The sequence below is a fragment of the Falco peregrinus genome, chromosome 9 (genome assembly GCF_023634155.1).
Source record: "Falco peregrinus isolate bFalPer1 chromosome 9, bFalPer1.pri, whole genome shotgun sequence".
Lineage (NCBI taxonomy): Eukaryota > Metazoa > Chordata > Aves > Falconiformes > Falconidae > Falco > Falco peregrinus.
The window spans coordinates 36,085,726-36,146,673 of record NC_073729.1 but is presented as its reverse complement, the minus strand read 5'-3'; the positions used below and the strand labels follow the sequence as shown (position 1 = coordinate 36,146,673).

Below are 60,948 nucleotides of genomic sequence, written 5' to 3'. Positions count from 1 at the left end.
GCACCTGGAGCAGCTGCAAGTGGCAGGGATAGTTCCTCGTGTCCTGCAGCATCCCAAGCACTGCATTCAAAGCCATGTCCGGCCTTTCTTGTCCCTCTTGGAAATCATCCGCTGTTCGGAGAAGTCTCCAAAAGATGTGTGCACTTGAAGGGATGCCAGGGGGCTTTGGTCAAGCTCCAAAAGAGTTATTGCTAATGCTAAATCAGGACATTTGTGACTATCTATGAAACCTTCCAAGGGCAGAGGATCCTCCCACGTTCTCAGTGACCAGTTCCAGCTGCACCAGCCCTAGGGAGAAGCATTTCCTCATGTGCAGCATGAAGATCCCTGCCTACACGCTGTGGCCATTGCCACTATTATGGAAGTGCCTTTACTAGTGGGGATGGGGTATGAGGCCAGTACTTCATCTAACCCAGCCCCGCATCCCATCCCCAACAGTAAGGGCCCTTCCTGCTTGGATCAGGGATGGCTGCACTGGTGGTAGCTTTCCTGGGTTGGTAAGGGGTGGGATACAAGGCAGGGAAAGGAGGAAGAGGAGAAAATAACAGCAGGAGTCAGGTGTGCTGGAGGTAAAAGAGTGAAGGGAAGATGGAGGAGAGAATAAATGGGAGAGGTCAGGCTGGGAGAAGATGGGAGGTCACGATGGAGTTGGGAGGTGAAGGAGAATGAAAGGACAGTGAGAGAGGGAGGTGTGAGGTAGGGCAGGATGGTTGAAGGTAAGGTAGGGTGGCTGGAGGTCAGGAAGGGGTGCAGGGAAAATCTGTGAGGTAGGCAGGACACTTGGAGGACAAGGAGGGATGGGGAGATATGGAGAGGTAGAGGAGTATAAGGAGAAACAGGGAGACTGTGGGAGGCAAATGACAAAGGATGGTGAGATAGCCAGAGGTCAAGTATAAGGAGAGACGGGGAAAGATGTGAAAGAGCATGAAAAAGGATTGGGAAGAACGGGAGACTCACAGGAAGGATAGAGGGACTGAGGTGGAAGAATACGATTTATGAGACGGAAGATGAGGGAGAAGGTATGGGAGATGGTAGAAAGTGGAGGACAGTGAAGAGGAAAAGAGAGGTTGGAAGAGGATGAAGAGGACTGGGCAGATAGTGGGAAGGTGGAGGATGAAGAAGAACAGGCAAACAGTGGGCAGTGTTGGGGCATGAGGAAGGATGGGGGACAGTGAGAGGTGGAGAAGTAGGAAGAAGGGCAAAATGGAAGAGAGAAACAAGGAGAGATGAGATGGCAGGTGGTGGAGGGCAAGGAGGGAGGGAGAGATGGAGATGAGGAAGAGGGATGAGGATACAGTGGGAGATGGATGAGGATGACAGGAGGGATGAAGAGATATTTAGGGGGTAGAGGAAAACAAAGATTGCAAGGCAATGGAGGAAGATGGGTGAGGAGATGGTGGGAAATGGTGAAGCACAAGGCAGGGATTAGAAATGTTGGGGGTGGAGGAGGAGGAGGCAGGACTGGGTGAAGTTGGCAGCTGGGGGGATGGGGCAATGGTAGGAGGTGTGGGTGGACTTTCATATGGAGAAGTGGGGGAGGATGAGGGGGATGAGGAGGTAGGAGGAGATAGAAGAGGATGAAGAAAGATGGGGAGAAGATGAGAAATCAAGGAGGCTGAAACAGGCCAGGGTGATGGTGAGAGCTAATGGAGGATAAGCAGGGATAAGATGGTAAGATGTAGAGGAGGACAGGGTGATGGTGGGAACTGATGAAGGATGAGAAGGGATGGTGAGATGTTGACATAAGGAGGAATATGAAAGGAAAAAAACCTGGAGGCAAAGGAGGATGGGACAGGGTGGAGGCAGAGAAGGAAGAGAAGACATGATGATATGGTGGGAGGCAGATGAGGATAACAAGGAATGGGATGTGGGGGATGAAGGAGGAACGGGTGAGAGGGATGGGATGCAAGTGCAACAGGAAGATGGGAAGGTGGGATCATGAAGGGCAATGGAGAAGCACAGAAACGAGAGATCGAAGGTGGTGGGTGATGGAAAAGCACAGGAAGAAGGGATGGGGATAAGGAGAGAAAGTATGTGATGTAGGACGCAGGAGTACAAGCGGGCAGCAGGGGATGCAGTAGGTAATGGAGGAGCATGGCATGGCAGGTAGGGATGGGATACAGTGGATGACAACACACTCTGGGAGGAGTGCAGGAGGGATGGGATGTGAAGGATGTGGAAGAGAACAGGGAGGGATGGGAGGTGGTGGGTGATAGTGGAGCACAAGAAGGGATAGGACACGGTGGAAGATGCAGGAGCACAGGAAGGAGGAACAGGACATGGTGGCTGATGGCAGAGCACAGAAAGGAAGGATGGGACCTGGTGGTGGAAGAGGATGGCAAGAAGGGATGGGACACAGTGGGTGACAAGAGCACAGGGAGGATGGATAGCATTGGTGGACAATGAAGAAGCAGCGGAAGGAGAGGTGGGACATGAATGATGGAGGTACACAGGAAAAAGTATGGGATATGGCAGGCGATAAGAGCATGGGAAAGAGGAATGGGATGGCTGGGTGATGAAGGAGCACATGAAGGAGGGATGGGTTGGGTTAGGTGGGTGATGAATGCAGAATAAAGAGGGATGGGACACAGCATGCAATGGAAGAACACATGAAGGAAGAAAGGAATGTGATGGAGGATGGAAAGCAAGAAGTATGGGACATGGGGGATCAAAGAGCAGGGATGAAAGGGATGGGACATGAAGGGTGATGCAGGAGCAAAAGACTGAGAGGTGGGCCATGGTGGGTGATGGAGGACCTCAGGGAGGGACAGTTCTACTTAGTGAGCCTGGAGGAAGCTGGGACCTGCAGGTGATGAGGGGCACAAGGGCAAGAAGCCATGGGCAGTGATGCAGAAGGGGACATGGGGTCCATGTGCGGGCTGGGGTGGGCTGCTGGGCAGGATGGGACAGGACAGAGGAGGCATGAGGAACACCAGCATCACAAGAACAATGCAGAGCTGAGAGGAGCCTGATGTGAGGTGACCACCCTGGCAGTGAGGCCATGGAGGACCCATGGGCAACGACAAGGAGCCCTGGTGGTGTGGCACAGTCGGGGTCAGCACACAGGGATGGTGTTGGGGAGAGACAGGCGGGTGAGGAGAGGATGGGACACTGTGTGTAGGCTGGGCAGCTGCAGGGTGGTGGGTACAGAGGGACCCAGCCACTCCACACTCCCCTCCGCAGCAGCACTGGCTCCCCAGCCAGGACAGGCGTCACGGTCACCCCACCGCAGCACGGGAAGGCAGCACCAGGGGCACAGGTGAGGGGTTGCAGGGCCTTTATTCATCACACGACAAGCAGGCATGGTACAGGGGTGCAGGATGGGACAGGCAGGGGGCCCGTCATCAGGGCAGAAGGTGCCCTTCATGCGACCTTGGCATGGACTGGTGAGAAGCAGCAGGAGGAGAGGGCAGGGGAAAGCGTGGTTTTGCCCGAAGCACCTTGGGCTTTGCCCTGGGCTGGGCACTGGTGTGTGGGGAAGACAGGGGCAGAGGCTGGGGGGGGCTGGGGCTGGATCAGCCATCTCCACACCTCAAGCAAATTTTCTCCACTGCCTCTGCCAATCCCTTGCTAGCCCCGGCTCAGCCCCCAGCCCCGCGGGAAATGCGCAGCACCGCTATTTACAGAGTAAGACGGAACTGACCAATATTACAAATAATTAAAAGGCAGTTGTAAAAATGAGAAACCACATTCCAAATGTAGAGAGTCTTTTAAAAACAAAACAAAAACAACAAACAAACCCAAAACCCCCATTACCAATGAAAATGCTAAAAAACACCCCGAAAGGATCTATGTACAGCAGGAGATCGCCTGCAGCAGTGCTGCGCCTGCCGGGGTGCAGAGACCTGACTTCACGGCAGGCAGGGATGCTGCCTGGCCCCGGCTGCTGGTGAGGGTGGGCAGCGCCTGCCCCGCGCGTCCCGCACCCGGGTGACAAGGGTCCCCGTGGGGCCGGCCAGGCGCTGCAGGAGCAAAAGGCCATCGGTGCTGGGCCGGCTGGGCCCTGGCTGATGCTGGTGTGTCCGGAGACACAGGCAGTGAGTGGCCGTCGCGGAGATGCTGACGGAGGCTGCGACGTGGCAGTGATGCAGCCTGCCTGCCGCGGGCAGTGTGCGGCTGGACGGGAGGGGGCAGCAGCTTCGGCCGCAGGAGCATTTTTAAAGTGAAGCTGCAAGATGACAGCAACGCGCAGAGGCCCTGGGGCAGCCTACACTGCCCCAGAGCAATGCACGGAACCCCTGGAGCAGTGTACGGAACCCCTGGAGCAGTGTACAGAGCCCCTGGAGCAGTGTACAGAGCCCCAGAACAATGCACAGAGGTCCTGGAGCAATGTATAGAGCCCCTAGAGCAAGATACACAGCCCTTGAGCAATGCACAGAGCCCCAGGAGGCACAGGCACCTGCAGGCAGCTCCACCTGGGCGAATAGCCCCGGCAGGCAAGCCTGAAAATAGGTCAGGCAGCCGCCTCTGAAATTGCTGTTCTCTCCTGGGGCTGCAGAGGCAACAATGCTGCTCTGCATGGGGCTGGGATGCAGCCCCCTGGCTCCAGGAGCTCTGCACCACCACAAGGACTGTGGCTGCTGCCCCCACTCCCTCCCTGGCTAAGGCTTTTTCTGGTGGTGACCGAGGGACGCATGGCGCAGACCGTTGGCCATACTGCAGCCTCCCAACCCACAATCTCTTAATCCAATTGGTGCATCTCCAATATAGCTCATTTCGGTATTTTTAAAATGCACTTGGTTTTACATTGCAGGCTGTCCGGAGTTGGGCAGAGCCAAAAGTAGAGGGGGGGAAAAAAAAAAAAAAAGTATATTCAGCACTTGGAGGAGCAAATAACTACAAATGGCCCCAGGCAGGGAGGTGGGTGCAATGCAGGGGGCACCACAGCCGTGGCCCCTCGGGATGGCGGCAGGAGATACGCACGCACGAGTGCGCGCGCGCGCACACACACACACACACACACACACACACACACACACACACAGGCACACACACACACACACGCAGGCACACGCTGCCTCCCCCCACGCTGAGCACCCAGCGCCGTCTCTGCAGCTGGACGAGCCAGGGGGACTGCCTGGACCCTTCCCAGCAGTGAAGGCCCGCAGCTGCCCCCCCACCCCAGAGCAAAAGGGTGGCCAGGGAGGGCCCCCCACCCAGCCCAGCCTGGGTGACCGCAGAGACCCTCCCCGCCTCCTTCCTGCCCGGGGAAGCACGCGCAGCCCCGTGGCTGATGCAACCGCACGGCAATCGGGGCTGGCAGGGATGCGCCGGGGCTCGGGCAGGGCGGGCAGCGCTGGCAGCGGCCGCAGGGACCGGAGCCAGCACCCTCCGCCCTGGGGGCCAGCGCGGCACCGCGCCTCCATCCATCGCACCCACACGGTCTCCCTGCCGCGCTTCGCCCCAGCCCTGCCCTGTCTACCCGAGCAGCCTCCCTCCGCTGCTCTCCCCTTCTCGGGGCCCCGGCGAGCCCTCGCACGGTGGGGTCTCAGCTGACATTCCCGGGGTGGTGGGCACCGGGGAGGACCCCCCAGTGCTGGCAGTGGCTCTGAGGGAGCAGGTCTCCGCACAGACGGGAGGTGAAGCAGCCACCCCGGCGGGACATCCCCGCGTGCCCCGGGGCTACCGGCAGCCTGCGGCTCCGACATCTGCTTCCTAAGCGTCCCCGGGGGCGAGGGGACGGTTAGGAGACAGATGCGCCCGCGCTGCCTCCGAGAGGGGCCCCCGCGGGGTGGGTGTCAGCGCGGGTGCTCTTCCAGCAGGAGAGTGGATAGCAGGCACGCTGCGTCCCCCGGTCCCCTGTCCTCACTCACTCGAGACCCCCAGCTTCTCCTCCGCCCTGGGGGGGTCCGTGGGGTGCAGTTTGCACTTGGAGGGGGAATGGCGGACGGCGGAGCGGGATGGCCGGGCGAAGCAAGAAGTGAGGGATTGGGAGCTGCAGTCACAGGCCGTGTCCTGCAAAGATAGACAGGGCACAGGGGGGTTAGAGGGGTCAGAGACCGTGTCCCCTGCCACGGTGGAACACCCCGAGGGGCACCCTGCCTCGTTACCTCGCTGGCTATAGCCGAGATGAGGTCGGGGTCCCGCAGGGCTGCATCCTTACTCCCCTGGCCGGGGGATGAGGGCTTGGGGTCCTCGCAGCTGCTCTGCTTGAGGACTTTCTTGTTCAAGACACGGGAGATGTTTTCAGCTGGGTGGTGGGCGGCTGGGCTGGGGTGCTCAGCTCTCTTGCTGCCCTCCTCCCCGGTGGCTTCCTTCTTCTCCGGAGGGGCAGTGGGGCTCTGTGCCCGCCCACAGACGTTCCTGAAGAACTCCTGCACGAGGCCGTACTTGGGGGCTTCAGGCTTAGCCCTGCTGCTCTCAGGGCAGCCTGGCTTCCAGATGGACTCGGTGCTGCCTGCGTGCTCTACCACGCTGAATAAGCTGGACAAGCCGTCATTGATGTTGCTGAGGACGGGGCTGTCACGGGTGGTGGTGGAGCGAGCCCAGGCAGAGCCGTTCTGCTTGCTCTGGTGCAGGTTCCAGAGGCTCCTGTCCTTGGAGGCGTCCAGCTTGGAGGAAGACCTCCTCTGGAGCTTTGGAGAGCCATATTTTGGGGAGCAGCATGGCCGCTCAATCCTGGAGTGGACCTTATCCAGGGAGGAGGAGATCTGCTTGCTGCGCACGGACACAAGGGAGGAGCTGCGTGGGGACCAGCTCTTGCCATGCACACCACTGCCACGCGGCAGGTCGGTCTGCAGGCCCACGCTCACCGTCTGAATGGTCTGTGTCCCCACATGGGCCAGCCCCACTGTCTGGCTGGAGGTGCTTTTCACCTTCCTCTCCAGTGAGCTGGAGCGGATGGCCTGCCGCACGCAGTTGGTGATCTCCTTCATGTCATCACTCATGTTGCCAGAGATCTCCAGGTCGTGCAGCGACGGGGGAAAGCGGGGCACGGGTGGCACTGTGCTTTCCACCGTGCCACCATCCAGCAGCTCTCGCTGCTGCTTGGAGAAGTTGCACAGCCACTGGCTGTAGGTGCTCTCAGCACTGGCTGACTCCTCCGGCTCCTTCGGCTTGGCCATGGTGAACAAGAAACCAGGTTCGATCATGATCTTTCCCTCCTTGTTGTGCACCAGAGGTGCCTCCAGCCGCCGCACCACGGGGGGGCTGTAATAGATGCGGATCCCCGTCTTGTCAGGCGCTGTGTAGCTCCTCTGCATTTGCTTCTGGGCTGGGTCATGCCCAGAGAGGCTGCTTGCCCGCGAGTAGTCCCAGGAGGAGATGCCCACCTTCTCCTTGGCCAGGCTGTCGGGGGAAGGTTGCTCAATATTCACATATGTACAGTTTGAGGGAGGAACGCCGGTGCTGTCCCGGATCCCGCTGGGCAACAACTGGGCAGCTGCAGACGCCTTTTTGGCCCGGGAATGGTCACCCAGCCCCGGTGTGGTTTTTCCAGGGAGGTAGGGAGAACAGTCGAGCAAGCTTTCAAACTCTGACATGGAGGAAACGGACTTGGTCCTGTGGGAGGAGAGAAGACGGGGCTCACAAGGGGACTGGGCAGCAGTCTGGCACCTCACTCCCACCCCAACGGGACCCCTCCTGAGCACCCAAGTCCTGCTCCTCATGGGAGCCCTTGGCATCCAGGACCACCCTGGACCATGGCTGCATCTGCCCCCAGCTGCTGGGGCTGCCAAGCCTGGGGAGAGCCCCAAGCAGCCTCCTCCATGCCCCAGGGACCATGTAGACACCAGTGCACGTACCTTTTGAGGTTGGTTCCCTTGGCTTCTGCCTCAGAAATTGTCTCTTTGTCTGTGATTTTTTCATTGAGAGCCTAGGAGGACACAGGAGAAAGCTCTGGTGTCGGCAAGCACAGGACCAAAGCACACAGGTGGTCTGGAGCAGAGGCTGCACCCTGCTCCTCTCCAGCACTACTTCCCCCATGCAACCAGGCCTGGCATCCCATTCCCAGGGCTACGTGGGGCTTACTGTACCCATGTCTATTTTAAATAAAGTTTTTATAACCTCATGGAAGCCCTTGGGGTTCAGCCATGCTCTCCACCCTCTCATTCTCCCCAGCCCCTGGTGCTCCCCTTTGCAGCCTCATTTGCTGTTCAAGGGGGTGTTACTTGGGGTTCACAATGGGATCTCCCATCTAACCCTGAGCATAGACCTGAGCCCAACGAGCATCTCGAGAGCCCTCTGCCTGCTCTTGCACACCTCTTTCCAGTTGCTGCTGTGCTTCTCCATTTCAGAGTGCTTCAGTGCCCATGGGTTGGCTCCTTTCTGCAACTGGAGAATGTGTTGGTCACTCAATGTGTGCAACATGTGCCCCTTTGGGCAAGCAAAAGCATTTGCTGCTTGCCCTCAGTGTGTGCCTTGAGTGCGTGCTCTTGGGACACACATGGAGGGCAAGTGGCAGAGGCTGGAGGAATATTCACGATGCGGGGACACCATACCTGGTTGATTTTGTTCTGCAGGTCCTTCGCTTGCTGCTCTGCCTGCTGCTGCTCCTCCTTGAAGCGGGCCAGGAGCTCCACTTTCTCCTGGTTCCAGTTCTTCTCGCTGATCTGCAGCTGCTTGGTGAGGTCCATGACAGCGCTGTAGGACTCGGCTAGGAGATGCTGGTGCTCCTCACGCTCCCTCTTCAACGCTACCTTCCAGTCAGGCAGCGCGCGCTCTGCAATCCCTTTGCCTGCCTTCGACTCCAGCTGCAGGGACATGTTGGTGGCTGTGGGGGACCCATGGCTCCAGCGTGGTGCTGGACATCCCCAGCAAAGGGGCAAGGCTGTGGGCACCCTGGTTCCCAGCGCAGACCCCGTGCTGCCTGGGTCAGGCAATAAGCGTGTCCCCAGGGCTGTGTTGCACAGCACGGCTCGCCCGTGGGCACAGCCAAGCTGCAGCCAGCCCTGGCTTGCAGCCACGTCATGCCACACGGCCCGGCAGACGGTCACCCAGTGGGACACAGGCTGAATGTCCTGCCTGCTCGTCTGTGCTCTGCCTGCAATCCTGCCTGCTGGACCTGGCTCCTGGAGAGGGGCAGCATCACCTGCAGGGCTGGCAGAGCAGATGCCAAGGATGCTGCTGTTGCTGGCAGCCAGGAAGGCACCTGAAAACTGGGGTGCTGCCACCACGGCAGCTCTCTTTTGGGGTGGGAGAGAGGGGAACTGGGGACTGCTGCTGAGCTCTGCCTGCATGCCTGAAAGGTGCCGGCACCCACTCTGGGGAGCGAAGCTGATGTACGGCCATGGGCTGCTGCCAGCACAGTGCGAGGGAGGGGAAAACCCTCATCACCCTGAAGGCAGGGCTGGGGGACTGGTGGGACTGCTTCTGCAGGCAGGAGCTTCCCCCAGTGCAGAGGCTGCCCTCCCTCCACCTCCTGCCCTCGCTGCAGACATACATCCCTCCCGCAGCATCCACAGGGGTGCAGAGCCCCCACCTGCGCCATGACCTGCAAGAGGAGAGAGGAGTGCTTTGATGCTACTCCTAGATGCCTATCCTGGGGAGGGATGGTGAGCACGGGTACCATCCTACCCACCCCAGACAAATCCAGCAGAGGAATAAAGAGCATCCTCTGCTGCTCTGCAGTCAGATTTTCATGCCAGCACTGTTGCTATAGAAACTCGCCTGCTGAAGTGGCTGCTAATTGAGATTCCCACAGTGCCACCCCGCCTCCCAGCCCTGCCCAACAGCCAGCGCCTGGCACTCAGCACAGGCAGCCCCAGCCCCACATCCCCACCAGGCAAGGAGGAGCTGTACCAGCCCGTGGGGTGTCCGGGGCTCCCACCTGGGCGATGTGGCACTTGAGCTCGGCACGCTCCATCTCCCAGGCAGCCTTGGCCTTGGTGAACTGCTGCTGCAGCTCGCTGGCACCGCGCCGCTCCTCCCGCAGCTCTGTGCACAGCTCCTTCAGGGTCACCTTCATGTCTGCCAGCGTCTTGATGCACTCGTTGGGCTGCCGGGGGATCAGGGGTGAGCAGAGGGAGCTGGGGTCCCATGCTGGAGGAGACCCAATGGGGTAGGAACCCGTGGGAGCTGCCCTCTCTGCAGCCCACCCCCGAAGGCTGCCCACCTGTGGGGTGAGGGACAGGGGGTGCCACCAAGGCAGGGGACCACCCCCTGGGGTGACATGCCAGGGGGGAGCATCCCCTTTCAGCCACGCACCCCGAGAGGAGCTGCTATCCCACACCATGCAGCTGCAGTGGGGGCTGATCCTGCCCACCCACTGGGCTTGTGGGGACCCCACTCACCGTGCTGGGGGTCCAGCTGTCCCCGGTGCACATCTTGTTGTCTGCCTGCTGCTGCGGGGCGAGCTCCTCCTCCTCCAGCAGCAGGTACAGCTCCTTCATGCTGTTTACCTGCAGGAGACACCATGGCTGGGGTGATAAGGGGATCCACAGCAGGAACCGGGGTCATCCCAGCAGCCCCAGGTGGGATGCATAGGCATGAGGGATAGCCCCTGGGATGCCCAACAGCAAGGTCTCCCCTCCATGGCAGCCAAGGTGGAAGCCCCTCAGCCCACAGTACCTCCAAAAAGTCCTCGCCCTCATTGTGCACCATCTTGCCCTGGCGCCAGTGCTTGAGGAACCACTTGAGCTTCATGAAGAGCAGGAGAAAGCTCTGCCTGAACTGCTGTGACTCCTGCACCAGCAGGTTCTTCTCCTGGCTCCAGAACTTCTGCTCCAGCCGCCTCTGCAGGTTCAGGCTCTGCAGCTCGAACTCCCGCCGCAGCAGTGCTTTCTGGTGGTCCTCCTTCAGCTGCAGAAAGAAGCACAGGCTCTGAGACAGGGGCTGGTGGCAGCGACATGGTGCTTCTGCCCCAGGGTCTGGGCTGAGCCTGGTGCCAACCCCTTATTTAACACCCCCGGGAAGCTGCCATGCCCTGGCAGCGTGCTGGGGACAGCAGGGTCATTGAGGCATTGCCATGGGTAGAAGCCCTGCGTGGCTGCACACCCATGTCAAGGAGGATGTGCTCAGCCCCTGTGCCCCTTGAAGATGGGACATGCTATGTGTGCGGTCCTGGGTGACACCTGGGTCCCCAGGTGGGTCATCAGCCTGGGGCTGGAGGTGGCACGGCTGTGGGTGTGGGGACACCTGACTCCCAGGGATCATGGCTGTTGCCTACTCACCTGGCAGATCTTCTGTGAGAAGTTGTCCACCTCGTCCTTCCTCAGCTGCCTCTCCTGCGAGAGCTGCTCCTGCAGTCCCCGCAGGCTCTCGTTGGCCTCCGACAGCACCAGCTGCAGCTCCTTCATCTGAAACAGCCCGGGGAGGGGATGGGGATGGCGGGCTGTGCCTCCCCACATCCCTTCCCAGCGGGGCTCTGCAATTCCCTTGTCCCCAGCCCTCAAGAGGTACAGCCCATCCCCGCAGCCCTGTCCCCAACCCGGCAGCCAAGGGGACACAGCTCCCCAGCCCGTGTCATACCTCAGTGGCGTAGGAGTTGTTCTCCTCAGGCCGGCAGGTTTTGTAGCTCCGGGGATGCGCGGGGTCTGTGTCCTTGGTGTGGGGGATGCGGTAAGGGTCGGTGTCCCTAAAATCAGGCTGCTGCATGCGTGGGCAAGTTAATGAGAACAAACCAAAAGAGCGGGAAGAAAAAAAAGCCAGAAAACAAAACAATGGGTCTCCGAAACAGTAAAGAACTACAAGACAACAAAAAGGATGATGAGGAGAAGGAGCTTCATCACCATGGCGGGAGACAATGCAGAAACCAAAAGGAAACACAGGATGAGGAGACACGTGGCCTGGATTGTTTGGGGAAAGGGGAAAAAAGAGAGAAAGAGGGAAAAAATGTGCAAACACCAGTTACGGTGCCATGCAGTGACTGGGGAGACTGGGACCTGGGGCTGGTGGGACCACATGCAGAAAAATAGGACTCTGAACAAGTGAGTGTGCTCCAGAAAGGGGCTTGTGTCTGCAGCCCTGACCACCACCGGCGACATCCCTGGCCCCTGGCATGAGCTGGCCCCCCCTGGGGAGGAGGGGGAAAGCAGGGCGTGAGCTCTGCTGCTCCACAGGCGCTCCTCACTGGATGCAGATTTGCCCTGGAGTCTTTGCTCTCCAAATTACCCTGCCTGGGTACCACTAGGGGCTAAGGCTTCTTGCAGCTGGGGTCCTCACAATTTGGGCTGCTTTCAGGAGGCTGCAGGCTGCTCTCCTCCCACCCAGCTCATCCCCAATAAGCAAAGGACTTTTGAGCTGGGGATGTTGGGCTGAGCCAGGGACAACAGCCAAAACACTGGTCCCTGCTAAGGCAGGATGGTACCCAAAGGCCCTGGCTGTGGGCAGGGCAGCCTCGGCACCACCAGCCCGTGCCGGGATGCGCCAGGATGTCCTTGCCTCCTGCCCTGGGCACACTCTGTTGGAGCAGAGTCCTACCTTGTTCCCGGTGCCACTGGCATGCAGCGAGGTGTTAGTCTGGGGTTTGCTCTGGAGAGGCTGGAGGGAGGTTACGTTGGGGATCAGGGTTTGCTCCGTTAAAGCGGGAGGAAACAGGGCAGCAAATAAAGCGGCAGCTCCTGCAGGGGACATGGGAAGAAGCCCGTACCTGGAAGTCAGAGGCATGCTCCTTCTGCAGTCCCTCTTTGGTGGCATCGTGGCTGCTGGGGCCGGAGAAGGGGAAAGAGTCCGTGTGCTCCCTGAGGCCACTGGTGAGGTTATCCACCCTCCTCGCGAAGCAGCCCAGGTCCTGCTGGAGCACGCTCAGCCGCATGAGGAGCACGTTCATCAGCTTGGCATCGCTGGGGCTCTCGCCACCGCTACCCACCGCCTCACCCAGCAGCCCCCCCATGCACTCGTTGTCCAAGCAAGCCTTCAGCCCAGAGGTGAAGCCATTGGCATCTGAAATCAAGACATCGATCGCTTTGCTGACGAGCGCCACTTGGTCCCGGATGCCCAGCAAAGTCTCCAGGTCCTTGGGCTTGAGCAGGTTGGCGGGACCATCGGGCACCTTCCCACCACTGGGCACCCTGTCCTGCCCATCAGCTTCGCCGCTGCCCATCCCGTCCCTCCAGCCGGCGGTGGGGATGCACTGTGCTGAGTCTCCAGCCTCAGCATCAGTCTCCAGCATGGGCCGGGTGGTCTGGCAGGAGGCCAGGTCGCAGCGCTGGAGGTTGGACAGCAGCACACGGTTCTCGTACTGCAGCTTCTTCACCTTGCCACTCAGCTCGCTGATCTGCACCTTGGCTGTGGCCAGCTCCTCCTGCGAGGGCTCACTGACCACTGAGCAGCTGTCCTCCGACAGCGTCACGTCCAGTTCATGGTCCGACTTATACTTGGTCAGCTCATTCAGGAGGAGCTTGTTCTGGTCCTCCAGCTCCAGCAGCGAGCGCCTCAGCAGCTCGGCCTCCTCCTCCACAAACTGCAGGTGCCGGCGCAGCTCGGCCACCGTGTCCCCTGTGTCCCCGCAGCCTGAGACACCCACCAGGAACCGCGCATCCTGCCCCGGCAGCTCTCTGTCCCCCTGGCCCTTCATGTCATCCATCTCCGCCCGCAGCCCACGGTTTTCCACCTCCAGCTCCACTATCCTCCGGCTGAGGATGTTGGCTTCCTCCTCCACCAGCTTCAGGTGGACTTTCAACTCAGCCTCCCGGGAATGGGGAGAGTCGGCTAGCTCCTCCACAGAGAGGGAGCTGTCAAGGTCCCCATACAGGGACCTGTACTTCAGCAGCTCCTCCTTCATGCCATCATTCTCCTTGGCCAGCTTGGTCAACTTCTTGCACATCAGGGCCGACTCCTCCTTGGCAAAATGCAGCTGGCACTTCAGGTCTGCACTGTCCTCCTGGGGACCAAGAGGACGCAGGCATTACAAAAGTGCTCCCAGGGCCATGGGGACTCTGAGCCAACCCTGGGGACATGCTGCCCTCCCACCCTAGTAATCCTGGGGAAGCCGCAGCCCCCATTCATGGAAGGGAATAAACTTTGAGATCCATCCTGGAGGCTTTCAGGGAGAGTGCAGAGACAGGGCAGGATGCCTGGGCAAGGAGACCCAATGTTGTAGCTCCAGGAAGGACACTGAGCCACCGCCAGGGATGTGGGGACAGAGACCAGCCCTGCTGCAGCTTGATCCACTGCGGGGAGGAGGGGAGGGAAAGCTGTCAGGCTCCACAGAGCAAAATAAAAGCCATCAACAAGGTTTCCTCCCGAAAGCTAGCAATGCTGAAACAACTGGCACTGCTGCTGGTGCAAACCCCCTGCCAGGGTCTGCGCCTCCTGCTCAGCCCCCAGTGCTCCATCACAGGGCAGGGAAGCAGTGGTTTTGGCTGGAGACCTCCCAAAGTCCCAGCCCGTGCCCAGCTCGCATCCTTGCTGCCACCACCTTGCCAGGGGACAGAAAACCCAGGCAAACCTCCTGCATCAGCTTGCCGGTCCCTTCCCATGCCTCTTTGCTTCTTGGGACTGTTTTTGCACGTGTTTTTTTTTTTTTAATTTAGCAGTTAGGATCTCGGCTGTTTGCCCAGGCAGACTGTTTCTCTGCTTTGGAAAGCTTTTTGGATGAGGGACCGGGATTTCCTGACGTCCAGCTCACGGCTTCCTGTGCCGTGGGGTCACTTGAGTGCTCCGAGCTCTGGTGCGGTAGCTGCCAGGAGGGGACCTGCTGGGCTGTGACCCGCACCCTGTGGCACCTGCTGGAGCCCAGGATGGGTGCTGAAGGCGGCCAAGCCCTTTGCCAGGTGGCTGCTGGCCCTGGCATCTCTCTGCCTGGTTGAACTCATCCCCTTTTCCCGCTTCCTTGGCTGGCAGAAACAAGCCATCCCCCTCTTCGGGTGCTCCTGACCTCTCAGCCCCCCAAGCTGTGCCCACATTCACCCCCCTCCAAACCCCACAGCAATTTACTCTGCAGACTTCCCAGGCTGCTCATATCAAGGCCAGGGGCACCGCGGGGGCCCCAGGCGTTTGGGGTGCCGTTTTACTCCCCAAACACCCCACCATGACCACAGGAACCACCCTGCTGCTCTTCTGTGCTTGTGCAGGGAGACATGGCCTCGCTAAAGCGCTTTAAAGCCATGCCCCCCCTAATTAGCTGCAGAGATTAGGGGAGGGCCAGTGCGGGCAGCTCTAGCTGCCGGGGCAGACATGACCTCAGTTCCTGTTTTTCCAGGGGAAAAAAAACCACAGTAGTCTGACATGTCCCTCTGCCCTTTGGCATCACTGGAGGGACACGCACATCCCCAAAACCACCTGAGTGCTCCTAGGGTCTGGGGCAGAGCTCAGCATCGAGCCTGCCCCCCCCCCCCCCCCCCCCCCAGCTGTGTTTCTGGTGAGTGCCGATGCTCACCCAGTGCAGCCAGGCAGGAAAGGGGCCCAGAAGCCACGGATGAGTCACGAGCATCTGTGCCCGTGGTGCACCAGGCCATGGCTGCACTGGAAAGGGAGCAGCTGGCAGGGGCCACATCAGGGGCATTTGCACCCAGGGAAGCTCGGGGTTTGCCTTCCAGCACCGGCTCCTTCCTGGAGCATCAGTCCCAGCACACAGCTGGGACCGCATCCAGCCCTGCATCCCCAGGCTGAGGGGTCCCAGCTCCGCGGGGGTGTGGGAAGCAGAGGAGGGTTTTACTGTGGCCCAGGGCTGGGGCGTGTTTCCTGCCCCAGGAGGAGGCAGACGAGGGGCTGCATTTCAGCCTCGGGAAGGGGGGTGATGGAGGGGCTCCCGGACAACCCCCTCTGCTTGGGGCACAGCCGAGTGTAGGTGCAAAGCCACAGTCTGCTCTTTGGCAGAATGGGGGGCAGGACTTGGGGACCATCAGCGGGTCTGAAAAGGCTCTCAAGGACGGAGTTAAAGGGAGATGATAAATAAAAGACAAAAGGGGGAAGTCTTTGAGGGCCTGGGGATCCCTGCACGGCGTGGGCTGTGCCAGCAATGATGCAGGTCAGCCAGAAACCTCGGGGGTGCTCAGGGTCCTCATCACAAGATGCTCTCAGCAGCATGTGGCAGGAGTGGCTTTACAGGGTCTCCCTCTCTGCCCTGGCTTTGAGGAAGAAGATCTACTCCCCAAAATAAACCTTTCAGGTCTTTTGCCTTTGAAAGAGGATTTTTCCAGTCTTAAAACACTTGCATTTCTATTCCCGCAACAGCAGCTCTGCCCCTCCGAGCCCCAGTAACAGCATTAGCGAGTCACAGCAGCTCAGCCCAACCGCAAGTGACAGCTGAAATCCTGCTGCCCCAGCAAATCCCCCTCCCCGCGCGGCCCCAGCATGGGCCAGGGACACCGTGGCCTTGAGCTGCCCCCCACAGGGACCCTCAGCTCCCCCAAACCCCCAGGGCCACCCTCGAGCACGGCTGCTGGCACAGGCAGGAGGGACCCAGGCTGCAACAGCCGCAGCCCAAGAGCAGGAGCAGCTTCGCAGTGTAAAAGCCAAAGTCCTTCAGTTCCTTGCTGCAGTCCTGACACACGGCAAGGGTTAAAGCCATCAGCCAGCCACTGATACTCCATTGATAAATGAGACAAGGGAGTGGTTGAGGACAAGAGGATGGCCCAGCGCATCAATCCCTCCCTTATGCTCTCTCTGAAAGGCAGGAAAGCCCTGCAAGCCAGGGGATGGCACTGCCATGCCCAGGTTTACTTCTGAGCCAGGAGTGGTCCCCAGCTGGCACCACGACCTGGGGTGCTGGTGGGCCACCGTGGCGTGCCCCGGCCAAGCTGGTGCCAATACCTGCACTGATGGTTTCTTCTCGGTCTTCCCGATGGAGCGAGACCCCCGCTTCTTCAGGGAATTCTGCAGAGAGGAGAGAACGAGCTGTTAGCCGCAGCGATGGCATGGCACTGTGGCACGGACAGACAGACCCAGCGTGGATAGACATTGATGCCGATTTCTCCAGCTGCTTGTGAACCCCAGGAAAACACCAGAGCCCCAGTGGGCTGAGGCCCTTTGCTTTGAGGGAGCTGGACTGGTAAGCATCATATGAGGTCTGGCCAGAAATTCCCCCCGCAGGCAAGCGAGCAGTGGGAGAGCAGGAGTGAGCAGGAAATGAGCCGTGGAGAGGCTGAGTCACGGTCCTGTCAAGGCTGGATGGAGCGGGGAATCCAACCCCCAGGCCAAGGGGTGGCTCTTGGGGCATGCCAGCATGGGAGCAGCAGATGATGATGTTCCCCATCCCCTCTTCCCCAAGCAAGGGACATGTCCTGGTCACAGCTATGGGTAGGGCTCCTCCACAGGACAATGCTGACTCTGCCCTCACTGCTTCTGGTGACACCAGAGACAATCTCCAGGCCAGCGAGGACAGCTGGGAGATGGGGAGGCCAGTCAGAGCAGTAAGGCAGACTGGAAGGGGGGGAGAAGAGCAGCTGCCCAGAGCAAAGCCAGTTAGGAGGGCAGCCGGGGGAAAACCCTCAGGAACATCAACGCAGCCCCCCAAGTGCTGGCCGATCCGTGCAGCCACCCTGGACCTATTTCCAAGCTGGCGCTGAGGCCCAGCAGCCAAAGAAAGCAGCTGTGAAATGTAAGCTGCTGCCTGTGCCAAGGTGCTGGGCTCCAGGCTTTCCTATTAAGGCCACGACCATCGCTGGAGCTGCTGCTGCTGCAGAGCCTCTCCCGGGGGCTGGCTGTGCCACGTCGGCATCCCTCGCCCCCACCGTGCTGGGGACCAGGGCTGGCAAAGGGCATCACCCAGCCCAAAGCAGCTCCAAGCACAGCACCCTGGGGCAGACGGTGCCTGTCATCGCTCCAGCTTGGGCGCATCCCTTGGGGTGGCCATGCCTAAGGGTCTGTTCGGTCAAGCTCGATGTGGCAGGCTTAGCACCGGGTACCTGAACCGACCTGCTCCCCAGGACATGCCAGGCGGGGTAGAGCCTGAGGGGCACATGCATGTGCCTTTGGGGATGATCTGCCCAGCCCAACAATTATCCAATAATGGGAGAAGCCTCTTGGAAGGGAGAAATAATCAGCCCTGAGGGGCGAGCCCGGCCCTGCGCAGCCTCCACTCTGCTGGCTTGGCTGCTAACAAGCTCTGCCACGCTCTGTGCCCTCCAGCAGCAGCGAGGAGGTGGAGGAGGGCTGTTAACTCACTCCTTTGTCTAATTATCGCTCTGCAATCAGTGAGTAACCCCAATGCCCTTGCTCGCCTGGGGACATGCCACCCCCAGCTTGGGGAGCTGTGCTCTGGCATCGTCCCCCTTGGGCTCACACAGCTGCAGAGGGGGGCTGTGTCCTGTCCCACGCTCTTTTTGCCAGGGCAAGGCAGCAGCTGCCGCTCAGGTCTCCCTGCACACTGACCACGCAACCATTTTCTCTGCCTGTTTTTCACACCCGGGAGTCCTCCAGCCCAGCTCCTGCTGCTGCCGTTTGTTATTCAGCCTGCACTCGCTGGCTGCTGGGAAAGCCATTTCACGCCTGTTAGCGGAGGCTGTGCAGAGGAGGGACAAGATCTAGGGTGACGCTGCTCTGTGCCACCCCACGAGAAGGGGGCTGCAGAGGGGATGGGTGTGACTGCAGCTGGGTCCTGTGGCTTGCCAGGAACCGGCCCCAGAGACCCCAAGCCGCGTGCTGGCTCCCTGCCCAGCTGCACAGGGAGGGGGCATTGCTGTGGGCAGAGAGCCCCCTCCCTGCATCATGTCCCTGCATCATGTCCCCATCCTCAGCGGGAGCAGGGCCAGAGCTCTGCCACGGCACATCTCCCATGCGCTGCCCTGACGGCTCTGCCAGGGATGCTTCCCTAAGCTCCCCAGGGACCAAAGGCATCCCGGGCAGCAGGGAAGTGGGTTACAAGTGCTGCAACGAATCACAAGCCCAGACTGTCACCAGGATGCCTTTCCTGTCACCAAGGATGACATCCTCCTGTCTGGGAGCTGGTCCCAAACCAGGCATGGCATGGAACACCCTGGACCTGTGGGCACATGCGTGGCACACGGCTTCCCGGGACACTGATGAGATTGTGCACCCTCCCAGCTCCACAGCACCGCCAGGACATCCCTGCCATGCAGCCCCATGGCTCAGCATGACTTGAATCAGCAGCACGCAGGCAGGATAGGGCCAGCACTGGGCACTGTGCCAGGAGCACAACAGACTCCACACATCGTGCAGAGCTTTGGCCAGCGGGAGCTGGGCACAGCCCAGGTGGCTGGGCTGAGCAAGTGGCGGAGGACATATAAAGTGGCTCTAGTGCAGGCAAAAAGTCCTGTAGCCCTCCCAGGATGGAGTAGAGCCACCCCATGCCTGCAGGGTGGGCGAAGCATGCCTCACCCAGGGCAGGTGCTGCTCGGGTTTCGCAAGCATCTGCAGCATGGTTTGGGTTTCAGCAATGCTGAGCAGGGATGGGGGATCCTGCAGTGCAGGGCCAGGACACCTGCTATGGGCAGAGCCTTGGGGATGCCTACCAGTCCCCCTCACCTCTCGGAGCTTGTCCATCTCATTCTGCACCACCTGCTTGGCCAGCTCAGTCTCGATGAGCCGCTGGCGCAGGTCCTCATTCTCCTCCTCCAGCCTGATCCTCTTCTTCTCCACTGCCTCCAGCTCATTGTGGAGCCGCACAGAGACGTCCTTGGCCACCTGGGGACACAACAGGGCTGCCATCAGACTGGGCACAACACGCATGGGGCTGGGACCGCAGTGCCTGGGCACCTACAATCCTCATGCAGAGATCATCAGGTTGTTACTGAGACCCTTTGGAGCAGACACTGTGCTGAGTGACACCCTGGTCCCTGTGTGTGCCCCCTTGCTCGCATGCTGTGACTGCTGTTCCCCCTTCACCAGCTGCAATGCTGCTCCACATCCCCATCCCCAACCCAACCCTGCCCTTCCCAGTCCTAACATAATACTGCAAGATGCTTGTCACCTTTTTGTATTTTTTTTCCACACCATGAGGCTGGAAAAGCCCCCAAAAGGCTGGAAAACCTGGTGGGTAGCACCAGAGCAGGCAGCCCCTCACTACTGGCAGCAGCTGTGCAGGCCAGGAGAAAGCCGAGCTGCTGCATCACATTACAGAAGAAAACAGCAGCTGCCCCCGGGGTGAAGGGTGCCTCCATCATCCTGGGCAAGGCCCAGGGACCCCCCACTCCAGATCCCTGCAAGTGAGCAGCCCCTGGCATAAAGGGAGCTTAATGGCATGAAGTGTTCGCTCCCGCATCTGTATGAAGGGAAAAATTGTCCCCAGTTCCCCCGGTCTCCTGCCCAGCCCGGGGCACGAGCACTGTGGAGGCAGCAGCAAGCCCCACTGTGGGCTGGGCTCCTGTTTCCCCTGAGGATGGGCTGTTCTTTCTCCCCCAGAAAGGGAGAACCTGGAGGAGGGTGTTTTTGGCAGCAGCACCCCAAGCCGGGGGCTGCTGGGTGGTCTGGGGAGGGGATCGGGCCCCCCAGCAGGGATGGGCAGTGCGAGGTGGGTTCACAGCCCTACACTTGTGGCATGCCTCGGCTCTGGGACTGGCTGTTTTCTGCTCAAAACCCCGAAGTTACCCCTTGAGCAGTTGCCTGTCCCTGCAGAGCTGTCCCCAGCTGTCACTGCACCCCACTCCTGGCAGCAGCCATGTCGGTGAGAGCCCTCAGCAAACACTCACTGGCACCAGCGGCTCCTTGAGGGCCAGGAGCTGGAGAGGGTGAAGCAATATCACCCCGCAGAAATGCCCTCGTGCCTGCCCAGCCTGTGGTGCCGCAGTTCCCCGGGGCTCTGCAAAGTTTCCCCGACAGCCGAGAGCAGCAGCCCCCAGGTCCCCAGGCTCCCTCCCCGTGCACTCGTGCTGCTCCAGCCCGCGGTGGTGGCCCCGTCCTGTCCCCACTGGTGCAGGATAAGGGAGCCCAGCCCTGGGGCACAGGATCAGGCTGGGCTCCAGCCTGCACAGGATAAACCTCACGTATGGCATTACGAGACCCCCATCCTTGGGCAACACTGGCCCTCTCCACCCTCAGGATCCTCCCAAAGGCCCCCATGCCCAGACCACGTGTGAGCTGAAAGCACTGCTCCCCACTTCTCATATCACCACTGCCAGCGGGGAATGGCAATGCCCCCATTAGCAACCTCATAAACAGCGCAATCCTGCAGAGCTCCCTGCACCCCAGCATCCCCTGCCACCCCCTCGTCACCATAAACCACTCTGGGGGACATGGGGACTGCCTGGATGGGGATGTCGCCCTTCCAGCCTCACCTTGACGTCCTGCTCGAGGCTGTGGATGAGCTCGCCGTCCACCTGGCCCGTCTGTGCCACGCGCAGGCTGCGGCGCTCGGCTTTGCGCAGCCGGTACTGCAGGATGCGGCAGGTCTTGCTGGCCTGGTCCAGCTGCTGCCGGAGCTCCTGCAGCTGGTAGACATCCTCCTCCATGTAGACATCCCTCATCTCCAGCATCTCGGCACGCAGCTCCTCAATCTCATCCTGCGAGGAGATGTGTGTTAGAGGGGACAGACCCCACAGCTTGTTCTCCCCTCTTTTCCCCCTGGGACACCACCCCACCATGGCTGCCCTGCCCTCCTCCATCCCACGAGCCATTTTCACAGACCTTCGACCCCTCGGGTCAAGCCCCATCCTTGCAGGAAAAGGGCTCAGAGCCAGCTAAGCACCATCACGCACTGGCAAGCCAGCCACCCAAGGTGGGGACAGCCAACACAGGCGCCTGTAAATATCTGCGGTAAAAGAAAGAGGAAGGTGGGGGAGGGAGAGGAGCTGCAGGAGCAGCACAGGCGGCAGCCACGGCAAGAAAAATGTAGGTTGTCTTTGGAAAAGATGTGTCAGGGAGGCAGGCGAGGGAAGGAGGAGATGGCAGGCGAGGACAGGGGAGGCAACGCAGGGACACGAGTGAGACGCTCCCGGTGCTGGGGACCAGGGGTTGCCCCTTGTTTTGCCACCAAGGGGCAAATCGCTGGGCTGGGAGAGGCTCATCACCATGAGAGCTGATGAGACTGGAAAGGGGAGTAAGGGGGACCCAGTTCAGCGATTTGCCCCTTGCAAATGGGATGACATCCTGCTGGCACCAGCGCTGACCCAAACCCTCCGCCGGGTCTGTGGCACATGACTGCTGTGGATCCCCTGCAACAGCCACAGTGCCACTTCCCCATCCAGCACAGGGCTACAGCCATTGGGGATGCTCAAGGACTGTCCCCTCGGGTCCCTGGGGACCCACACAGGCTGTGCTGCCCAAAGCTCTTTTCACGTCCCTGTGAACACGGTCTCGACCCAAATTCTCCAAGCAAACGCTCCAGTGGTCTCACCGGCTGTTCTCCTCGACAAGACCCAGTGGACCTGGCACGCTCCTGGGAAGGGATCAAGCATCTGTTTTCCTGCCAAGAAAGCTGCACCACTAAACACCTCCCATCACTGCCAAATGCAATTGCCACGAGATGTGAGGGGCTCACGCTGCTGCCTTGCACCATGTCACGGCCAGGGAAGGGACAAGAGGAGGATCCAGCACAGGCAGAGGGGATGCACTGCCCCGATTCACCCCAGGCAGAGGGGGACAGGACCCCACTGCTCCCGAGACTGCCCATGACAACGACCTGAGACAGCAGCACCACGCCAGCTCTGCCAGGCACTGGCACTCTTGCTGCCATGCTCACCCAGCCCGGACAAAGCCCCAGCTGCAAGAATTCCCCCAAAAAGCAAAGCTGAGCCTGGCGAGGGGGGGAGGCAGCTGCGGGGACAAGTCACAGTCGCTCACTGTTGGCTTTAAACACTATGTGACAAATAAGGAACGTCAATTAGACAATCCCGGATTATCTCTGGGCCTAGGCTGCTGGAGCCTGGCGGCACCACAGCCACCAGTGTCCTGCCGCCCTCCACCGCTGCTTCTTGCTGGGGGTCTTGAGAACAACAGCAGGGCAGAAGCAGCCCCAAGGCACCGAGATGGGCAGTGGGGTGTCCCAGGGACACCTGGCTGGGCTGCGCCAGGGACAGCTGGAGACCATCCTGTAAAGGGGCACCACTGCAGGTATGTGTCTGAAACACTTCGCGGACAGCTCAGGCATGAAACCCTCGAGGGATGGACCACACACGCCCGCAGACAGCCCTGTGACTGCTGTGATGCACCGCAGGGTGACAAACCTGACGGAAACCCACTGCCAGCACTGCCCACGCCACGGCCCTGGGGACACCAGCAAAACCCCCGTAAGCCAAACCAGACCGGGGAGCTGGTTTATGGGATCTATTCCTTGGGAGTTTTCACGGGAAAAAATCCATTCTGCATCAGAGGCGAGCAGCTGCTCTGCAACAGGGTGGTGGAAAACAACCTTTCACCACCAAAGTCACGCGAACTGTGGCTTGGATATGACTGTAGGTGCACATGGAGCTGCCTGCGTCCTGCTCCAGTGCTGACCATGCCAGCTCCCGTTTGCCATGCGGCTTCCCCAGGCAGCAGCCCAGCAGGGCAGGGAGAGGGACCTTGGAAAAAACCCAACCAAACCTCACATTTGCTGGAAGGACGCCTGGGCTTGCCATGCTAAGAGCTGCTGCTTGTTTATACCTCGGGCTGTAGCAACCGTTATTTTACAGGGAGGCCATGTCCAGCACGAGCTTCTGAGCGGCTCTTTCGTAGGGTGCTTCCCCAGGGATCAGGGCTGGAGGGATTTGCAGCCAGGCCAGCGCTGTGGGGGGTGGGAAAGCAGTGCCTCCCTTTGCTCCAGCTGCAGGAATTCACCCACACCCTGTAATGCCAATAAACCCTTGAGTGGCTGCAGCCCAGCAGCTGCACAGCCTGCCCCAAGCTTGCTCCTCAGAGGCAAGCCGTGCTGCTCAGCTATAGTAACTGGATTAGGAGTGCAGAGCAGAAAATGCCAGCAAACTGGGAGAGAATTTAGGATGGCAAAGCTGACCTCCTCTGTGCCAGGCTGCCGTGGGTGGCACAGCCCCACAGTGTCTGGAGGCAGCGCATGGGGTGCAGAGAGGTCCCCTTATGGCTTTGGGGGTCTGTGATGGCCACTGAGACTCACCCTTTGCATCTGCATATTTCTTCTGGAGTTGATGCCCAGCTTAGCAAAATCAAAGCAAAAAAATCCATTTGGATGGAGGTGAGGGCTGAGCCAGCCGCAAGGAGGAACCCCACAGAAATATCCCCAGTTCAGGGGGGCTCTGCGAGCATGAAGCACCATAAGCGATGGTAAATGAAGCGTGAAACAGAGACAAGGACAAGATAAATGACTTCTTTCCCACACAACTGCCCCTGGGGACTGCCAGGCTCCGCCACTTGTCCCATAATCAAAAAGGCGCCCACCCCTATGCAGAGTCAGAGCCTCCCAGCACCCATGGGCTGCTCGCCCCCTCCGTCCTCCAGGGTTATCCACCACTGCATCCGTGCTCACCCCATCCCTGTCGCAGCAAAGATTTTGTGGTGTTTTCACACTAGAAGTCACCTGTCTTGGAAAAGATGCTGGGGATCTGCAGTCCAGGGAGACTTGTTTCACTGCCCAAGGGACAACAGTGTGCAGGAGCAAACACCCCACTTGTGTTTGCAGGAGCCAGGTTACACTCGATGGAGGAATCCAAGAGACAAGATAACTTCAGCCATCTTCACGCAAACCTCGGAGACACTGTCTCTCCTTGGGAAGATTATTCAGGAAACTAAAGAAGCAGTAAGGTGGGATGCAAACTGCCTGGGTCCAGTTCAGACACACACACCCCCACACACCCCGGTGTGTTTTCACAGCAGAAGGTGACAGCTACAGCCCTGTCCATGTGACCGTGCCCACTTGCAGGACATCGGCACCTCCAGGCAGGGCAAGACCTGGAAAGGGCTGAGCTTTAGGGCGATGGCCCTGGCAGGAGAGGGACCAGTGAAGAAGGCTGAGCACACCCCAAAATGCAGATCAGACCCATCATGGGTTGCAGCAGCAGAGTTAACCCTTTAATCTCCTGCCCAAGAGGAGCTGCATGCTGGCTTAGGTGCCTGCAAGAATGCAGCAAGCTCAGACCAAGCCAGGGGACCTGCGCTGTGCAACGCCTGCAGCTCCTCAGCAGGATCCGCTATCTTTTAGAAGCAGAAAGCAGCAATGGATACAAAACAGGATCATGCAAATAACGACATGGCTGGCTGTCGTGCTGCTGCCAGCGCATACACCCTCAGCTTTGGCAGCCCCAGACTCTGGGGTGCAGCCAAGCAGCAGCTGCCTGTCCATGGGGGACGGACGGGCGGCTCTCCGGGGAGCACAGCCCTGTCTGCATTCGCACCCTCAAACCTCAGCGCAAGATGCAAGCAAGGAGAAAGGGTGGAAGCTGCCTGTGTGTTTTGCATTGATGCCTTTGTGCAGAGCTCGGGGCTGCGCTGGCAGCGGCTGCGCCCGCCGGAGAGCCTGCAATCCCTCGTGCGAAGATGGGGATTACCGTCCAGGAGCAACAAGCACTGCTTCCTCTGAGATTACAGGACAAAAGCAGCAGCTTTCAATTAACTCTGAGCCCCTGTCAGACAGAACAGGGAATTATGCTAGGGAAAAATATAAAATCAGAGGGGATTTCAAAAGGAAATTGCCCAGGGTACCCAGCATGTCCCCTTGCCAGCAAGGGGGTCCCAGTAAACGCAGCTCACCCCAAACCCATGCCAGGGTGCAACGGTTCAAAGGATGTGTAAGGCACACCCATGCGTCATTGTCACACACAGGGGTTTCCTTAGGTGCACTAAGACCAGCTCTCGCCCAGCTCTGACAGTAAACATCAGCCATCCTTCCCTCCATGTCATGCTGGAGCTCGATGCAGCAGCCCGAGCTGAGCCCTGCCCCTGGCCGGCACGCCAGCTCCCGCTTGGCAGAGAGCACAGCACATCAGCGGGGGAAAAAAAATCAACATTTCTCAGCTTTACACCTGCCCCCATAAATTAACAGGCAAACAGCTGGGGGCTCTCCGCAGCCCAGCCCGTGTTGTGCAGCATCTGAACAGGCGAGAGGCTGCAAATCCCTTTCCAGAGTGGCTGCTGGAGAAATGATACACAGCAGAGCTCTGCACCCCGGCTCTGCCTGTGGTTAGTGGGACCCCCAGGCATGGTCCCTGGCCCTGTGGCCTGGCAGGATCCAAGCAGCAGCACGGCTGGGACCCAGCGCCAACCAGGCTGCCCAGACACAACCTCCAGGTCCCCTACGCAGACCCTGGTGCCCCTGTGTGATGCCCTCAGCGAGCCCTCGCTGGTGCCATGCACCAGTCCCCAGCTGCCTTGCAGGAAATGAGGCACCCATCCACCCACCCTACCTGCTTCTACACAGAGCTGGGAAACGCACCCAAACCCTGAGGGACACAGGGTGACGCAGGGCAGGGAGCAGGAGGGAGCAGGCAGGACGGCGCTCCCAGCGTTACCTGGCCCTCACCTAAGCCCCTTCCAATGGAAAGGGTCTGCAGGCATCCCCTCCCCTCGCTCCAAACCCTCTCCTATGCCCACTCTTTGTCTGCCTGTCCCTCCGCAGCTGCTGCCGTATCGCATCTCACATTTTCCAGCCCACTGAGCAGGCCAGGAACTGCTCTCCATTGCATGGCTCAGCAACGGCAAGACCCGGCAAGGACACCCAGAGATGTCCCCTCCCTCACTAGGCATCCAACCTGCACGTGAGAAACCACCCTTTTTGAAGAAATGCTTGAAATAACCCATTTATGGGGGGTCACTGCAGGTGCACACACCCGAGAGCAGGGCAAGAGGAGACACCAGGCCAGGTGGTACACTCAGAACAGGAGAAGGAAGGCAGAGCCTTGCAAAAATCTGGGTTGCAAAGAGAAATGGGTGAAGTGTGCTTAAACATGTACATTTTATTATGGCAGCCGAGGAGAGATGCAACATGAGCTGGCACTGTTACCGAGGGCTGTGATGCACTCTGCTAGGAAGCTCCAAAACCCTGTGTGCATCACATGGGCGTAGTAGCACCACACATGTCTGGCCCATGCCAAAATCCTCCCACCCCTAAAATTCCTCATTTCTTTTTAAAAACACACCAGGTTTTAGCTGGCTCCAATGAACAAATAAAAAAGATACTAATTTGCAGCTACTTGGGTGAGTCCTAGGAAACAAGTCATCTCTGATAAGGTGATAACGCCTCTGATATTCACCCACACCTGAGGGGAGGGGAGCTGCTGAAGCCAGGGGCCATCCCTGCAGGGTCCCTGCGTGCTGCTCTCCAACCTGGGCTGCGTGGCAGGGCGGGTGATGCCGATAGCTTGGGTTAGGGCTTTATTTTTGCCATAAGGCCCCAAATCCCCCGATTTTTAGCACAGACAGCACAAGCCAGCACCCTGCTGCAGCCCAGCACAGTCTTCTGCTCCTTGCTGGAGAAACCAGGCAAATCTTCCATCTTTTTTTTTGGAGCACAAGGGTTGCATGCGTCTGCCTGTGGCTTCTGCCCAGCTGGAGCCAGTGTACCACCCCAGCAGTCTCCTGCTCAAGCGTCAGGAGAAGTGAGCGACAAAACCGAAACATGGTTATAAGCCGGATGCACATGTCAGGGAGGAGACCCATGTGCTGGCGCGAGCACACATAGATGTCACAGTGAAGAAACCACCAGCATCCCCCTGGTGTTTCTTGGTGCATGCCTCCAGCAGCTCTCAGCTCTCCCCATGGCTCCTGGCCAGGCGATTTCAGTTGCCACCCCGCACAGCAGGTAAATAATCACACCCCGCACGCCTGCAGCTTGCCAGAAAGAATATCACGTGGAAACGGAGGAAGCAATTGCTCAGTTCACAGGAACAGCAGCATTTGCACGCGTGTTCTTGGAAACCGGAGGGGCCTCATCTGTATTTTTCCAGCTCTCTGTAAATCAAAGCCCTTAAGCTCTTGCTGCTAATTCTGGCAGGAGTTGGGACACCAGCTGTGAACCAGGGCTTTGCTAATGGACAAAGGGCCTGACTGAGCATCTTCCAGTACGTCACCCAATGCCTAGCTCCCACCTCATAGCTATAATCCCAACACATTTACAAACTTTGGCACCAGCGGTTGAGAGCTGGCCTGACCTCCAACGTGTGACATCCAAAGAGCAGCCAGCGAGAGGTGGCACCTACCCCTGAACCCCCCAGCAGGTGACTGCACCAGCATCTCATCCAGAGCTCTACCTTGAAGAAGAGCAGAGTGCACAAAATGCCTGCAACCCACTGGGACACAGCATCTAGCGGGTATTTGTGCCCACCCTGCAGCAGGCAGCGTGTGCCAAGGTGCACCAGGTCGATGTGTGACCGGAGGCGGAACAGCTGTGTCCCTGTCCCCACACAGCATGTCTGCCCTGGCTTCACCATGTGCCTGCCACACACCTGGAAAAAGGCCCCGGGGAACCAGTGGAAAGAAGCAAGCTGGAAAATCTCCCCAGGGTCTGGCAGCATCAGTAGGCAGGAGAGCAGCGGGGAGCATCCCACCCTGTGCCAGGCTGAGCTGTGCGCAGCTGCACGGGGTTAGGTCATGCCATGCTGTATCCCAGGATGTCAGACTGGGCTAGGCCAAACTGTGCCATGGCAAGCCACACCAAGCTGTGCTGAGCACAGCCGTGCCATGCTGAGCTGTGCCTTGCTAAGCTGTGCCAGCCCTGGCTGTGCTGAGCCGAGCCACGCCAAGCTGGGGCCATGCTAGGCTTGGCCATGCTGTGCTGAGCCAAGCTGCACCCATCTATGCCATGTCAGGGCAGGTCATGTCCTGCTGGGTCCTACCAGGCCAAGCTGGCCCACATTGTGCCAACGCATGCCCTGTGCCAAAGCGTGCCATGTCATCCTGAGCCAAGTGGTGCCCAGCCACGCCGCACCACGGTGGACCATGCCCAGCTGGGCCTTGCTGTGCTGGAACAGGCCAGGTCTTGGCCTCAGCCATGCCATGCTGTGCCAAGCTGAGCTTTGCCCTACGTCCAGCTGGGCTATGACAGGCTTAGGCAAGCCATGCCCTACATCCAGCCATGCCACACTATGCCGAGCTGAGCCAAGCCCAAGCCCATCCCCAGCACGCCAGGCCATCCCCAGCTGTGCCATACTGCCCTGAGCTAAGCCCAGCCATACCATGCCAAGGCCATGCTCACTGATGCCGTGCTGGGCTGAGCCATGCCAAGCCCTGCACCCAGCCATGCCACGCTGCCAGCTGAGCCCGGCCAGGCTACGCTCAGTGGTGTCGCCAGGCTGAGCCAGGCCATGCTGGGCTGAGCTGAGCTGTGCCCTGTGCCCAGCTATGCCCAGAGATGCCTCACTGTGCCACGCTGTACCTGGGGACGCTGTGCCATGCTGAGCTGTGCTTTGGGATGCCATGCCATACCGTTTCCAGGGATGCTGTGCCATGCTGATGCCCTGGGATGCCACGCCATGCCCAGAGATGCCACACCATGCCATGCCAAGCCCAAGATGTTGAGCCACGGTGACCCATGTCCTGGGATGCCACGCTGTGCCATGCTATATTGCCCAGGATGCTGCACCATGCTGAGCCGTGCCCTGGGATGCCACACTGTGCCATGCCGTACCCAGGGATGCTGAGCCGTGCCCTGGGATGCCACACCGTGCCATGCCGTACCCAGGGATGCTGAGCCGTGCCCTGGGATGCCACACTGTGCCATGCCGTACCCAGGGATGCTGAGCCGTGCTGAGCCGTGCCCTGGGATGCCACACTGTGCCATGCCGTACCCAGGGATGCTGAGCCGTGCTGAGCCGTGCCCTGGGATGCCACACCGTGCCATGTTGCACCCAGGGCTGCCGTGCTCCGCTCCCGCCCCGGGCCGCCGTGCCCCGCCGTGCCCACCTTGAGATAGTCGTTCTCGGAGCGCAGGTCCTCCAGCTCGCGGAGCAGCCCGTCGGTGCCGGCGTCCAGCAGCTCCTCGGTGAGGTCGGAGAAGGCGAGCGAGGTGCTGAGCTGCAGGCGGCTGCTGGCCATGGAGGCGGCCGAGGGCTCCTCGGGCAGCGGCGAGGCCTCACCGGCCGAGGGCGGCGGCGGCGGGGCGCTGCCCGGGGACTCGCCGTCGCTGCCGCTGAGCCCCAGCTCCAGCGAGAGCAGCTTCGCCTCCTCCGAGGCGCTGCAGTCCGACACCTCCGAGCTGCTGTCGGTCAGGCCGGGCCCCGGCCCCCCCGCCGGCCCCGGTCCCGGTCCCGGCCGCCGAGCCCCGGCCGCCGCCGTCTCCGCCCCGCGGCACCGCCCCTTCGCCCGCAGCGCGCCGCGCCCCGCCGGCCCCTTCCCGCCGGCCCGGGCCGCCGCCGCCGCCCGCTTCTCGGGGCGCCCGTCCTTGCCGCCGCCCGCCCGCCGCGGGTGCGCGCCGCCCGCCGCCAGCCGCGGGGCCGCGCCCGGGTGCCCCCCGCCGCCGCCGCGCCGGCTCTTGGCCAGCGACCAGCCGGGCACCTCCTTGGGGCGGGCGGGCGACGGCGCCCGCTGCGGCTTCTTCTTCCGCTCCGGGAGCGGCGGCGGCGGCGGGGCGGCGGGACCCTGCTCCGCCGGAGCGGCCTCCATGTCCCGCTGCGCTGCGCTGGGCTCGGCCCCGGCTGCGGCTGCGGCTGCGGCTCCGCCCGCCCCGCCGCCGGGCGGGGACGCGCGCGGGCGGCGAACAAAAGGCGGCGGGGGGGGTGGGGGGGCGGCCGTGCTGGCGGCAACAGCGACCCCTCCGCCCGCCCGGCGCCGCGCACGCCCCCCGGCATCCCCGGTGGGTGAGGGGCGCCATCATCCCCCCCCACCCCGGGGCGGTGGCACCCCCGTGGGCAGGGGGTCCCCGGGCGTCTGCGGCGGCACCGGTCCTTGGGGGCAGCCTTGTCAGCGCCCGTGGGGGTGAGGGTCCCTGAGGCACCCCTGGGGGTACCCTCACGTGTCCCCTGCAGAGCGGGTCGCTGGGGCATCGCGGTGGGGAAAGGGTGCGCTGGGGTGTTGCGGTGGGTGGGGGTCCCTGGGAGAACGCGACGGGTAAGGGGTCCCCCAGGACAGGTGGTCCCCAGGGCGTCCTCAGCAGTGCAAGTTCCCTGGGAGTCCCAGTAAGCGCAGGTCCGCCGGGGCAGGCTCGGAGGTGGGGGTCCCCGGGGTACCCTGTGAGTGACGGGTCCCTGGGGCACCCCCGTGGGTAGGGGTCCCCCAGGGCACCGCAGTAAGCACAGGGCATTCTTGGACACAGAGGTGCCCCACGGACCCCATGGGTAGAAGGTCCCCGGGACACCTCTTGGCAAGGATCCCCTGAAGCACCCCCACGGCTGGGGGTCCCCTGGGACCCCCCCCCCCCCCGCTGCCCAGGGCGAGCTCCCGCAGCCGGGGCGCGCACAGCCCCGCACGGTGACTCTGCATGGGGAAGCCGCCAGCGGCCAGTGTCTGCCGGAGCCTGCGCCCACCGACCCGCCCCCGCCCCTCCTACGTTCGCAGCCCGGCCCAAACGCGCTGCGAGCATCCCCGAGCTGCGTTTGAAAAATGCTCCTCCGCGCCCGCTCCTGCAGCAGCCCGGCCGGGGGGAGCGCTGCCCCGCCACCTCGCGCGGCCCCCCCCGCACCCCCCAGCTGCTCAGACTCAGCTTCCCATGCAACACAACTCCAGGGCAACAGCTTCTTTTCTCCAGGAGCAAACCTGAGCCTGGCCGAGGGGCAGAGCGCACCGCGCAGCTCGCTGGGTTTCTGCCTGTGCTAGGGGGTGTGCTAGGGCGTTGCTCTAACGCTTGACACACAGCCCCCTGCCCCCCCGGGGACCCTCCCCAAGCTCCCTCTGGGCTGCGGGGTGGAATTGCATCCCCGCTCTGCCCTAAACCAGCTGTGCATCTGGCATCGGAAAAATCAGGATTGTCCCACAAACCCAGACCTTTATTGCAGGAATAGCTCGGTGCTGCTTGTGGCCCGAGCAAGCGCTAAAAATTGGGTGGGTGCCTCTGGCCACGGCTCACTGAGCCTCTCCTGTGGCTCTGTGAATCCCCTAGGTGGTGGCTCTAGCTGGTCAACAGCTGATGACTGTGACAAAGGGGAAGTGGCTGGAATAAGGGACCCCAGGAAGGTGAGGGGGGCTCAGTGCCCTGGTCCCATGCTGCAGTACTGCTGCTGCACTGGGGGAAGGTCCCTGGGCACTCCTGCTCCTGCTAGGCTGATTTTTTTCCAGGCTCTGGCACATTGCCTGATCCCACACCTTGCAGGAAAGTAGGCTGAGTTGTCACAGGTCCCATCCCGCAATCCCGGGGCACGAGGGATGGACGGAGGGTGGCGTGGAGCTGCCTTTCTGTACGTGCTGTGGAGCTAACGGGAAGGCTGCTCTCCCCACGGGCCTTGCAGCATTGCTAGCAGAGCGATGATTCAGTCCTGCTGCATGACTGCACATGCCCCTGCGCGGGACGTCAGGCCCTGACCAACAAGTGCTGCGCTCATTAATGAAGATCATTATTTTTCCTCCAAGCAGCAGTTAATTGCGTAACACAAGACACGCCGTGGACTGCCCTTGTGGAGCCACACAGCAGCAGGGGAGCGAGGGATGAAGGCAGCGTGTCCCCAGCCTTTGTCCTTGGGGAGAGCCCTCAGGTTGCCATAAGGATGGGGCACACGATGTGTCCTGAAAATTGCTGAGGGCTGAGCACGGTGTGAAACAGCTTTCCCAGAGAGAAGCCAGCTTCCTTCAGGGAAGCCCATCTCCCAGGATCTGGTTTGTCTCATCACCCACCGCCTGCTTGCTGGAGCTGGGGACTCGCTCCTGCGCTCCCAGCCCGGCTACGGCTTGTCCCCACTCTCACCCAGGTGGCCTCAGGCTGTTGCACCCAAGGGTGGGCATGAATCTCGCTGCAGTAGGGCGTGCATCTGGCCGTGCATATGCATCCCCTGACAGGCATCTTGCATCTCACCACTTCTGCAGCACAGTAAGCTGGGACAGGCTTTGGAGGCGAGGGCTGAGCCAGCCCTGTTCTGGGATGGCTGCCTGGGGGACAACTGCTCAAAGACAGGGACAGGTTTGGGGTAGAAGTGGGAGGGATATAACAGACCTCAAAATATCCCCTGGGGCTGAGGGCAATGCAGGCAGCCAGGTTTAGAGCTGAGCCAGTGTTGCCCCAGGCCAGGCACTTCATTCTGCGCTCACCATCCCCTTGGCATGGCCACGGAGATGCACCAGAGGACACAGAGCCCTCCATGGCCAGGGCTGCGCCAGCTGATCTCACCCATGGTCTGTTGTAGTGGTTGGTCTTGAACTAGCTGCTCCCAGGGGAATTATTCAATAAATTTGAATTAAATGCAAGCGGGCAGCTTTCTGAAACCTCTGAAAGAAAAGCAATGAGCTTAACCAGCCCCTTGGGCCCTCAGGAGGTCTGGCTGGCAGCCAGCCGGAGCCAGGATTCGGCACATCCCTGTGCAGCGCAGAGGGAAAGGTCTGCTCATCCGCGTCTGTGCCACTGGAGACAGGGCTCAGGCAGGGCAGGAGTCCCCCTGGCCACTCAGCCCATCCTGGGGGTGACCAGGACCTGGGAGAAGGGGGACAGGTGAGGTAGCCAGAGGGAACATTGTCCCATGGCACCACGCAGGGTCCCTAGAAGGCGCTGGCTCCCGGCGCAGGGACACCAACCCTGCAGAACCAAGCCATCACCTCCAGGGCCACCAGGTCACAGGGATTGCACTGGAGTCAGTGGCACCATGCTTGGTCTGGATAAGGGCAGAAGCACCCCAAGGGGTTCAGGGGGATGTATCCAAAAAATGTGTCCTGAGTGCAAAGGGCAGAGCCTGAGTGAGCACCAGGAGGCAGCAGCAGGTCTTCCCACCTGAACACCTTTCTGGATCAGGCCCTGGGTTCTGCACGCTGTCTGCCCCTTCTCCTCTGGCTCTCAGTGGCAGCGCTGGCTTTGCTCCAGACCTCCGATGAGGCTGTCAGGTTTATTTTGGGTTAAGATGCTAAAAGCCTTGTAACAACTGGCTACAAAGCAAAGAGCAGCGATCCCTGGTGAGTGGCAGGAGACAGAGCCTGAGCCCTCAGCCTCCGAGGGTACAGCAGGACCCCGTCAACCTGCATGCTGGCCCAAACCATATCGACCAAAGTCAATAAATCCCTGTAAACTGATGATCCTATAATTTCTTATGGAAAAAAGAATTAGGAATTGCTGTAATGTTTTGCCAATATTCAGCATTTCCGCTCATTCAAACAACATTTGAATCTGATATGAAGCACTATATATATACACATGCACACTATTTGAATGACAAATACTCTAGTTGCATTATTTTTACACTAAGCAGTACGTGCAGGTGTTTAAGTGCCATGCTTGCCCCTCCCCAGCACTGCTTTCACTGGTGGGGTTCCTGGGTCTTGGATAGGGACAAGGATGGAGACACACAGCCAGCATCCCAGGGGAGGCTATGGGAGCAGAGGGGGCAGTGTGTGTGGCCTGCCATGCCATGCTCACACCTGGGGGGAATAGATTTGCTTTCCAGCTGTGGCACATCTTCTTGCAGAGCTGCTTGACATGAAGTTGCGTTGAGGACAATCTGTGGCAACCATAGCAACAGGGCTGCCATGGTTTTCCACCTTTCTCAGTAGAAATTATACTGATTTCTCCCAAGTTTACCACTTTTACCATTGCCTGAGAGGTGCCAGCAAAAACTTGTGGCCAGGCAGGAGAGAGGGGCTCGCCTGCACCTGGGGAAGGTACCCAGATTGGGGCTCTGCTGTCTCATGCCAGGTGAGGACTCTGGTGTTGGGCCCAGAGAACAGCTCCACAGGCTCGGGACACTCCCACCTCCACCAGCCCAAGCCTCTGCAGAGCCCTAAGCCACATCCCAGACCCTGACTCCCTCCAGCATCAGCAGGGTGGGAAGCATTGCCTACCTGCACCAACAGCCTGGATTGCACAAGAGGACGAGCAAGTAAGAGCCAAGCATCCAAACCTCTCTGGCATCAGCAGCAACCTGTAAGCAGACAGCAGTGCCGTATGGCGTTGCACAACAGAGCATGATGGTGTAGCCCACTGAAATGGCTACTGGGGTTTGGAGAGGGAGGCGCTGGGTCCAGGAATGGTTATGGGGATTTACATGATCCCAGATGCTGAGGGCACCCAGGGATCCGAGCAGCACCCAGTTTCCATGGCACACCACCAGCATGTTACTGATCTGCAATTAAGGTATTAAAAAATGCAAAGATGAACAAACCCCCAAATGCACCCTGGACTGCCCTTCCCTGGCCCTGGGCTGCACCCACTCCTGTGCCAACCAGTGTCAGGGCTGCTGCAGCTGTGGCACCCACTGGTCCAGTGCCAGCTGAGCCTGGCCACAAGCCCCACAGCCTCTCACTGAACCAATTCCACCTTCCAGCATCACGGGCTTTACAACCCGTGCTCTCCTACCATCACTGGTGATGCCCATGGTTCCTCACCCTGCCCTCAGTACAGGTCCCAGAGCTGTGCAGACCCCCCACCTCTCCCCAGCCTGCCCTCCCCTCAAGGCATGGTCCAGTGGGGCACTGGGCTGTTTTGTTGCTGCTCAGTGCTTCCCCTCACTCTGCAGCAGTGCTCCTGGGAGCTGCTTTTTGGGAGGGGGATCTTGCTTTTGAGGTACCAAGCCACCGCACTCAGGTGCAGGCTGCACTCCCCTTGCACAGCTTGCTTCCCCTGCCACGCTGAACCATCTGGCTCTGCAACGGCAGCAGTGTAAGGTCAGGTCCTGGGCCAGATGCGGCGAGCACACTGAGCCCCCCAGCCTGGCTGTCCCAAACACCGGTGACACGGCAGTGTGGCAGAATGGGGATGTTTGTGAGGAGCAACAGGAAGATATTTGCTCCAGAAACCCCACACAGTGCTCAACACATCTCCCCTATGCTGGCCCCGTGGGAAGTGCCACTGCACTGTGACCCAAGACTCCAGCAGCCAGCCTGGCTCTCCCAGGCTGGAGATGAATGCCTTCGTCCGGGAACGGTCACCAGGATTTAGGGCATCGGAGTGGCCCTCCAAGGTGCTGGGGGCATCTCCCAGGCTGCCTGCTCCCCCGGCTCTGCTTCACAGGAGCCCCTCCGGGACAGGGGCATGGACATCATGGGCCAGGTGGGTCCTCCCACCTATGAGTTTTCTCCTCGTCCCGCACCCCAACAGCCCAGAGCAAACCAAGGTGCTGAGCAAGCCCGGAGCTCTGCAACGAGCATCCCAGCGGGTGTTTCCTACCCCACGGCTGCCCGGGCCGCCGGCGGCGCGGCTGCGGCGCCATCTGGTGGCCGCGAGGCGGAGCGCAGCCGGCCCGGCTTCCCGGAGCGCAGCTTCCCGGCTGCAAGCCCCGTCCCTTCAAAAGAGCTTCCTGAAACGACTTTTTGCAGTACTTTGCAGAGACACGGGTACTTACACATACAAATGTTATTATGTTTGTATTTATAGATAAATGTGACACCAAGTTGCTTCAATCTTCAGCCAATTTTGTTAAATTTGTATTTTGCATCCCCACACCTGATCCTTTCAGTGCTTTTGTGCCTTTCCCCTGGGAGCAGCGACCACAGCTCTGCCTGGAGCACCAGCATCCCATTCTGGGCACTACCAGCAACATGTTAGCAAAGCAAAAAGTCTTCCTTTTGCTCCCATCTCGACGATGGGGATGCCATAGGGAAACTGACACTGCAAAGACTAGGCTGTTATTATAAGGATGACTTTTTTTTTCTCTCCTGAATACCCAGCAGAACATTTTAGCAACATTACAAGTATAAAATCCAGTCAGGGCAGCCCGAAGGCTGAGCTGAGATCACAGGTGGGGGCACTAGTCCATCTCCTTTACAGCCACCAAAGACAACCAAACACGTTCAGCTGTGGGTCCAGGCTGAGGAGGGAGCAAGGACAGCAACTCCATGGTTCAGCCAAAGGCTCAAGAATACACAGGGAAAAACTTGAACAAATTCTTCCCTTTTCTCAGCTTGGCCACTGAGAAACTATCACCTCCTGCTACATGAAAGTTTTCATGATTGGACAGTGCTGGTGTGCTGACCACAAATTGGCTTTTAAGAAGTCACCAGTACATATACCTAGCTTTTTAAAAAACATATACAGTAGAAAAGAAAAAAAGAAACACAGAAAGCCTGAAGCCATAGCAGCACTCACAGCGTGAAGCTCTGACCCCTGAGTAAGTCCAGCTATATTTGCACTCACCCTCTCAAAAGGACTTTGCACCAGAGGTTCAGGGTAGGCTCTAAACAACAAGCAGGAAGAAACCATTAATGATTTTGCTAAAGAATGTCTCCTATGAAAGGCAAAAATTCCATTTTGTAGCTTTAAAAATAGGTAACACCAGACCAACAACTAGTAACACAATAGAAACAGCAAGCAAACATAAAAGAGAAAACCCACCCCTATTTATTCATCTCCTGTGTCTCCCAACACTCCTTAATCAATAATCTCTACCAGCTGAGTTGGAAGGTGAGTTCAGCTCACCCAAGCAGCATCCCTGCCCAACCAGCTGCTGCCAGAGTGCCCTGAGCGCACTAATAAGCCTGAACTCCTGATGAGCCTCACCTCTGGGACCCCGCTCACAGCCATTTAAGCTCAGACCCAGGCTCTTTTGTTGTGGTGTCTCTATGAGTGTGCTGGTGGGAATTTTCTGTGCTAGTCCTGACCTGCTTCTGCTGTCCTTCTAGAAAACAGTAAGTATGGGATCTTTTGTAAAAGTTCTGCAGTCTGGTAGCTGACCTGCAAACAGCCACCTTTGCATGCAGAGGAAAGGTTTGTGGTTATGAAGTGTGGCTGCCAGCCCTGAGGAAGTGTGTGTCTGTATTATTCCTGGTAGGGGTGGAAAACCCCAGAAAAGAGCTGTGTTACAAGGAGGCTTTTTTTCCTAGTGTGATGTATAGTCTTTGATGGGAAACTTCCAGTGGCTGCTGTTCTGCTACTCCCCTGTCTGGTGGGCTCTGTGACGTGCTGGGCTTTATACCCTGTGGCTGTAGTGTGTGTCCTCGGGCACCTTACCCTGGGTGCTTTGGCTTGGTGGTAGCTTGGGTGGCTAAGAATCTTGTTTAGCGGGACCTTCCTCTGGGGGAAATCTGGATACAAGTTTGAAGGGTTTTGGAAGAAGCAGCAAATGGTTCTGTGTGTTTTTCTGTGCTAGGGCCTGTTGTGCTTGTGTTGGCTGGTGGCTTGTACCTTCTTGTGTGAAGCATTTTGTTCAGGCAGCTGCTCCTGGTCAGGCTTGATGAAGGAACTTTCTGCAACCTTGTGGGAAGGGAAAAGAGCTGGGAATGAAGGCTGGGCCAGTAGATTCTTGCAAGGAAGAACAGGAGTGGGGGTGTCCACATGTGAGGAAGACTGTCTATACGTGAAAAGCAAGCCAATAACTTTAAATAAGTTTTAAATTTGAAATATGCTAAGAAGGCCCTTTTGATGAAGCAAGGAAGCCTTTCACTACTCCATCCCCTAGGCCCTAGAGCTACCATTTCTTCCTCATCTTTCAAATCTGTTTCATCTGCTGTTTAAAGACAACCTCTAATTAGCAGAGTAGAGTTCAGCCTGCAAAATCCAAAGGAGACCCAGTGCAGAGACCAAGCCCTCAAAGTTCAAGGGGATTTAGTCAGCCAGAATCAAATGGCCACTTAAAAAAGCCCCCTAAAATCAAGTTTTGAACAGTCTCTGTGTCCAAAAGTGCTTGTGTTCGGAGTATGGGAAAGGCTCCATCTCTGGCAATGTGAGTTGTGCCCCTTCTCCCTCCTCTCTGTAGCAGGTGGGTGCTGCAGCTCTGCAGGAGCAGCAGAAATGCTGCTGTCCCTGTGGCCGCACTTCTTTGGCCCATGGTCTCAGCTTCTCTCTTCCAAGCTCGGCAGCTTTGTGTGAGGTCAGTATGAAGTAGGGGTGTTAGGATTTCTTTAGAGGAGTGCCTTTTCAGAAATAAAAATTGCACAGGCATACCTTTTTCTTGAGAACTTGAAAAAAATGGGGCTTTTCTTTTTTTTAAGATTTAGACATTGTAAAGCCTTCAGAGCATGCAATATCAGTGAAATCAAACGAACTTTTAAGTAGTGGATGCTGTGAAAAAGAACCATATTGAATAAGAAACAAATAGTATCAGCTATGCTACTGTACTGTGTCTGGCACCCGTTCTGTGTGATGTGGGAAATGCTGTGGTGGTGCTGGTGGCAGAGGAGGGTATGAGGTGAGGTGCCTTCAATGCTGTCTGCACTGAGGATGGCAAATAAAGCTCCTGTAATGAGCTGGCCAGTGCACAAGAGCACAGCTACCACCTTTGGATGGAATCAGAGTTGCTTGGCTACGAGCAGCAGCACTAATTACTGCTCATTAATGGAAAACCAATTTCAGTTTAATTGCTGAGAGTTTGTGCTTCTGAAATGGAGGGTCTGGTCTCTAATCTTGCCTCTGCTATAAATCTCTAACCAAGTCCTACAGGCTAGGTAGAATCTTCAGCCTCCCGCCTGATCACAGCAGACTGAAATGTGGTTGAAGCTTTTCCAAGTTGGGCTTCAATTCCCAGAGGTTTGGGTGCTGATAGCAAATCCTTTCTGCCTTTACCTCTTACCCACTTTTCCCGCAAAACTAAAGCATGACCCAGGCTTGATTATATATACCATGAATTTGAGATGTGGAAGCACTGGGGAGCTGATGGGCTGATAGTATGATAAACAGGTTAATAAATGCTGGAGAAAGCCCATAGGAGCGGACTCTTGGGATGTTTGGGAGGTTTAAGCTTGCAGTTGACTCTGTACAAGCCTTTCCTGGGTAGGAGAGAGCACAAAATGCTCATGGCTGAGAAGACAGATCTGCAAAATGAGCTTCAGGGCATGAACACAAAATGCTCATGGCTGAGAAGACAGATCTGCAAAATGAGCTTCAGGGCATGAAACAGAACTTTGCTGCAAGGGCTGGTTCATTCAGGGGATGGACAAAGCAGCAGGGTGAGCCCTGGTTTGTTCCACAGGGCTGGACTTGCAGTGGCTGTGAGTCACTGTGGTGCAAAGAGATTCTAGTGAAGAGGGCGAGGATGGATAAAACCCCTACACACTCCTCTGTCTGCCGGCTTGCTCCTCAGGGAGGTCTAAATGGATAGCAGAGGTATTTGCTCTCCAGCCTGTGTCCAACGCCGGCTGTGGGACCAGCGTGCACAGTGCTTTCACCATCACAAAGATCTCTCTTGCCCCATTTGGAAAAATAAATTGGGCGGGATGCTAGCTCAGCAGGATACCTGAAAGCTTAATGGATGCCTGACACACCACATTTCCAATGTGCCAGTATAAACTGAGCACATTAATAATGCTTTGGGGCTGGTACCTAAAGGAATGGGAAGCTCTGAGCTCTTACAGTTGCAAGCCGGCGGCTAAATTCTGGATTTGGGTACGTGTGGGAAATGTGGCCAAATGTCTGGGCCTCCTGCCTTCGCATGCAGCCTGCTGCTTCCCAAAGGGGATTCCCAGCACGTGGCTGAAGGCGATGCACTGCTGAGCTGTGTAGGTATGAGGCATTTAGCTACTGAGTTGTAGAGCTAATTTGATACGCTTTATGTGAAATGTTTGTAGCAGAGAGCAGCTGTTTGCTACTCCTACTATTTTCTCACTGCAGTGCTGGCTAAGGAGGATGATGTTTTTTATTAAAAAGGCAGCAAAAGATGTTTCTATGGGAAGGAGAGTTGGTGTGGGCTCCCATCAGGAAAAGCAGTGCCATTGAAATGGCCTCAGATGATGCTTTTCAGGAAGGTGGAAAGCATTGTGTGTCCCTGCGCCCATGGGAGGACCCAGCTGGTGGCCTGCAGCATCCAGGCTTGGGAGCACTGTTTCCTCTGGTTTTCCCTGTATCCTATCAAATAGCCTGTAGCTGCAGGCAGGCTCCTAAGACAGGAGACGTCATGCTTTTTTTTTTCTATAAACCTAGGGAGAAAATAAATCAAATGTAATTAAAGGACTGTTTTAACTTTTTTGCTTTTCTGTGGGGTGGTAATTCCCCCCTCCAACATGATTTCCTGAGTCTGAGCCTGGCACAGCCTCCGGGCAGCAGCTTTGCCAGCATCTGCTGAGTCTGGCTTCCAGCTTCCTTGACATACAGCAATCCTGATGTGGGAAGTCTTATAAATATGGGAGAAATAACTCAAGCGATAGCTGGTCTGCTTTGGCCATGACCTCCAAACAACGGAACCACAAATATAAACATTTTCTTGAGATGATGAAAACTTTCTCTGATCTATACTTCTCTCCTATATCCTTGAGATGTATGCTTTGGGGTCCACTGTAAAAACTCCTAGACAGCTCAAAGAAGTTTTCTAAAACCTCTTTATGGCTTTGTCTGGGGAGACTTTCAGGGATATTTGGTTGGAGGCTTTGCTGACTGTTTCATGTGACTGTGTGACATGGGGGCTTGCATGGGTTCTTCTCCCAGTAGTCATGTCCTGGGAGCTGAGCAGGCAGCACCTGAAGGTCTTCTGTGAAGTACAGAATTGCAATGGAGCACTTCATAGATGGGCTAAGCAGCAGCTGCACTGCTGCCTCTGCCCCGAGCCTTGACCCTTCTCAGCACAAAAGGGCATCTTGTGATGTGGTGTGAGATGCTTTGCTTCCTTCTGGGAAGACAAACTCGGTGAGGCTCATGGTGGAGGCTCCTTGTCGCTCCTTGCTGTCTTGGTTTGGCTCAGGAGGCACTGCAAACCCTGCAGCACCCGTCCTGCTGTACCATGCACCTTCCTGCAGGGATCTGAAACTGTGGGAAGAGCGACAGGACTCTTGGAAGTGGATTTAATCGAAGTCGGTGGGTTTGCTGGTGTTTGTGTGTGGTTTTTGGTTTTTTTTTTTCCCCCAACTGCAGTCTCCCACGAGATGGTGCTGTGGGATAGGGGACAGTGCCACCGAGACATGACTACAGGGCCCTCGCTGCACTGGGTACAACAGAAAATCGGGAGGGCTTCCTGCAGTGGCTTTGCAAAGGTCTCTTCAGGAAGAGCAGATGGGGAGTGAGTAACATCAGCTGCAGCTGGGCAGCTCCCCTCCGCAGGAAAACCCAGTCAGAGGAAAAGTAGTCACCAAATCCCATTAAATAATACACAAATGACAACTTGTGCTGAGCCCCTTTTCACTCAGAAATTGATGCTGCCAGTGTTATGCTCAAAATCTTCATGGGCAAAAAGGAAGCACACCTTATATGTGAGTAAAGCAGAGAACATGTTGCTAGTATATGCAGTTTCTTAATAATTTAATAATTATAAGACAAGATATTACAGAAAAAAGAAATAATGCAATTAAAATGGTTATACATGCACTTGGCTTCTGTGCCTCTTCTAGTGGGTTATGTTCATCCCTGCCTCATTCCCCTGGCTCTTAAGGCTGGTGGCCTCACTCTGGGAGCACCGAGGGATGTTACAGCATGTTGTCAGCATCTGAGTCCTTTGGCAAGAACGCAATCTTCTTGGTGGTGATTTTGGTTTGCTTGCTCTAGGATCCCCTGGGGTTGCTTCTTTATATTTGCTAGCATGCCTTTATACCTTTGCTCATTGAGCAAAGCATTTACATCATTGCTGCTTTCTTCATGGTCTTCAGCTGTGTTTATATTGCATGCAGTGGTCTTTTCATATATTAGATTCTGCTTCTGTGTTGTCACACCTAAAACCACCTTGGCTGAGCTCCAGGTCTGCATTTCTTTTAGTGAGCTCTTTGCAGTTGTGGGGTCCCCAAGTGCCAGCCTGTGCCCTGGCTCTTATCACCCCATGCCTGCATGCCTCTGGGCTGCCTCCCATGTTTCTGTTTCGGTCCTGAGGCTTTGCAAGTTTGGTACAAAGCTTATGGCCTGCCACAGCGATGGCAGTGCTGTATTACAGGGTGTGTGGTTACCCTGGCCCTATAGGCACTGGCGAGCAGGTGTGGGATTGCTGTCCCACAGCCTTTCCCCTCTGGTTCCCATCTTTGTGCATGGGAGGGCTGTTTGGGGCACTTCTGATGCCAAGCTCTGAGTCTTGTTGGGGGGGAAAGTGTGTTGTGTTTTTTTTTTTTTTTCTGAACGTGTTCTTTCAGATGTTTTTCATTATTAATGATACCTTTGATCAATGTCATGAAAAATGTGGATGTTCTTAGAATGTTGGTATTTTACAAAGAAACTGAAAGTGAATGAATGAACAAATATTTGTCACAGGGATCCTTCTTTCTTTTCAAGCAAGTACCTGGGTTATTCCAATTGAAAACAGACATTACGGAAAATACAAAAAGATCCAGGAATTGCATGTCAGCCTCTGCTTTTATTTTTAATTTCAGAGCCTCTCCATCTAGAAATAAAAGTATTACTGGGGTTTGATCTGTCGTCCTCTGAAGTCAAAGGAAGATTTTTTTTTTCTCTCTAAGTGATTCAGCAACAGTTGAGACTGGATTGAGAGAGGCTAAATAATTTAGTCAGAAATTCCCACTGCTCTGTTTGCTATCCAAACACGCTGTGAGCCAAAGGGTGTGCTGATGTCCATGCATACAGAGATCCCCTCAACTTGTAACACACAGGCTGGGTCCAGCAGCAGCTGAGCTACGGCCAGCTTGCCTGGGTCCTTAAACCCTTCACTTGTGGCAGCTGCTGAGTTTTGTCCTTGTTCCTGCCATGGAGGTGGTGTGGGTTTTGTCCCACCTGGATGGGTAGATAGGTGATGGACAGAGGTGTGTGCTCTCACCCGGTGACACTGGTGTCTCTGTACCCCAGGAGAGCTATTGGGAACTGCCAGAGGCAATGTATTTTCACTGGGTTGCATTGCTGAATTTAGTTAATTCAGTTGAGTTTGTCTTTTTCTGTTTGCTTTTGTTCTAAGGAATAGGTTGGCGAGGTAACAAGCATAACACAAGTTGCAGCCTATTTCTGAAAGATGCTAAAATAAAAATCTTGGTTTGGGTTTTTTCTCCTGCTACATGTTGATCATCAGGGCCCTTCACTGCTGTTCAAACAACAACGTTAAACTTTGCTTCTATAGTAGTAAGATGATCAGTTGTATTTCTCACCAAAGTATTGTTGTCTCTTGTTAATTTACCTGGCCCAGGCACTCAGGTGTGATCTTCCTGCAGATCTTTCTTTAATGAACTGTTTTGTGACATCATGTATGCATGCCCCAAGACTACAGTAGCTTGTTTCTTGCTGTTGGTGGAGTGATGTGGTCATGCCAGGCTCTTGTTCTTGGCTTGGGGTTATTTGGCAACAACAAGACCTGGGGCCAAGGCTGCAGTGTGGTACTGCCTGCTCTGACTTTTGTGGTGATGACACCCACCTCCAACCTGCACATTCTTCTCCTTAAGCCTTACCTGGGAACAGCCTCTTCTGCAAAGACCTAGTCAGCTCCTGGTTTTGTGCTAATGACTTGTATCTCTGCAAGGAGAGGACAGGACCCTGGTCCTGTCTCTTCAGTGTCCTCTGGAGATGCCACCGTCAGCTCAGTCTCCATGTGGCTGAGACCTCAGTCTTTCCTGTGTGCTTCCCTCCATCTTCCTCCTTCATCTGCTGCCAGTACCATGATTATCATTCAGGTCAGCTCCCTGTTGTTGCCTTTGACTCAGATTTCCCTCTGGGTCCTGATGTTGAAGCTACTTTTAAATTTTGCAGACTTTCTGCCTAACACTTCCATAATTCAACCCTTCTGATCCATCAATGCAGGCGGAGTGTCTGTGCCTGTTGGCTTACCTGGGGCTCATAGATTTCTTCTGGTGCTACCAGGTATGCACAGTGCAGGGGCAGGTGTTGCAGACTCACAGCTCCCGTAGGTTTGGAGCTTGACCAACTTTTTGCAGGTTTGCTGAAGATTTTCTTTGTGCAAAGGTGGGCTTATGGATACCCTTAAGCCAACCCCAATTATGTCTCTTACTGGGCTTCCACGGTAATAGAAAACCTGGAAAACTGCCATGAATGCTGTTTTCTTCCCCTCAACAAGGTTTTTTTAATTCACCCCACAAACAACTAGGTAAACCCAGACGTGCCGAAAGTTGGGAATGTGACTTCATCTCTGCCACTGCCCTGTCCTTGCCTCAGCAAATGCAGTCCTGCCTCACTGCTCGGCTAAAACATTCCTCTAGGAATCTTGTTCTTATCAGCTTGCTGTGACCACCTTTCCTCTGCCTGCGCCCCTGCTGCTCCCCTTCCCTGGCACAACACCAATGTGCCAGCAAAGCTATTGTCTTCACTTTTCCAAGTGTATTCCCTCCCTGGTACCAATGCACCCTCCTGACAAGCATCTTTGTGGCTTCTCCTAAGCAGCCTCCCACAGCTGGATGAACTGCCTGTAAATTGCTAGATTCTTCATGATGGTCCTTTAATATCTGGTTTGCACCTTCAAATCTTTGTCAGGTAGACCACTGATGTGGAATTGTTGCCCTGGGGTTGCTCGGGATAGTTTCCCCCCCCTGACTCCTTATTGCTTCTCTTGCCTTGCTGAAGGCAGCGGTGGATCACGGGGGGTGGGGTGGGGTGTGGGGTGTGTGTGTGTGATGTGCAGGAGGCCAGACTAGCCCCTGCCCTTTGCCTCTGGCTGCTCGCAGCCCAGGGCCTGGAGCTCTGCTCTCGGTTCCCTCTCCCATCCCATCAGCTTTGCATGTGATACCTTCATTTAAGGAAGAGACTTGGCTCTGTACAGTCTGGAACAACTGAGCCACAGGCCAGTTTTTACAGACGTTAGCGCAAATAATTGCATCCCAGGGACAAGTGGCTGTTCCTTATTTTTCTGTAGGCCGAAGTCCTAGATCAGTATGCAGAGAGGAATGGGGTGTGCTGGCTGGGGCGGTGGTGGCCCAGATCTCTGGTGAGCTTTGTCTGTGCAGCTAATAGGCTTTGTTTATTAGTGCTAAGTCATGATGCTTTTGGTCACTGCAAATGCAAAGTGGAACAGTTCAGGCTATGGAAACTGGGTCAAATTACTAAGGAAGAGTACAAAAGACTAGTGTGTGAGCCTGGGAGGACAGAACCAGAAGGCCAAGGCACAGAATGATGAGGGAACTGGGAAGGATACAGAGGATGAGGAAGCTACTGCACAAGTACATTAGGTGCAAGGGGAAGATGTGGAACTGTTGGTCTGGTCCTCAGTGAAGAGGGAAGGTTGTGGGTGAGCAGTGCCCAGCATGTTAGTGTCTCATGTTGAATTGTTCCAGCTTCAACTGAAATTTGCAGCTGCCACCAGGCAGAAGAAATCATGAGGAAAGAAAAATGTGGATTATTCTCAAGTCACTAGGTGCTGTGGAAAATCATGGTAGGGTATGTAGAGAAAAGCCTAGAGCAAACTCAAAGCTGTTCACCACTACTTCTGAGGCCTTATGAGGAATGGCAAAGATAAAAAAATAATTCTCTCTTAAATGGGATTAAGGAAGCTCCATGTACAGGCCTGTAGTTTAATTTTATCTGCCAGGAAAACACTGGAACAAATAATGAAGACGTTAGCACATAATCAGGAGGTCAGCAGCATCCCATGGTTTTATCTAGAACAAATGGCTTTCAAAACTTTTTGATTTCTCTCCTGTGACAGTATAATCTAGTTTTATGGTCAAAAGAAAAGCAGTGGATATCATATAACTTGACATTAATGAAGCTTTTGATTTTTCTCCAATTATATTTTCATAGCCAAGGTAGAGAAACCTCATTAGAAGAAAACTTTCATTGAGTGGTTGTAAAACTGGTTAGAAAGCCATGCTGGAAAGCTGCTTCTTGTCAAAACGGAAGACTTGGCAAAGTGGTGTTCTGCAAAGGTTTACCATGGGTTTACTGTCAATCAGTATTTTCACTAATGATCTTGAGGGCGAGATAGAAATTCTTACTGAACTTGCAAATTAGGATTAGGACTTAAAGCTGTTTTGAACAAAGATGTGAAGAATAAAATGTTCTCCATGCCTGCTCTTCATGGGTGAAGCCATAGTTTTAAGTTCCATCTATTTAGACCACGGAGTGCAACAGGGAGGATAACCAAGTGCTGGCATGGCTTGCCTCAGGGTGGTGTGAAAGCTTCAGCAGAAGCATGATGTAAGAAAAGGAAACTTGGATATGGTTTGTGTAAAGGTGATCCCTCCCCAGCATAGAGAGCCAGCCTCTTGAGGTTTCTTCCCTGCTTGTTTCTGGTCTGTAAGGTGGGAGAGGGTTGGTGGTTGCTGCCTGTGATCACCACAAGCTGCCAGGAGCTGGCCCTGTATGTAGGTGCTGGAAGGCATCAACGTGCGTGTTCCCCTGCCACTGACTTTCATATCTCTACTTGTGTTATTGAGCATCTTCTACTGGTTTGTAGACCACCAGAGTAGTCAAAATGCTGCTTTTGCTATTTCTCCAAATTTCTTTGAGGGGAGTGAATGTAGGAATTCATAATGTGCCTTATCAGCCACACAAGTTGATAATGTGGATCACATGTAATTTGGACCACTACTGAAGAATGAAACAATGATGCATAGATCTAAGTTCACTGAATTTCCAGAAGTAAAACTCCTCCAAAATTTGTATGCAGAATAACATTGTCTTATAATTTACACTTGTGTTTCTATTTCCGGACTGATAGAGCTTATGAATTTTTTCATTTCCAGTTTTGAACTTTAGGCATCAAAATGAAAAACTGAATTTGGTAAACAGGGGTTTTCATTTTGGATTCTATAGAGAGAACAAAATTTGCTGTGCATGGAAATGTTTGCTGGTCGGAAGTGGTTAATTTGCCTTTGTCTTCTGGACACATGACATCGGATTCATCAAAGCCTGTTCTTAAGTAGAGATGGATCAAGACCTGATGTCCCTCAACTCTGGGTTCACCCAGCAGCTAGGTTAGACTTCTGCAATAAGAAGCACTCCTTCCTAGAGCCAGGCGAGACCCATGGGTCTTTCCTAGAACCTTGGGTTAAGTGTTTTTTTTTTTTTGAACCTGGACCAGGCCTAGATCCTCACTTGCATCTCAGGATTTTTTCTTTCCCAAGGAGAAAACTCTGTGTAAATGAAATCTATAGGCAAGGAACATATTGTGCTACATTGTAATAAGATTTGAGTTTCATCAATATTCAGTACTAGTACATGCTGGGTGGTGTTAGGGACTGAGCAGATATTGCTAGCACCAGCTGTTGCTTTATGGCAGTTTTTCATACTTAACAGTGGGAAACTAAACCATAGCATCATGCAAAATGGAAAGCTATCATGAGCTGTGAGCAGCCAAGTAAAATTAATGCAAATCCTCCCTTGCTCATTAATGGGTGTTTACAACCAGGGGTCTGGGGCTGTAAGGAGCATGGTTGTTCCCCTGCACTGTCAGAGGGTCAGTGCAACCTTGGGTAACTCTCTCTCTAAGACATAATTATTTTTAAGGTCTACAGAAGCCTTTACTTTAAGGTTGACTAATGCATTAAAATGTCTTTTAAAACTCTGGCCCTTAGGCGTGTTGAAGATGAGTCATCTGACTAAGCATCTGTCCCTGTCTTGTTCCCTCACGCTGTGGGTGGCTCTGTAGTTCTCTGGGCCTTTAGCTGATGGCATGCAGTCCCCAGGGCCTTGTCACAGCATCTCCCATCGCACCAAGGAGAAGTGTCCTCAGGGCAGGTGCAAACAACCTACCCAATTTGCCTTCCATACCTTTGTGTACATTCATTTATTTTTAATTCTCAGTCCTTTCCTTTGAAAAATGACCTTGTAGGTCATTATGTCCTCTTTTGAGGTACTTTGGATGAAAAAAAAAAAAGATCTTGCAGGGTCCTGGACTTAAAGACACCAAAAAACCCCAAGAAGGTCTTCAAGGATGAAAAGAGCTGAAGATGGAGATTTAGCTTTCTTCTGCAGGGAAGCCCAGCCAAAGACCTCACAGCTGGCACACTGGCTGTCCTGGGGCCACCGCTGGCACCAGAAAAGGTCAGTCCAATGCCACCAGGATATTCTGTAGTTGTTGTTGATATCCTGAATGACCTTGGCCAAGCCATCCAGCTCCCCCAGTTCTCAGTATATTTTTATGGAAAGTAACAGTTCCCAATTTGACTATTCAAGGGACACAGTAAGTGGGAAAATGAGATGTTCTTTACTTCTCTGATCTAGTACATGGCGAAACTCAAGGCTCTGTGGCAGTTGGTGGAGTTTTAGACCTCCTGGGGATAGAGTGCTGGGACTAAAGTCTGGAGAAGAGGTGTTTTGGTCCTTTAGAACCCAAGCACAACTAGCAATCCTCCTTCAGATTTGTATTTACAAAGCATATATGATAACTTTATAAAGAGTCTTTTGACTAAGAGTAGGAGACTTATAACCTATATAGACTATAACTGTCAATAGCGTGTGATCAGAAAGATCACCCTTGAATTATTAAGAAGTGTTCCCCCAAACACCCTGTTCTTGTTAATGGCAGCTTCTTGCCATGATACAGAATTTCAATTTATGGTAATATTTTTTGAAAGCTGGTCTCCCTGTTAAATGCCTTTAGGCTAATTGAGCTGAGGCATCAAATTACAATTAAATCGGAGCTCAAAAATGCTTGTAATTGGGACCCTTTCAGGCTTACTACTGCTCTTTGTAAATCAAGATATGAGAGTACTTCTAGTATAATTTTAAGGGTTGTTTTTTTATTTCCCTTTAGTCTTTTGGTAACTTGAAAATTGTTGACTTTTTTCTGATTTGCAAGGGTGAGAGAGGTGGTGTCAAACAGCAATTTTCCTACTCTCTGGTCGAATGACAAGATGGTGCATCTGCAGGAAGGGAGCACGCTGGGTTATGTGCCATTTGCCAGGGGAGGAAGCAATTTCCCGCGGTGACTAAAGGCCTCCGTTCCCCTATCAAGGTCAGCAGAAGCATTTGCTGCCTTTGGCTACATCATAATTGCATTAATAAAGACTGCAGCTCCCAGGGGCAAAGGCTGCAATTAGAAGCAGTATCAGAGGTTTCATCACTGTCTCTGCTGTGTTCCCCTGCAAGCAGATAGGCTCTGTCTGAATTTATTGGTGCTGTTCCCCACCTTTGAATAAGTGGCTCCCACTGTGCTCTTGCCACCCGGCAAATCTCTCTACAGTTGGAAATAGGTGCTGGGGGTGCTGGTGTGGAAATCGGGTCAGCTGAGGGGGGGGGTGGCAGGAGCTACTTCAGTCCAGGAAGGAAAACCAAATTATTTGGAGGATCAGCTGGTTCTTATCAGGAAGGGGATGATCATGACCACAGTGTTTTGGTTGGCTCTGTGGGGTGTCTTGGTGTAACTTCTGCCTGCCTTGGCTGCTCTTTAAGTTTAAAATTGAGCAGGAATGACAATATCTGCCCAGTCTACCCTGCAAGGGACCTCTGTGCCTCCAAACACCCGCTTAGGTGACGATCACTTGGCCAGTCTTAGCTAGATTTGCAAAGAGCCATTTGCAGCCAATAGCAAAACTGTTGAACACGATGCTTGGAGACCCATGTTCCACAGTGTTGACTGGGCTTTTATAAATGTGTGTCTGTATATGTGCACACGTATAGCTGCACCTATACATACAGGGCTAAAGGTACAGGCCCAGACGAGTGCTCCTGCTGGGATTGTTGGTGGCCTGACAGTGGCACTGCCAAGGCTCCTGCCAGCCATCCAGCCCGCAAGCTCTCCAGGGGAGCAGCTGCCTGGCAGAGCTGCCACCGAGCTTTTCTCTCCTGAAAACTCACTGTGATGTGCTACTGCCTGCTTAGGCGCTTATTAATTTTCTCCAAAGGTGAAGGTACTGGGAAGGTCTTACATGGCTTCTGGGCCTTCTCATTGCATTTTGCAGAGTTGTTGCTCTTCAACATTTTAACTGAAGTAAAACTCTTTTTAAAGAAAAAGATTAGAAGTAGTGTGGTGGTTTACTCACTCTTCCCATGTGGGAAGTGTGGGTAGAGGTTTGAGTGGAGCAACGCGCAGGAGAACTGATGGGCTCACATGTTCATTAGCAGTCTCCTTGTAGCCTCCAAGGAAGGTGGGCACAGCATGGGCGTGTAGGAGGCTACACTTGACCCATGGCTGGCATAAACCAGCCAGGTCCTGTGTTGGCTTCAGTGGAACAGAGGATGGAAAAGCTTCTATCCAATAACAGGATCATATAGTCATATCCAAGAGCATCAAACACTTTGATTAGTCTATAATGCTGTTTCATTCTACGTCATATTCCACAAAGCTAGGAAAATGCTACTGTTTCCTTCCCCCCTGTATCACCACCCACCAACCTGCTGCAGCACACCGCTCCTCTCACTTTTCCCCTTGCCAGCCTGAGGAACTTTGAATGTAAAAAAAAATAAAATCAAACCCACCATCTGGTTCCCATAAACATGATCAGAACTTGGGCCATTTCCTCTGCAGGAACTGGCGTGGCTCCATCCTCCACAGCAGACGAACTTGTCTTACTCTAGCTTTGGGTTTGGTCCCATATGGTCAGTGCCCGAATTATTTATATTACTATTGTGCCTCAGGTCCAGGACCTTTTTGTTCTAGCTACTGTGCAGAATCAAACAAAACATGTCCCTTCCCTGGGGACTAATAGATGTTAGTTCCAATTATGCTCATTACCTGGCTGTGTCTTTTAAGTGATGTCCCAGGAGCTTTGCACACTCTCCAGTTGATCACTGTGGCTCATAGCTTTCCTTCTGCAGCGTTTGATTATTTTCTTCGAGTCCCAGGTGGAGTCATGTGCCCATATGAAAATGACTCCTTTTAAAAAAAAGGACATTGACGTTTACATCACCATAATTTTTCTTATGAACACTTACTAATAGGTCCAGTGAAACAAACTGATTCCTTAAAAGACAGAGGTTAAGAAGATGTTAACTTTGTCAACCTGGAGCTGAGAATTGGGACTAATAATCACAATTCCACTCCAAGAAGATATGGTAATACATAATGGTGTTATCTGTAATTTTTAAACTGTATGTTTTCTTATTCACCTGGTAATTGAAAAGAAAGGATTAAATAGTGTTCATCAAATATCTGGAGCTTTCTTCCCTGCAATACTCAATGACTAAGCAATGGGAAATAATTTCTTACTAGCATGCTTGGGCACTCAGGCTGTGGAGTGTCCTTTCAAGATGTCAGCAATAAAGTCAGCTGGACCAGTGGAAATGTGGACGTTTCTACCCTTTTGATGGAAGCCTTCTGGTGGCTACTGCCATGATCCACAATTACCTCTCATGGGGTCAGCATAACTGAACACAAAGAATGAAAGGAGCTGTTTTACCTCTGGTAGCCATGTTGGGAAGATTGATGTCTTCACTGTGCAGCTGCTTCTGAAGAACCTTGCTGACCATATCCAGAGCTTGCAGCCATGGCTGTCTTCTGCATTTGAAAGCTGGAAGATAAGAATGGGTAGTACCCATGGTAATGGAGAAGCAAAAGCCAAGCAGAAGCTGCTCCAGAGCTCAGCAGAGTCTCTGCAGGTGGCTGTGTATGGAGAAACTAAATCTGGAGTGAGGGGAAGAAGAGAGCGTTACTGAAGAAAAATCTCAAAAGCTTTTTTAGTGGGGTCAAACTGAAGACTTGTGGCTGCTGAAAACAGCAAGTAACTTCAAATCAAATAACCTTTGATTTTTAAACAAACACTAATAATAATGGATCAATGTTTGAAAGTCAATTACAGTTCAGTTGGGCTGTGACCTTTAAAGCCTCCCACAATTGCTCTCCTGTTGTCCTCAGCGACACAGAGTTCCCAGGTTTGCTTAGACAGTGGGAAGCTTTTTTCACTTCCAAAAATTGCACTTACATCTTTAAAGCCAGGAAAATACAGTCCAAAGTGTCTTATTTTTCTTCTGAAAGAGGAAAGGATTAATTAACAGAATTGTCAAGGAAAGAAGTAATGAAAAATACACATGCCCAGCTGAAACATTTTGACATGCTCTCCTACCATTTCCCACAGGTAGTTACTGAAGTGACAGCCACTTACACCTTTAGAAATGAAACTCTGCCATCCTACAGTGTGCAAGATACACTAATCCAGAAGGACTCAAAGACAAGAAAATTAGTAACTTGATGACTATAGCTTTGCTGTATAGTCTCAGATTCTACTTTTTTCAGCCCCATTAGATTTAACTCCATGTTTTGTAGGTTGTGGCCCTCTAAGAACCTTCAATAACACCCATGTCTCCTAGTGGAAGGTGAAAGTACCTCCTGGGGAAGCCATTGAGTGTGTGGAGTTCAGAGGGACATCAAAAGGTTGCTATCAGGATACCCTCACCAAACTCAGAAATCAGCAACATCAAACAGTCTTTGTAGACCTAGGAAACTCTACTGTTTATTAAAAATCACTTATAGCTGACAGTGCACCAAGGAGCCAAAATGGAAGGGGGGAACCTAGTGAAACCCCCGTGTTAAAAAGTGGTAATGGCTTTGTGGGAACCTTGAATTTACCTAGTGCGTGTTGAAGTGTTTTGATGGTGGAACAGAAAGCATAACATTTGGATGTTTTTGGGGCTGCGGAAGCATTAGGTAATGACTTTTGTATTGTGATTTGTATTTTGCATGTGGGACAGCTTAGGTGGTGGAGGGAGCCATGGGGCGCTGCAGCTGCCCCCAGCACTCCTGGTGCCAGCCCAATGTGCAGTGCTCGCATCGACTTTGTCCTGGTGTGCTGTGAAACTTCTTTATCTCTCTAAGTTTTGAGTCTTAAGGAAGAATTTTGTGACTGTTTCAGAAGACATCGGGGTTGGGAGGCTACGTGCCTTGGGGCGGGCTGCTGTGCAGTACTTCTGTAGGGAGCTGCATTTACGATTTCCATGAGCCAGCAAGCGCAATGATGTTTCCCCTAATCCAGGTGCTGAATCTTATGTACTACTTGAGGGTAGGTGCAGAAAAACAGTAGCGTGTTACAGTGGGATGACTTTGTTGATAGGCTCAGTAAACAATTTATTCTCAGCCTGTAAGCATCCCAGGATCAATTTGCTGGGAGTGATGAAGTCTTCCTCCCCACAGACTGTACTGGGTAAGATGGAGGTGGTGTTTTATCTATGGGTAGGACTGGTCTTGGCAACCATCTCTGATGCCATTCATGATAAAGAGAAGAAAGATCTGTCTGTAACTTGGACTTAATCCATTAACATGTTGCTGCCAATCAGCATGTGAGGGAGCATGTCTCTGCACCTTGGCCACACTGATGGACTGGTGACCCTGGGATGCTTTTTATATAGCAGAAAAAGAAGCTTCTGGAAAGTGTATCTACTGAGGCTTTCCAATTACTGCTGCCCTTTTTTATGCTTTTTTCATTTTACATTAATTTAGATGAGTTCAGAGATATCAGGTTAGGCAGGGTGATAAATAAATTAACCTTTATTAATTAGACTATTTAGGACCGATTAATTTGTTTTGTTTCAGTGTTTGTGATTCACTAGCACTATTTCCTGCTCTGTGTCTCTGCCTCGCAATCTATTTGTCTTGAATTTCAGTTTATTCTTGCATCTGTCTGGGATCTTCTAGTATGGGAGAGATTTAAAGGTTATAAACACATATAAACAATGTAGGAATAAACTGAGAGGCTTTGGCATATTACCTTGGGCTCCATGCCATGCTAATGTGACTATTAGGATTATCTGGTCTAGAGTTGTCTCATATCTGTCTTGGAGGAGAGATGGTGACAGCAGGCAGCTGGCTGTCCGTGCTGGTACACTTTGAATGCGACGGCATCCTTGACACCGCTGTGGGTCCTGAGGTACCAGACTGAACAATTCCTCTCTGTCAAAACTGGAGAGTACTCCTGCGCTATCGGCGCTTCAGCGGGGATATAACGGACAGTTACCTTTCAGTGACCCATTTTTGAAACTGTTTTTGGTTTGATAGACACACATCACACAGTTTATTTGTTGAACACACCCGGCACTGACCAGAGCATTGCTGCCTCTCAGTTTTGCACAACTGGACTGAGAATGGTCTGAAGTGTATGTCTACTCTGATAAAACACCTACAAATCTGATGTTCTCTGTCCAGATGCATCTGGACACCCCAATAGATAACCAAGCACGAGGTTAGCGCCATAGCTCACACCTCGCCTTACTCAGTCTTGGTCATCAGTAGAAGCAAGACAAGGCTTTGACAGTTATATCTGCATTTCTCTTAACTCTAAGTTTGTGCTTTTATTTTTTCCTTTTCGATGAGTCAGAAGAATAGCAGAAGTTGATGTGTTTCTAAGCCAGTGCTTGCCCATGCTCTGAAATGCTTCATTTAATTGTAGAAAAGCTACTCGGGAGAGGAATTTATGGAAGGAAAAAGCAGCAGCTCTTGGAAGTGCAGCTTGCTCTCTGCAGGGCAGAAGTGTTTCCAGGGATTTTTGTGTACGTTTCCTTTCTGAAGTGAAGAGGTTCCTGGCTTACGGAGACTCATTTCCTCAGGGGTCTGACTGGCCATGTTCCTGAGCATCCCATGGGTGGATCCTGCAGATGCTGGCTCTGGTCTCCCCGGAGGCAGTGCCTGTGTCACTGGTGTCAGGGCGGCTCCATGGATGCACCTCTCCCGCATGCTGCAGTGTCCTGGAGATGCAGCGTGCAAGTCAGGTAAGACGCTGTGTGTGTGCATAAAGGGGAAATTTGTGCTGTAGGAGTCCACAGAAACTTAAACCCCCAGCTGAGCTGCTGCTTTGGGAGCTGAAACTACCATGGCTCTCCAGTGAGGATGCATCCAGTGCAAACCACCAGCGACGTGCACCCAGGCGGGCTCTGCACCTTATCTATCTTGCTGCTGGGGCTGCACCCATCGTTACACAAAGGTTCTTTATCACAGACAGTGAAGCAGTGTCTTCAGCATGACATCGGGTTTATGCTTTGACAGGGCCTAATAAAGCCATTTTTCTTTTGCAACCTTGACCAGGCAAGTCTGCTCTGGATGCTGATCAACAATTTAGCTTTACTTGGATGACTTGGAACAAACTTGACTCTTTTTAAGGCTGAGTGGAAAAATGTTCCCAGCATGTCTAAGGGAAGACCTTGAGGATTTGTCTACAGTTCTTATGGCTGGTGCATCCCACTGTGCATTCAATTCCCACATTTAAAGTCTGAGCAGGGAGCAGTTAGTTTTCACCAGAATACTTCTTACAACCCCATCAGCATATCAGAGTGCAATGTTAATGCTTTAAAGAGCAAGTCCCAGACACCCCAGCTCTGCTAGGAGCAAGCAGCAGGCTAAAGCATCCAGTAGTAAATATGCTTAGCAGGTTCTTCGTAAAAAGTAAGAAAAGGGCCACATTGGCATAAAACCACAGAATGTTTGTGCATCCATTTGCCTTTGTAAATTTGTTAGAAAGGGTTGTACATGGTTTGCACATAGCACTTTTTGTGATTTGCATGTTTCTGTTTTTTTGGTTTGCTTATATCAATACATGTTTGTCTAGTAGAAGCTGTATTATACCTTCTTGCAGAACTTGCTTCTCAATCTTTAGGCAATGATGGGTGCCATTGTATCACTACAACCCAAACAGACATTCAGACTCTGCTTCATTTTGCTTTCTTAACATCTGTCTTTAGACAATAGATAGGAAGAAAGTATCAAAAGCTACCTTTATATAGGCAGCAATTGGGCATTCAATGCAAATCTCATAACATGCTACCGGGATGGGCATACTTATTCCCTCGGAAAGTGGATGGAATTAATTCTTTTTCAGTAGCAATAGCTGCTGGGCTTGAGCTCAAACAATGACTCTATCTCAAGCTTTGAAGTGTCCATTTCTTATTAAAAAATATCATTAGGATATAGCTAGAACGAAGTTCTCAGAAACCTAACCTTGGAAACGGAGAGCTTTCTTTCCTGGAGAATACAATGAATTAACAGTTTTCTTTCAAATGGATAGCCTAAAAATAAATTTAAAAATCCCAATCTTGACTCGAAGTAGTTTTTTAGATTACTTGTTAGTATGTCAAGGTTGCTTATTGTCAAGATAGGCTGGTGAGACACAAGCTTGTATCAGTCACATTTCATAGTTTTTTTTGTGTTGAGTAGGTGAGAGGGTAAATAATATATACAATAGAGGTAGTTTTGGCAGAATAGTTAACAGGACCAATAACTTCCCTCCACCCACTCATCCTCTTCCTTCAGGCTCTCACAGGCAGAAGTCACAAAAGCAAGGATTCTTCTCTTTCTGCCTGTCCTTTACAACTCGAGCTGCAAAGCCATCTGGATTTGTAAGACAAAGAGCAAACCCCCATCAGAGCTCCTTTGCTTCTGTACGTGCAGTTTCTGTGGGCAAATAATTAATGCCACGTGGGATTTGCGAACAAAGGTGATAATTAGAAAAATACTTTCTGGCAGGTTTGGTTTGTTTCTAGCAGCCTTTTGCTTTATGCCACAGGACTCAAACAGCAGAGATTGCTCCTCGCCTGAAATAGCCACAGTGAAACATGCCTGAGGTGTTCTAGCAGTGATGTTGAGGAGGAATTGCTAATACATGATTTTTTTCATCTTGAGATGAAAAAACAGGCCTCTGTTGTGTATACCTTGCAATTAAAAGGGAAAGGCAAGACCTTCTGTAAAGTCTGCATCCCCAAGCTTAAAGCACTGCCACAAGTCCCCGTTAACCATTCTTCTTCTGCAGCTACTTATGGATGCAAATAAAGTTTTCTGATGAAGGAACTTCAGCTGGCCGAACAGAGATACAAATATATGTTCCAATGCAAAAGAGCCTTCTGTTTTGCAGCTCCTTCCTCCTTGTCCAGAAATAGGGGCTATGGAAAGAAAGAACAAGATTTTTATATGTTAACTTCTAGTGTCATTAAAATATAACGCTTGCTTGTCCTTTATCAAGAAGCTTGTTTACCTCCGAGGTTCAGCTTGGCATGCCCGGCGGTGTGTTGGATCGTGTCCTCCGAGGTCGTGGGCTGAGGGGGAATATCCAGACCGGGCAGTGTGGGCGAACAGTGTTCGCTTGGCTCCCCAGCACCTCCACCCATGCCAGAAAGGATGTCACGGCAGTGCGTTTGAGGCTAATGCTGGGAGTAGCCTCAGGGGCATTGTGAAATGTTCTCTAGGGACACTTTCTGGATTTGCTGCTCTGACTTGCTAATCTCATTCCAGTGTGTTTGCTCCTAGCTTGGCTGCAGCTGCTCTAACTTCTATCTGTTAAAGTTGGAGCAAACTCAATGCTTTTTGCCTCCCTAGTTTATCTAACCTAAAGTGTCAGAAGAACCAGCTCCCTTCTTGCAGACAGGCTATAGACGTGTAATTGCAGAGAATTTCCATCAGTGTAACTGGAATTAGCACTGGGAGACCAGCACAGATGATAATGGTCTCTGAGTTTGTAAAGATTCTGGGTTTTTAAAGCTACTTGTCATCTTTAGGTATGCGAGAGCAATGTGATACTATTTCTATTTCTTACTTTATCCTTTTTTTGGGGGAGGTCACAACTGCCTTATTTGTACCTCTATACTTGCTTTCATGTCTAGTGCTGTTTGGAGTGGGGTCCAGCCTGGCATTCAGGAGCTTGTCTGCCTGTTTGCAGCACTGCAGCTGGTGTCAGCAGAGCTAAATGACCCCTGTGCTGGTGCTGCATTGCTTCTACCCTAGCACCCGTCTGGGTAACCACTGCTCCGGCAGCCTGGGCACACTCTGTTCAGTGCTGAGTACCTTTACAAGATGTCACCAACAGCAAAGGCCTTGGATTGAGTGTCTGCCACAAAATGCTTCAAGTTTACTCCTGAGCTGGCCATTCTGAAGCTCATGGAGTTCCCTTGGCATAAATCCAGGCTAAATCATTTCATGTGCACATGGATATCTCATGGACATGAGCACATGGATGTTTCCTATCACCATGAAATGAATCAGAGGCAAATGACCTAGAAAAATAAGGCAAGTAGTGCTGTCTGTATTTGCCTCATTTTGTATCTGATTAAAATGAGTGGAGAGTGGATGGAGCTCCAGCTTCTTTATTTCAAAGTGGGTTGACCTCAGTGACTTTATCTTTTCCTATACAGATGCCAGTGATTAAAAATATCAGTTTTACTAGATTAGTGCTGCATCAAATCTCAGATTTCTGACTGTGACATCTTGCAGAGGTTCTGTCATCTAAGAAATTCCTTTAAAAATTTTTTTTTTCTGTGTTGATCTTTATCACACATAACAGCTTCTAGTCTCCAGCACCACATACCTTAGGGAAGACTAGATTTCAGGTTGTTCTCCTACCATAACCGTTACTTACACTTTCCTCTGGCCTCTGCTGAGATGCAGTGTCTGTATCACGTGATGGCAAAGCAGCAATTTATTTTACTAAACTCATCTATTTGTGGCTACACAAAGCAAACCAAAAACTTAAACTTTTCAAACCACAGGCAGATGTGTTTTGCAAAGTAGCACATTCACCTGCCATCAGAGCTCCAGAGAGAAAATCTGGACAGCAACAGCTTCTTGGCTGATTTTTATCTACCTGGCTGGATTATTGGACCAACAAGATAAAGGGAAAGAAAGGGTTCAAAACATATTTGCTGTTGTATAGATATACATAGTGAATTTGCAAGGAGCGCGTAGCAGCGGGCTTATTTTGGTTTATATACATACAGTAAGATTTCCAGCTCTGCATTTTCTCCATGCTCTCAGTACTAATGCACCAAGAGTCACTCGCATCCCCTCTCTCCTGTTTATCCCTATCTGGGCAAAAGGCCACACATGCTGCGGTGAGGTGGTGGCACTGCCGTGCAAATGCCTGGCTGGACACCAGGAGCTACATGCAGACAAGCAGCTGTGAGCCAGGAAGCAAAAGCCTCTTGCAGGGCCCTATTCTTCACTTTGCTGGCAGGTGGGTCACGCAAAAAGCTCCAGCTAGCAAAACAAATCCTTTCTGGGGAGTAGCATGTTGTGTAGGTCTGGCTGGGTACAAAGTGATATTGATTCCATGTTAAAGCATTTAAGAATGGCTGCAATATGAAGAAATAAATGTCATGCTCATAAATAAGCGTTAAACTAATTTAAATTACCTCTGCAAGATAATTAGAAGTTATTACAGCCCTGGATCCACGTGCTCCCTGCTTGAAATATATAATTTGGCAAGCAGATAGCCCCCTTTCTTCTCTATTTGTATTTTGCAACCTTTCGAGGGGCATGGCGGTAATATTGGATGGAAATAAGAAAGGTGCTTCTAGCATGAATTGTGCTTTCCTACAATGCACCTAGTAAAGCTCTTTCCTCATTCCATATCAATAAAAAAGGCTAAAGAGAGAGGGCAGAGAAACAGAGCCTTAAGCTTTTAGGAGCAATCTTTCTAAACTTGGTATCCTATACTGCTTTTTTAATTAAAAATTTATCCTCCAAATTACTTCTGGTTCTCATCCGAATTTGGCTTTCATTTACCTTTCAGGCTGGCATCTCTTTTAGCAAGAACAGCAGCACAGAGAGGGGTGGAGGGTCGGTCTTGAGATCAGCATGCATCTTCCCTGTTTACCTACACCCTTTCATCTTACTCCTCTGCTGCATATGCTTAGTATCTGGCTGCTAACCAAACACGTTTGACTACTGTCTACAAATAACATGATTCCAAATATAAAATATTCTGTGACTCACATTAATTCAAAAAAGAACAAAAAAAAGAAGGGTTTTAATGAACTGGAAGTGTTCCTGGGAAGATGAAGCTATTTATCTGATTGCCATGAGCCAACTAAAGAAAAAATAAATCTGCAGAGGAAAAGAGAAGTCTCAATTATAGTATAAAAGACAGTGCGCTATGTGTTTTAGATAATAGATCTAGAATTATACTGAGTCTACCCCAGTGACGGCCAAACCGCTGGGGTTGTAGCCTCAGCCACTGCAGAGCTGTAATCAGAGGGGTTTAAGGAAGAGTGCCAAAGCTTTTCTGACAGTGATGTGGTGCTGAGGCAGCCCCGGCCGGCCCGACGTGGGGAAGCGGTACGGCATCCCCCTTACGTTTGCTGCTGGGACTCATTTACAGCAGCCTCTCATCACATCCCACCTCGCTTCACTCCCTGCCCTTTACCAAAGTGGAGAACAAGCTCAATTTATTTGCTGGCATTTGGCAATCTAGATAGTAACCCATTTTAAATTTATTTTGTGCACCCGTATTTCTTAAAGGTTGGGGTATCATGTCAAATTACTGCAGCTGCCCTTTCTTCTGCACTCCCAGGTTAGAAACGGCGACTTCTCTCTGGTACCCAAACACGTGCCCCCCTCCCCAGGCTGGCTGGGCAGGGAAGTCTCTGGAACCCCTGAGGAAAAGCTGCTCAGTGTTTGGTGCATGGAGAAGGTCTCACTTGATGAGGTAAGAAATGTTATTTTCAAGCTTATAGTAAAGTATTGCAAATTACAAAACAGAGCTCTGTATTTATGTAGCTTAGTGTTATTTTAACTTGCATTGTTCAATGCTTGCTTCCAATCTAATGCATGAAATATTCTATCAAGGGTAATGCTTATTCAGTGTGGATCT

General features: G+C 53.9%; 1 protein-coding gene across 2 annotated transcripts; it reads right to left on the bottom strand.

Moving 5' to 3' along the window:
- Positions 1 to 3,686: 3,686 nt before the first annotated feature.
- SOGA1 (suppressor of glucose, autophagy associated 1) lies at positions 3,687 to 30,320 on the bottom strand. Of its 2 annotated transcripts, none has more exons than XM_055814362.1 (15): positions 29,560 to 30,320; positions 21,054 to 21,278; positions 19,306 to 19,464; positions 16,633 to 16,695; positions 12,527 to 13,759; positions 11,407 to 11,526; positions 11,109 to 11,234; positions 10,507 to 10,737; positions 10,230 to 10,337; positions 9,767 to 9,934; positions 8,439 to 8,690; positions 8,200 to 8,271; positions 7,743 to 7,813; positions 6,051 to 7,500; positions 3,687 to 5,955 (listed from the first exon to the last, which is right to left on the bottom strand). In XM_055814362.1, the coding sequence occupies exons 1-15, from the start codon at positions 30,256 to 30,258 to the stop codon at positions 5,806 to 5,808; spliced, it is 5,127 nt and encodes a 1,708-aa protein (XP_055670337.1). In that variant the 5' UTR covers positions 30,259 to 30,320; the 3' UTR covers positions 3,687 to 5,805. The 2 variants fall into 2 exon arrangements, with proteins under 2 accessions (XP_055670337.1, XP_055670338.1); XM_055814363.1 differs by having other exon boundaries at positions 11,407 to 11,523.
- Between the last annotated feature and the right edge of the window lie 30,628 nt (positions 30,321 to 60,948).

Excerpts from the sequence above, each read along its gene's own strand:
- SOGA1 (XM_055814362.1), bottom strand. The coding sequence starts at position 30,258 with ATGGAGGCCGCTCCGGCGGAGCAGGGTCCCGCCGCCCCGCCGCCGCCG. Across the intron at positions 19,465-21,053 it reads GCCTCGAGCAGGACGTCAAG|GTGGCCAAGGACGTCTCTGT; the intron begins GTGAGGCTGGAA and ends TTGTGTCCCCAG. Across the intron at positions 7,501-7,742 it reads AAGGGAACCAACCTCAAAAG|GACCAAGTCCGTTTCCTCCA; the intron begins GTACGTGCACTG and ends CTCCTCCCACAG.